The following is a 72,089-nucleotide window of genomic DNA, read 5'->3' on the forward strand; positions in this document are numbered from 1 at the left end:
ATGGTACATAGGCTGAGTCTATGGCTTCTACTGCTGTGCTCCGGTATATCCTTCCGCGGAGCACTGCGCATGCACAGGTCTGTGTATATCAAAACGTTATTTTAACGGATTGAAAAGAAAATACGTCTTTTAAAATGTTTTATAACCATTCGGATTTACTTCACGTGCTAATACGCCGTCCCCTGGGCCACTGGAAGGAGGATTTTGTCCACTTTCGTCAGTCCAGCTCTGTTTCCAATTGACGATGCTAACAGCTGGGAACCAGTCATTGGACGCGGAGACACAAAAAAGGTATTTATGAGCTTGTCTAACTTTATCAATGATAGGGATAGGGCGTGAGTCAAAAATCTTTGGAGGATTCCTCTAAAGCTGAAAACTCATTATAGTGATATAGGAGCAGCTTCATGCTGGTGCGATAAACTGTTCTACATTTAATTTATATATGATGGGATTAGTCGACTGATGTACTCATCAGTACTAACAAAACTAATCAAAATCAATCAAATCAAACAATAATATAACATGTAATATGAACCAATCAAGTGAAGTTGCTATACTCACCAAATAAGATGGAGATGGATCAAAATTGGCAGCTAACCAGCTTCACATGTGCAGCTCAGTCAATGCTCCAATGCATGATACTGTTCTCTAATACTGTTGCGGCTTCCCCTTTAGCAGTCTTATAGCCGCGGAGAGCGTGAGATCGGGTCCTGGGGTCGTATATTTGAGACGCGCAAAGTGTTTGACAGAAGCAAAATACGCTCTGATCCAGAAATAGTTTTGGTGCATTTATTGCAGAGCAAAAAGACAGAGCTACCAGAGTGCAGCAGTAGGATGATCACAGTGACATGAAAAACCAGAAGTTGAACTGTAAAAAAATGGATATGGAAAAATGAGTGCGGTCAACAAAAAATACGGCTGCACCCGACCCTGACTCTCCATCTGCGCCATAGGTGAGCACCAGTGGCGATTGCTCTAAGACTGCAAGGGAAGCTCAACTTCCCCTAAAATGTCAAAAAATAAGTGGTCCAATATTTACTGTTGTGTGAACATTTCATTCACTAAATATGCGCTACAACACGTTCATCTTTTGTTCAGAATCGGCTACTTATCTCAAGTAATTGACTCGGCTTTTTTCTCACTCCTCCTCGCAGCGGCACGGCGCTTTAAACAGCCGGACGCTGAGCGTCCATGCGGAAGCGAGAGTGGGTTGTTCTGCTGCAGTGAAACTGGACGCTCATTGGATAAAATGCTGGGCTGGTCCCGCCCATGGACGCTCAGCGTCTCTGGGGGTCTATGGGGCAGTGGGCTGGCCTGGACGCTGAGCTTCTGTGTGGTGATTGGATGATCTGTGTGAAGCTTGACTGACAGCAAAATGAGCAAATCAGCGATCTTGAAGTAAAAAAAATGCACCAAAGTGCTTCTGAAGTTTTTCATTCTGTTGTTCTGAGTTGATTCGGAGGCTTTGCTGATCCCTGGAGACTTTGTGTTTGTGAAAAACGACTAGCGTTGTGTTTGGAGACTCGTTTCGGTCACTCTGTAGTTTCTGTCCTCGACTAGCAGCTGTGGAGCTTCTCCCCTTCTCTCACACAGCTCCAGCCTCCAGCAGCTCCAGCTGCTCGCTAGCTGCACACAACGGCAGACAATGTGAATGTTGTGGACCGGATTTTGGTGAAGCCATTTGATAGTCTTCCTTACGAAGAGAAAATTGGTGTTAAACTGCATAACAGATCAACTCCTAAGACTGAGCTGGTGCCGAAAGGTGAGGAAAAGTAACAGGTCCTTTCAGCTGTCCTGGTCTGACCAGGTGAGCTGCTGACTGAAGTGCTGTCACCAATAAAATGTACTACTGGCCATGCCACTGGATGAAACTATCTCAGGGAGGTGTTGTCTGGTCACAAGTGGGCTTTGAGGATCTGTCTAACTTTGACAGGGCATACAAAAGGCATGAAAGCTAATAGAATTTACATACAAAAAACAGATTACACATATTACAATGTATGCTGAAAATGAGCTTCCCCTCTTTGGAAGACCAGCAGCCGCCACTGGTGAGCACACACTTTTATGCGCAGCCATTCTCACGTGGACCCACCCACTCCATGTGAAACCCCGCCTCCGGAACACACACACACCCACACTTAAACAAACAGCGCACCTTCACCTCATTCTGTCTCCTACAAATACACTTAAATGGTAAAGTGCTGTACAACAGGAATACATTAGAGTTCTATTAAAAAAACAGAAAATGAGCTGTGATTTCACTGATTTTCTGTTATATTAACAGCAAAAGACTGTTTATGGGAAAAACATCTTAACACTATTCTCACCTCTGACACACTCAGAGGATGGCATCTGATGGAGGGGGAGTGGCTTTTACCAGAAATCAGGTGTTATTGTGTTACACAAGAAGAGATGGAGCAAGAAGCATTGCAATTTAAAAGCAGAAACAGTGCTGAGGACTGCTGGCTGCAAAGCTGAAGACCAGAACCTGAAAATCCTGAGAGACCTTGTTCCGTCCATGACTCTGAAAGGAGGAAAGGAGTAAAAATAAAACCAGATAGTGAGGTTTAACAGTGAGGTTCGGCTAAAAAAAAGAAAAAAAGACCCTTTGAGGTGGACTTCTGAGGGCGGAGCAACAGGTCACTGCAGACACAGACACTCTCATCCTCCCCCCAAGCTGCTGAAGGGGAAGCCCCTCCCCCCACAGTTTTTTTTTCTTTCTTGGTTTTATATTGCACTTTTCTGGACACTCAAAGGTGCTTAACATTGCATTATTGATTCTCTCCATACTGGGTGGTGGTAAGCTACAACTGTAGCCACAGCTGCCCTGGGGCAGACTGACAGAAGCAAGGCTGCCAATCTGCACCGACCACCACCAACCATTCACTCTCACAACTTTCATAGTTAGGCAAAGTGGGTGAAGTGTCTTGCCCAAGGACACAACGACAGTTTTACACCTGCGGAAGCGGGGATCGAACCGCCAACATTCCGGTTATGAGACGACCTGCTCTACCAACTGAGCTACTGTCGCCCCATGTTTAAGTGACAGCGACAGAAAAATAAGTCTTTATGCAGATGATGTATTGCTTTTCCTGCAGAACTCTCCATTTTCTGTCTCCCAGACAATCACACTTATTGACAAATTTTCACTAATATCTGACTATTCTATCAACTGGTCTAAGACTACAGCCATGCCTATAAACTGTGATTTACAAAGTATACCCAATGCTACAATCCAGTCTGGAAACATTAGATATTTAGGCATAAACATTTCTCCAAAGATATCAGAACTTTCAAAACTAAATTATGTTCCGTTACTGAAGTCAATAGAGGATGACCTCTTACGGTGGAGACGCTTACCTATATCTCTTATGGGGAGGGTTGCCACCATTAAAATGATGACTTTACCTAAGGCTAACTACTTATTTTCAATGATACCAACCAAACCATCGTCTGGCTTTTTCAAATCACTGGACTCATACATATCTAAATTTCTCTGGAAAAATAAACCATCACGTATCAGTTTAAAGACGCTACAACAGACTAAAGACAGAGGTGGACTGGACTTGCCTAACTTCAGTAATTACTTCATAGCCAGCAAGCTGCAATATATCTCCAAATGGCTTGAACCTAACAATTTAGATGAGCCATGGCTGGATGTAGAGCAATCATTATGTGAGGATCCAGTCATCTCTGATTTACCATTCATCAGTTCCACCATCAAATCCCATCGGTGTTTTAAAAGTATTAACATCAGTTCCTCTTTAATGGCTTGGTGGGACTTTCTAAAGCTAACCAAATCTTCTCTAATCCCGTGTAAACTCACACCCATCTGGAACAACCCGGACATCCTGCAAAACAAAAAGATGATAAACTTCACTCAGTGGAGAAATAAAGGAATCAGCCAGCTTGAACATATCATTGAAAACGGCAACTTTTTATCATTCAATACTCGCACCTCACAATATGGAATCAGCAGCACAGCATTTCTAGAATATCATCAACTTAAATCTATCATAGGTAGAAAATATACCTTTAATCAACTGCAGGGACAGCTACCTCCCGGGGTCGAAGAATTCTTAAACCTCAGCTCCCCAAAGGTGCTATCAAAGATATATAAAATATTATCAAAGGTGGAAGATGAAATCTTCCTTCCAACCTTAAAATGGGAGGCTGACTTATCTAACAACTTTGACGAAAATGCGTGGTCACAAATATGTTTAAATACTTTCAAAATGACAAAGAATTCAAATATACAACTAATACAATTCAAAATTCTGCATAGAATTCACTATACAGGACGAAGGATGTTCCAGATGGGTCTATCACAATCTGATATCTGTTCACATTGCAATGATAACATGACTGACAGCTACCTCCATGCCTTGTGGTCCTGCACACCAGTGCAGAGGTTCTGGCTTCAGGTGTGTGAAGACCTGTCAACATGGTTCACATGCAATATTCCGGCAACTCCCACACTGTGCCTCTTAGGTGATTTGGGTGAAATTAACATATCAATAAACTCTGTCTACATGATTCTCACCATCTTGTGCATCGCAAAGAAAACTATCCTTGTAAATTGGAAATCCAGAAGTAATCTGAGTATCAGGCAGTTTAAGAGTCTTTTATTAGATCATATTAGCTTGGAGACAATGTCTGTCTGTTCGAAGGACCAATCAGCTGAATCTGGTTCCCTCTGGTCCCCTGTGATCAGCTCCATCACTTAATGTAAGGGGAAGATGAGGGCCTCTCCTCTTTGAGGGTCGGTTGTTGGTGGGGGGGGCCTGATGGCTGCGGGTGGTTGGCGCTGTCTTGGGGTCGGGGTCTGGGCTGCTTCGCTGGGGGCTGTCTTCGTGTTTGGTTTGGATTGGGGGTGGGGGGGCCGCCGGTTGTTGGGGCTGTCTGGCGGCGGTGGGGCTGGGGCTCCGGGGGGCCTGGGTCGGCGGGTGCCGGTTCATGCCCGGGTAGCCGGGGTGTCCTGGGGCGGGTGTGGCTGGGGGCCCTGGGCCCTGGTGCCTGGGGGCTGTCCCCTTCCATTGGGGTGGGGGGGTTGGCCTGGCCGGGGGGGGCCGGTCGGCTCGGGCGTGCTGCCGCGGCCTGGATCGGTGTGCGCCCTGGTGTCTGGTTGCTGCCCCGGAATCCAGGGTATCGGGGTGGGTGGGGGGGATGGGTGGGGGTGTAGGCGGAGGGTGGGGTGGATGGGGGGGTAGATAGGGGGGTGGTGGTGGTGGGCTGTGGGGGTTAGGGGGGGGTGGTGGTGGGTGTACGTGCATGTGTATATGTGTGTGGGTGTGTATGTGTGAGTATGTATGTTTTTGTATGAGTGGGTATGTATATATGTGTATGTGAGTGTGTGGGTGTGTATCTGGATATGTATGTATATGTATCTGTATGTATGTGTGTGTATGTTTCTGAGTATGTAAGTATGTGTGTGTGGGTGTGTATCTGTAAGTATGTATGTCTGTATGTGTGGGTGTATATGTGTGGGCGATTGGAGGTATGTATGTGAGGAGAGAGTGTGGTGCCCTGTGGGGGGTGGCCCCGATGGGCTTCGGGTGGTGGGCCCTGGGTCTGGGTCCTTCCGCTGCCCCCTGTCTGTCCTCGCCCCCACTCCTTCTGATGCATGATGGGTATGTGCTTCTTGGGTCAGTGGCTCTCTGGCTATGGTCGCTGTCCGCCCTGGTCCTGGGGGGGGGGGGGGATGGCGTTCCTGGCCCTGTCCTTCATCCGGGGGCTCCTGAGTGACGGGGGTGCTGCGGCATCCCCGAACCCCCCTCTCCCCCCGCTCTCATGCACACACACGTAGGGCTTTGGGAGGCGGGCTTATCAGGTTGGGTGTGGTGGAGGGGGCCATCGAAGTGACCCCAATCACTGCACCCTTCAGTAGCTCGCCTCTCAGTCTTAATTGCACTTAGTCATCTAACACAACCAAATACATACAAACACACACGTCGGGGGGTCTTGGCAGGCCGTGTCGGGGGTGGGGCTGTTCAGGTAGATGGGACTGCTCGTTTGGCCTCACTCGCGGCACGGTGTGGTTACTGCCCCTCAATTTTAATCGCAAACAACATATACTCCATCAACACTCACGAGGCGAGGGGGAGGGAGGGGGCAATGGGGTCTTCTGCGCCCCCGTTTCCGGGTTCCTTCTGGTGGGGGGCCGGGGGTGGGGGTGCTGTTGTTTCCCCACAGGCCTGGGGTTTGGACCGGCTGTGGTTTGGGGGGCTGCTGGCTCTGGGGGGTGCATACCTGTCTGCAGCGGTGGGGTTTGGGGGTGGGGGCGGCAGTTGTGGGTGGCGGGGGGTCCTGGTTGTGGGGTCCGGTGTTCCCTTGCCTTCCGGGAGGGTCTCCCACAGGACATGACGGTTGGATGACGTGGGAATGTGAGTGTGTTTGGGGTAGGATGGACTGTGTGTGTGTGTGTGTGTGTGTGTGTGTGTGTGTGTGTGTGTGTGTGTGTGTGTGTGTGTGTGTGTGCGTGTATGTGCGTGTGTGTGTGTGTGTATGTGTATGTGCTTGCTAGCGTGTGAGTGTGTTAGAATGTGAGTATGTTTGGTCTAGGGATGCGTGTGTGTGTGTGTGTGTGTGTGTGTGTGTGTGGGTGTGTGTGTGTGAGTGTGTGGGTGTGTGTGTGCGTTTGTGCATTTGTGCGCGTGTGTGTGCGTGCGTGCGTGTGTGTGTGCGTGCTCGCACGCATGCGTGTGTGTGTGTCAGTGTGAGTGAATGGGTGTGAGTGCTGGGTTGGGGCAGGGCGGGGGGGAGTGAGGTGGGAGAGCACAGGGTGGGAGGGGTGGGTCGGGGGGTGGATGGGCGGGGCGGGGGGGGGGTATGCCCTGGATCTCGGGGTACGTGGCTGGGCGCTGGGGGGGTACTGGCCTGGGGTGGGTAGCTGCCCGTGTGGGCCGGTTCTCGGTGGGTCATGGCCCTCCGCCTGTGTGGGGGGTCGGCTCTTGGGCTCTTGGGCCTTGGGCTCTCGGCCCTGCCCGCCCCGGGCGTCCGGCGCCCGGGGTGGACCGGCTCCTGCTGGTTGTGGCTCCGCGGGGCCCGGGCCCCGGGACCACCGGGGTCCCCGGCCGGGGCTTCCCTCTGCCCCATTTCTGAACCGGAGCGGGTGCGTCTGCCTGGGGGGGGCGGCTTGGATCCGGGCTCTGGGATGACTGCCGGCTGTCTGGGCTCTGAGGGCCTCTCTGGCCTGCTTCTGGCCTTCTCAGGGGTCAGAGGTCATACATGCATGTTCACTATCATCATCACCATCACCATCACATTTGCATGATCACGCTGATCTTTAATCACTCTTCACATACTCGGTTACCTTGTCTTCTTGTGGTGGTTAGACTAATGGTGATCTGTAGTAGCCCTCTCTTGTTGTATGCCCCGAGTCTACTACTAGTTACTGCTAGCTCTATTCTCACAGAAAAAAAAAGAAGAAAAACAAATGGTTTGTGCTGTCTTTGCATTTCCTTCCTTCCCTACACCTCTTTTTATTTTTGTGGCCTGGTCTGTTCACTAATATGGTTCGTCAGGGGAGATAAAAAAAAAAAATTATATATACATATATGTATGGTTCTGTCAGTTTTTGCGTTGGTTGTCGGCTCTGTTTTGGTGTTGTCTAGATTGTTGTTGCTATGGATCAAATAGCTCCACTGCCTTGTGGATGTCTTGGGAAAGTCAAAGGCTAAGGGAGTAAACCCTACAGTAAATCCGGAGTGGAGCCCCGAAGGCGGTTGTATGGCATACTTGTCACCTTCCGGCAACTCCCGCATCCTGGTCTGTCCCCAGCCGTCTCGACTCTGTCTTGCCACTGGACCCGGCATATCAGGACGAGAGAGTGAGGCTGATCCTGCGCAAGTCTCCCTCACTTTAATCCAAGTCACGCGCTAGTCATGACATCACCATCATGCAACCCCCAAGTCCTGTGGCGATAGGGAAATGGCGAAGCAGCAGGTGAGGATACACTGGAAGCTGTAGCCGCGAACCTGCACACAGGCGGCTCAGGACATGTGGTCGTTCTTCACTGGACCGAGGCAGCAGTGGAGTCCGGCAGCCTCTTGAGTGACCGAGCAGCCCTTTTTAGGATCGCTCTGCTCGCCTCCATAGTCTGAGGACGGGGCTAGAAAAGGTGCCCCAAAAATAGCCTGCCTCACCTCACCCTGGTCAGCATACCGCAGCTGACGGGGATCCCTTTCTAGCGGTCGAAACCCAAGCAAAAATAAAACAAAGGTACTCATCTTAGCGTCATGGAATGTAAGAACTCTGCTCGACAACATCAGAGCTGACAGACCCGAGAGAAGAACTGCGCTCGTGGCTAGAGAACTGGCTCGGTATAAAGTCGACATTGCAGCTCTCAGCGAGACGCGCTTCGCAGATAAAGGCCAGCTGACAGAGACTGGCGGTGGCTACACATTCTTCTGGAGTGGGCGCGGTAGTGAGGAGCGCAGAGAGGCTGGTGTAGGTTTTGCCATCAAAACAACTCATGTCCCAAACCTCGTAAGCATCCCGGAGGGCCTTAATGACCGGCTGATGAAAATGCAGCTACCACTGGGACACAAGACCAATGCTACTCTGATCCGTGTCTACGCTCCAACCATGACAAACCAGGACGAAATCAAAGACAGGTTCTACGAAGAGCTCGCCTCCCTAGTCTCTTCTGTTCCTCAGTCAGAGAAGCTCATTCTTCTTGGCGATTTCAACGCACGTGTTGGCACCGACCACCAAGCCTGGCACAACGTCATTGGGAAACATGGAATAGGCAAATGTAACAGCAACGGACTCCTCCTCCTCACAATGTGTGCTGCACATGACCTGGCCATCACCAACACCATGTTCCGCCTACCAACCCGCAACAAGACATCATGGATGCACCCACGCTCTCGGCACTGGCATCTCATCGATTATGTCATTACTAGGGCTAAGGACAGGCAAGACGTGCGACTGACCAAAGCCATGTGCGGTGCCGACTGCTGGACAGACCACTGCCTCATCATCTCCAAACTGAACTTCTTCATCCAGCCGAAGAGAAGGCCACAGGGACAAAAAGCACCCAAGAAACTAAACACAACCAAACTGAAATGTCCCCAGATAGCTCTCAAACTTCAACTGAACCTGGACAGCAAACTTAAGGTCCTCCAGGCTGACCACAACAGCGTTGAGGAGAAGTGGGCATCCTTCAGGGATGCAGTCCACTCTGCTGCTCTGGAAGTGCTCGGTCACGCCACCAGACACCATCAGGACTGGTTCGACGAGAATGATGGCGAGATCCGCACCATGCTGGATGAAAAACACTACTTGCTCCGAGCCCATCAGAATGACCCCTCCTGTGTGGCAAAAAAAGTCGCCTTCACCAACATGCGCAGCAAAGTTCAGTCCAAGTTGCGTTCCATGCAGGACTCCTGGCTCAGCGCCAAGGCCGATGAAATTCAAGGCTATGCTGACAGACATGACATCAAGAGGTTCTACGATGCACTGAAAGCCGTCTACGGACCACAGTCTTCCGGATCATCCCCCTTACTCAGCACAGATGGCGCAACCCGGCTCACAGATAAGAAGCAGGTCCTCGAGAGGTGGGCAGACCACTTTAATAGTGTGCTGAACCGTCCCGCAGCAATCAACGATGAAGCAATCGCACGCCTCCCACAACTGGCGATTAATCAAGAGCTTGATGCCCCTCCCTCGACTCAAGAGGTCAGTAAAGCCATCAACCAGATGACCAGTGGAAAAGCTCCTGGCCCTGATGCCATCTCCGCTGAGGTGTACAAGACAGGTGGCGAAGCCATCCGTAACCAACTGACAAGCCTGTTTCAGACCATGTGGAACCAGGGGCAACTGCCACAAGAATTCAGGGACGCCACAATCATTCACATCTACAAGCGCAAAGGAAATCGCCAGTCCTGTGACAACAACCGAGGAATATCCCTCCTCTCCGTAGCAGGCAAAATCCTGGCCCGCGTCCTCCTCAACCGCTTGCTGGATCACCTGGAGCAAGGCCTCCTCCCTGAAAGTCAATGCGGCTTCCACGCAGGTCGAGGCACCACCGACATGATCTTTGCTGCCCGCCAACTCCAGGAGAAATGCATGGAACAGCACCAGGACCTCTACATGACCTTCATTGACTTGACCAAGGCTTTCGACACAGTCAGTTGAGACGGACTCTGGAGGATTATGGAAAAATTTGGCTGCCCAAGCACCTTCATAGCCATGGTCCGCCAACTCCATGATGGCATGACGGCCCGTGTTCTGGATGACGGTGAACTATCCAATGCCTTCCCGGTGACCAACGGTGTCAAACAGGGCTGTGTTTTGGCCCCGACACTGTTTAGCATGGTGTTCTCGGCAATGCTGACTGACGCCTTCAGAGACTACAAGCCTGGCATCAACATCAAGTACAGGTCTGACGGGAAGCTATTCAACCTGAGGAGACTGCAGGCAGTCACGAAAGTGAAGGAGACTGCTCTCAGAGAATTCCTCTTCGCCGACGACTGTGCCCTTAATGCCAGTGACGAGCATGAAATGCAAGCTGAGATGGACAGCTTTTCCGCAGCCTGCAGCAACTTTGGCTTTACCATCAGCACCAAGAAAACTGAGGTGATGTTTCAGCCAGCTCCAGGCAACCAATACCACGAACCACAGATTTCTGTGAATGGACAGACTCTCCAGGCGGTTGAAACCTTCACCTACCTCGGCAGCACCCTCTCTCGCACAGCCACCATTGATGCCGAGATTAACAACAGAATCTCCAAGGCAAGCAGTGCTTTTGGGAGACTGAGGGAGAAAGTCTGGGAGAGGAGGGGAATCAGCCTTGAGACCAAACTGAAAGTCTACCGAGCAGTCATCCTCACCACCCTACTCTATGGCTCGGAAACCTGGACTGCGTACAGGCGCCATGAAAAACAGCTTGATCGCTTTCACCTCAGATGCCTCAGAAACCTCCTCCACATCGGCTGGCAGGACAAACTCCCCAACACGGAAGTCCTGAAGCAGGCAAACCTCCCCAGCATCACCACCATCATGCGCAAGGCCCAACTCAGGTGGGCTGGCCACGTCACCCGAATGCCAGACGACCGCATCCCTAAGCAACTCCTCTATGGAGAACTCTGTCAGGGTAAACGCACAGTTGGGGGGCAGAGAAAACGGTATAAGGACAGCCTCAAGGTCTCGCTAAAAGACTTCAACATCAGCACTGAATCCTGGGAATCACTTGCACCCCACAAACCCGGCTGGCGCCAACTTATCAGCAAAGGAGCCAATGCAGCAGAGGAGCGCAGGACCCTCCAAGCCGAGCAGAAGAGAGCAGCACGCAAAGCCAAAGACGCGAGTACCAACAGCACAGCGCCTACCCACTACTGTCCCACCTGTGGGCGAGGCTTCCTTGCCCGGATCGGCCTCATCAGCCACCTCCGGACACATCGTTAGCAGCTCCACCTCATAACAGATGTCATGGTCATCTTCGACTACGAAGGACGAACATACTGGTGGTGATGACGATTGTTGGTGATGATGATTCTTGGTTATGTGTGGTGCGTTGACAATACTGTTTTGCATCGTGAATGTGTACATAGGTTGTGCGCCCCCCCCCCCCCCCCCCCGTTCTCCTACTCTTTATCTTTCTCTCTTTTCTGTCTCTCGCTCTCTGAGCATTTCCGTCCCAGTCCTGTCCGGCAGCCATGCCGGATGCCAGCTTTAAATAAAGGCAGCAGCAGGAGATTCAGTCTCGTCCTGCTGCTAACATCTGCTAAATCTGTTCAGATAGTAAAAGGCTACAATCATACAATATTGCACACCCCAGCTGCTGAACAGGACAAGGGGGGAAAAAAAAAGTGACAGCGACAGTTTTTCCACTTACTTGCATCATAACTCTGAACTTGTGTGATGTGACGTCATGTTAACCGACATCCTGGTGTGTATTCATTGGAATCTTCTCCTGTTTAAGTCTTACAGCGTTGGATGAACACCAAAACATCTTGTGTGGACCGTTTCAACAGAACCTTTGGTTTGGAGAAATGAATGACATGCAGTGGTGAATGTAATCAGTTTAAAGAAATGCTGCACAGATTATATTCCACACAAGTTTTCAGATATTCCATGTTAGCAGTCATGTGCTGCATACAAGCAAAAGGGATTTTTTTTCCATCCATCCATCCATCCATTTTCCACCGCTTATCCGGGGCCGGGTCGCAGGGGCAGCAGTCTCAGCAGGGATGCCCAGACTTCCCTGTCCCCAGACACCTCCTCCAGCTCCTCTGGGAGGATCCCAAGGCGTTCCCAGGCCAGCCGAGAGACATAGTCTCTCCAGCGTGTCCTGGGTCTTCCCCGGGGTCTCCTCCCAGTGGGACATGCCCGGAACACCTCCCTTGGGAGGCGTCCAGGAGGCATCCTAAACAGATGTCCGAGCCACCTCAGCTGGTTCCTCTCGATGTGGAGGAGTAGCAGCTCTACTCCGAGCTCCTCCCTGGTGACTGAGCTCCTCACCCTATCTCTAAGGGAGCGCCCAGCCACCCTACGGAGGAAGCTCATTTCGGCCGCTTGTATCCGGGATCTTGTCCTTTCGGTCATGACCCAAAGCTCATGACCATAGGTGAGGGTGGGAACGTAGATTGACCGGTAAATCGAGAGCTTCGCCTTTCGGCTCAGCTCCTTCTTCACCACGACGGACCGATACAACGACTGCATCACTGCAGCCGCTGCACCGATCCGCCTGTCAATCTCACGCTCCATCCGTCCCCCACTCGTGAACAAGACCCCAAGATACTTGAACTCCTCCACTTGGGCTAGGGTCTCTCCACCAACCTGGAGGGGGCAAGCCACCTTCCTCCGGTCGAGGACCATGGCCTCGGATTTGGAGGTGCTAATCCTCATCCCTGCCGCTTCACACTCGGCTGCGAACCGCCCCAGTGCATGCTGTAGGTCCGGGTTCGATGAAGCCAACAGGACAACATCATCTGCAAAAAGCAGAGATGAAATCCTGTGGTTCCCGAACCGGACCCCCTCCGGCCCCTGGCTGCACCTAGAAATTCTGTCCATGAAGATTATGAACAGAACCGGTGACAAAGGGCAGCCCTGCCGGAGTCCAACATGCACCGGGAACAGGTCCGACTTACTGCCGGCAATGCGGACCAGACTCCTACTCCGGTCATACAAAGACCGGACGGCCCTTAACAAGGGGCCCCGGACTCCGTATTCCCGGAGCACCCCCCACAAGACACCACGAGGGACACGGTCGAATGCCTTCTCCAAATCCACAAAACACATGTGGACTGGTTGGGCAAACTCCCACGAACCCTCGAGCACCCTATGGAGGGTATAGAGCTGGTCCACTGTTCCACGGCCAGGACGAAAACCGCATTGTTCCTCCTGGATCCGAGGTTCGACTATCGGTCGGATCCTCCTCTCCAGTACCCTGGAATAGACTTTCCCGGGGAGGCTGAGGAGTGTAATCCCCCTATAGTTGGAGCACACCCTCCGGTCCCCCTTTTTAAACAGGGGGACCACCACCCCGGTCTGCCAATCCAGAGGCACCGTCCCCGACAGCCACGCGATGTTGCAGAGACGTGTCAACCAAGACAGTCCCTGCACATCCAGAGACTTAAGGTACTCAGGCCGAATCTCGTCCACCCCCGGTACCTTGCCACCGAGGAGCTTGCCAACCACCTCAGTGACTTCAGCTTGGGTGATGGACGAGTCCACCTCTGAGACCTCAGCCTCTGCTTCCTCCACGGAAGACGTGGCGACGGGATTGAGGAGGTCCTCAAAGTATTCCTTCCACCGTCCAACAATATCCCCAGTTGAGGTCAGCAGCTCCCCACCTCCACTGTAAACAGTGTTGGCGGAGACCTGCTTTCCCCTCCGGAGGCGCCAGACGGTTTGCCAGAATTTCTTCGAGGCCGACCGATAGTCCTCCTCCATGGCCTCCCCGAACTCCTCCCAGACCCGAGTTTTTGCCTCCACAACTGCTCGGGCTGCAGTCCGCTTGGCCTGCCGGTACCCGTCAGCTGCTTCGGGAGTCTCATGAGCCAGCAAGGCTCGATAGGACTCCTTCTTCAGCTTGACGGCAGCCCTTACTTCCGGTGTCCACCACCGGGTTCGGGGGTTGCCGCCACGACAGGCACCGGAGACCTTACGACCACAGCTCCGAGCAGCTGCTTCGACAATGGAGGTGGAGAACATGGTCCACTCGGACTCAATGTCCCCAGCCTCCCTCGGGACATGAGAGAAGCTCTCCCGGAGGTGGGAGTTGAAAGTCATGCTGACAGAGGGTTCCGCCAGACGTTCCCAGCAGACCCTCACAACACGTTTGGGTCTGCCAAGTCTGTCCGATTTCCTCCTCCGCCAGCGAATCCAACTCACCACCAGGTGGTGATCGGTCGACAGCTCTGCCCCTCTCTTCACCCGAGTGTCCAAAACACCTTAACATGGTGGGGGAGTTTGAGAGCCCACATGATCCCAGGAGCTATGTTGCCGGGGGGCTTTATGCCCCCTAGTAGGGTCTCCCATGGCAAACAGGTCCTGGGTGACGGGCCAGACTGAGAGCAGTTCAAAACCCCCTATGATTAGAAAAAGAACAAAGGTCGTTACGTCGCCCGGTATGGCGCAGCCGGGGCCCCACCCTGGAGCCAGGCCTGGGGTTGGGGCTCGTAAGCGAGCGCCTGGTGGCCGGGTCTTTGCCCACGGGGCCCGGCCGGGCTCAGCCCGAAGGGACGACGTGGGCCTGACCTCCGGTGGGCTCACCACCCACCGAGGGAACCGTAGGGGCCGGGTGCAGTGTGGATTGGGTGGCAGCTGACGGCAGGGTGCCCGGCGACCCGATCCCCGGACACAGAGACTGGCTCTAGGGACATGGAATGTCACCTCGTTGGCGGGGAAGGAGCCTGAGCTTGTGAGGGAGGTTGAGAGGTACCGGCTAGATATAGTCGGGCTCACCTCCACACATAGCCTGGGCTCTGGAACCCAACCTCTCGAGAAGGGCTGGACTCTCCACTTTTCTGGCGTTGCCCGCGGTGAGAGGCGGCAGGCTGGTGTGTGTTTGCTTATAGCCCCACAGCTCAGCCGCCATGTGTTGGAGTTTACCCCAGTGAACGAGAGGGTTGCATCCCTGCGCCTTCGGGTCGGGGATAGGTGCCTCACTGTTGTCTCGGCTTATGGGCCGAACAGCAGTGCAGAGTACCTGGCCTTCTTGGAGTCCCTGGGAGGGGTGCTGGACAGTGCTCCGACTGGGGACTCCATTGTTCTACTGGGGGACTTCAACGCCAACGTGGGCAGCGACAGTGAGACCTGGATTTTTTTTCCATGAACCATAAAAAAAATACAGTTAAATTCTCGCTCAGTCATGTTAACTAAAAAACAAACACTGAAGAAGAAAGCCCATTGGATTCATGTCAACATTTTATTTCCATTTCTTGAAATTTCTCATTTTTGTGACAGACCACAAACAAAAACATTCCTGAAAGTGGATCTCTTCTCAACAGTGTTTGAATGTGGAACATTTCCTTTAAACTGGATGCTCTCTTGTGGTTTGGGGATCAAGTTGAACTTCCTGAATGAGCTCTCCAAGAGAGTCTTTCATGGCACCATCTGTTTGTGACTTTTAAGGTGGTGCAGCCATGAACGACGATGACAAAATGTCATCCCACATGTTACACAAGAGAACGGCTTCTCACCTGTGTGAGTCCTCATGTGGCGCGACAAATTACTCTGTTGACTAAAACTTTCCCCACATGTTCCACAAGAATATGGCTTCTGACCTGTGTGAGTCTTCATGTGGACCAACAAATAACTCTGTTGACTAAAACTTTTTCCACATGTTCCACAAAAATATGGCTTCTCACCTGTGTGAGTCCTCATGTGGGACAACAAACTGTGATGTGTAATGAAACTTTTTCCACAAGTTTCACAAGAATACGGCTTCTCATCTGTGTGAGTTCTAATGTGGCGCGACAAATTACTCTGTTGACTAAAACTTTTTCCACATGTTTCACAAGAATATGGCTTCTCACCTGTGTGAATCCTCATGTGGGACAACAAATCGCTCGGACGAATGAAGCTTTTTCCACATGTTTCACAAGAGTACGACTTCTCACCTGTGTGAATCCTCATGTGGGACAACAAAGTGTGATGTGCAATGAAACTTTTTCCACAAGTTTCACAAGAATGCGGCTTCTCACCTGTGTGAATTCTAATGTGGCACAACAAATGACTCTGACAAATGAAGCTTTTTCCACATGTTTCACAAGAGTACGGCTTTTCACCTGTGTGACTCCTCATGTGGGACAACAAATTACCCTGCATGCTGAAGCTTTTTCCACAAGTTTCACAAGAATACGGCTTCTCACCTGTGTGAATTCTAATGTGGCGCAACAAATGACTCTGATAATTGAAGCTTTTTCCGCACGTCTCACAGATTTTCTTCTTATCAGTGACCGTTCTTACCTTCGGACATGGTTTTGTGTTTTTATGGACAGGTTCACTACATGTTTCCTCACATCCAGCCTGCTTCTCTGAAACTGGAGAGTCAATCAGGTGGTTCTCATGGTGGACTTCAGAGTCCTGAGAGAGGAGCTGCTCAGTGTCTGGTTCTTCTTCTGGTTCACTCAGGTCACTCTGCTCCTCAACAGAAGGAACCTTCAAGGTTTCACTTTCAGACGTCACAACAGGCCGCGCTCCCGTCTGGCTGGAACCCAGATCCTCGTGCTCCTCAATCTCTGGAGGCCCTGGTTCCTCCTGGTCCTCTGGAAACTGAAGAAGCCCTGCTTCTTCTGGTTCCTCTTTTATCTGTGGAGCTCCTGGTTCTTCTGGTTCCTCTTTAATCTCTAGAGGTTCTGGTTCCTCCTGTTCTAGACGGTAGTTTGTTTCCTGCTCCTCTCTACAGTCACGGTGCTGTTGGAGCTCTGCAGAGACAAAAAAAGACAAGATAAAAGATCAGTTTCATTACTTCTACAGTTCAAGCTTAAAAACAAAACTGGCACTGAGGTGGGCAAACTGAAAACTTTAATTCAATTTAAAAAACAGCGTAAAGTCGTTATATTATTGCTGGATGAGCACCTTCAGCTGCTGAACGAGTCGTTTCATGGATGAACTTTTTCTGGGTGGCGGAAGGTGGAGCAGAACCAGAAACTGCGGAGGACGAGTTTGTCGCGAAACGAGGAGCCTCCTCTGTTAGGTGGACATGGTTTGGCTTCAGGAAAGACGACATGGAACAAAAGACTATATTTTGCAAAGTTTGTAAAGCGACGGTGATCGCTAAAGGTGGGAACACGTCAAATCTATTCCACCATCTTAAAGAGAGACATAGAGTTGAGTACGAGGAGAGTATCAGAAAGCGAGAGGCGGACTCTCCTCGTACGAAGCCGACACCCAAAGTGTCTCTCTCTCTCTCTCTCTCTCCAAAAACATTGTGAAGCGCATGCGCGAGATGTTCAAGATCCCGCAATATACTGAGAGCACTAAAAGCTGGAGGAACAACAACAACAGCTCATTCATTCGTTGTTTCTTTGCCAAACAGTTTCTCAACTTCCACAATGAGTCCCTCTTCATCCGTGGCGATAGTTTAGCTGCGCATCAGGAAGTAAACACAGACCCGACCCACTCGGTCTGTGCTGCGCGTTAACTCCATTACCCTTTCACAATAAAATAAGCACACAAACGAACTGTATTAAGGGATAAACATTACCATTGACTCCACAAATGTATGAAAATATCGAAATATGCACATCTTCAGTTTTTTGGATATTTGTAATGAGCTTATGACAAAATGCATATATATTAGGGCTGCCCTTTAGTCGATTAATCACGATTATGTCGACTATTAAAATAATCGACTACTAATTTAATAGTCGACTAGTCGTGTGTTTTTTTTTTTTAATGTTTGTTTTGTCTCGAAACTGCTGCGGTACCTTCCACTGCCGCATCTGCCCTTCTGTGTTTGACACACATGCGCAGTCGTGTCAGCTGCGACGACATGGCCACCCAGCGGCAGCGGAGCTCCAAGTATGGGAGCATGACAAGAAAACGTCAGAGAAAAGTGCAGTGCAGTATCTGCAGGACAGAACTTGTCTTCCACGGCAGCACGACTGCGATGCATGAGCAGCCGAAACAGAAGCACGTCGTGGCTCGTGACAACGATGACTGACCGTCGTCTCGGTAAGCTAATAATATTAGCATAGAGCGCTGACTTGCTATTTACTCATAGCTGTCAACGTTAACATTAGCGGTGACGAATTGATTCATTAGCTGCCTTTAGCACATATTTCATGTTTTCTCTAACTTTATAACAGTGATGTGTTTTAATAAGAAGTGATGTCGCGCTGATGTTTTCTAACGTTACGTTTCAGAGCTTCACCCCATCGGAGCGGGTTTTCTCCGCAGCAGAACATCTGCTCCCAAAAGAGAGCAGCCTGTCTCCAACACATGTAGAAATGCTGACTTTCCTGGCTATGAACAAGAGCCTTGTGTAGTTTGGGATTATGTAGCGTCAGAGTGTAATAAAGTTGTATACAGTTGAGCACTGAACACAAAATGCACTTTTGTTTTATTTGAGTCAGTGAGACGAAAACTTCAATAATTCCGTAGTTACAGGTGCCTATCTCATTGTTGCTATGCTTGATGCCAAACACAAATTAAGAAAAAAAAATTAACATGAAGGATTTATTTTTGTGCTGTTTAGGCAAGTGCCTTTTCCTTATTTTACTCAAGTATTTGCAATTTATGCCGTTAAATAAAGGTTTAATGAACTCTCATCTGAATTGTCTTTGTTTTTAGTTTGCAATATACCTTAAACACTTAAAGCTGAAATCTAATTATGGTTATATAAGAGCAGCTTCATGGTGGTGTGATAAACTATGTTCTACATTTAATTTATATATGATGCGATTAGTTGACTAATCGAAAAAATAATCAGTGATTAGTCGACTACCAAAATAATCGTTTGTGGCAGCCCTAATATATAAAACAATATTGTTACAAATAGATGGATAACTACATGACTAACCAAAACTTGTGACCTGGCACAATATAAGTACTGAAGTTTATACGAATATACTTCAGTAAACATCTCTGACAATAACCAAAAATGTTTCAAATTATTTAATTTTGAAAACACAGAAGAAATGTTTCAGTTCTCTTTCCTGTTTGAAGCTGTCCGAACAGCGGAGCATGACGCGCTCGTGTGCGGCCGCGGCCAAAATAGATGGGACGCGTATTTTTATCCCGGACTCGGCTGAGCGCGCCGCTCGCGTCGGTGAGGCACGCGAGCGAACGCTGGATGCGGAACTGCTCCCGACCACTACAATGGCAACGTATTTGCTGCGGCCGGCGCGACGCAGAGCGACGTGGCCGAACGCTCCCAAAACGCGTGCTGTGGGATCCGGGGGTAAGATGAGGAAGAGGAGCAGGAACTGTTAGGAGCAACTTTACAGCGTCAGACAGCGAAACTGTTATCTGAAGTCAGTAACGACTTGAATTGGGGGTGTGTCAACTAGTTACCGGTAAATTCGGTATTTAAAAAAAAAAGTCTGCTTTGGCTGTGTGGGTGGGCTGTGCTCATGTCCCTTTAAGACGCTGCACTACGCGACTCCACCAACTCCTGTTTAAAATCACAGTAACCAGCAGAAGAAGGCCAAGACAATCTGCTCTTGAAGAAGCTGTCAGCAGAGCAGACAGCCGCCGTTCGACCCTCTGAACATCCGAACCAGAAGACGTGATCTCTGCACACATAGCATGGCGACATGCTAGTTTAGCCGCTACCGGCTTCAGGCTAACAGCCTGCAGGGCTGCAGATTAATGCTGGTCGACCGTCCCGGACAGTAAAACTCCTCATCAGCTGATTGGCTGATTTTTCCTGCAGAAGCTCCTCATGCTGTTTTATTGAACAGGCCATTTGTTCTGGTGGTGTTTGTTTACATCACGCTGCATGTACAGCTCTGAGTCCTGCTCCATGTCTTCTCATTTGGAGTTGCTGTGTCAGAGTGACAGCGCCATCTGAAGGCCTGGCGGGTGAACTACATCGTTTTGAGTCCTTGTTATGTTGCGTGGATGTAGATATTTCCTGAAGTGATGCTGTGTGGACAGGGAACTGAGGAGGAGATTGTAAACAAACAAGTTGGGCTCATTTGTGATTCAGGGACAGGTAGACATCCAGTTGTGTTCCATTCTCAGCTGCTCATAACACCACATCACACTGGAAACATCTGGAACCACGTAACATTAATAATTTCCCATAGTCTTCCAGTCATCGGATTTTCTCTAAAGCCCCCAGAGAAGACATTTACATTACCAGCAGAGTTCTGTCGGATTTGGACGTCTGTTGCTGTGAAAGTTCGGATACATAGATATGTTTTGTACCCTAATCTTGATAAATGTAATAGCATTTCAAGAAAATTGACCCCATATAATGAGAAATATCTAGAATAAATAACACATGGTTCATAAACCAGTTTGACTAGATTATTGTGAATGCACTTATCAAACACCGCAACGTCCTCCTGCACCGCCCGGCCCACCACCACAAGTAAATTCTCAACCTAGGGGAAACACTGGATTCACCAAAAATTTCACAACACCCGGCTCCTCATGGCAGTGGGAAAGGGTTTAAACGGCATTCCAACCTGGGTCGATCGACCCTGCAAGCGACCCGGGTTTTAATCCGCTTGGCTTTAGTCTGAAAAGCACAGTTGCATTGTTTACCTCGCTGTGCTCTGTTGTGCTGATGATGTCATCAATGTGGGACACCATCAGCGCGGGAAAACGCAGCTCGCCAGCAGGAGATTAGACCCGGGTCTGTAGGCAGTGGGGAAGAGTCAAATGCCGACCGTTAGCAGGTCGACCTGCGAGTTTCAGTGGATAAGTAGTATTATACCCCTTTCACACTGGCCAAAAGACCCGTTTAAACCCGCTAATTAACCGGGCCCTCATGGCAGTGTGAAAGTGTTCACTCGGCATTAGACCCGGGTTTTTCAACCCTGCAATCGACGCGGGTTTTTAGCGGGTCGCTACTATCAGCTTTTTAGTGGGAGTGTGAAAGGCAGACGCGGGTCGACGCGGTAACTTACGTGATGACGTCGACGCAGCGTGGCTACGTTAGCGCGCTAGTTGTTGTTTCTGGACACAGCGTGAGATTTCCTTCGTCAAGATGACCCACCATTGGCAAGATAGCGAGACCAGAGAGCTGCTCTGGATCCGTGAGGAAGAGGAGATTCGTCTACAGGTAACGGGGACTGTGTCTACTTTCGCTTTGCTCCGTCGCGCTGATGATGTCATCAACGCGGGACACTATCAGCGCGGGAAGACGCAGCGACGCGGCTCGCCAGCAGGCGTTTAGACGCGGGTCTGCATGCAGTGTGAAAGGAAACAAAAGGCGATTAGCGGGTCGAGAACACGGCTCGACCCGCGAGTTGCAGTGTGAAAGAGGTATCAAAGACCTGGAATCCTCCAGCTCCGTCCTCAACACCAACACCACCCACAGCTCCGTCCTCAACACCGACACCACCCAGAGCTCCGTCCTCAACACCGACACCACCCACAGCTCCGTCGTCACGACATTTGATGCTCACTGTTCACACATGGCTGCACTCCCATTCACTACACAAACCATACATGTTAATTTGCAGAAGACACAGCCGTGGTGGGAATGATGACCAATAATGAGGAGACGGCCTACAGAGAGGAGGTCCAGGTCCTCACATCCTGGTGTCTGATCAACGACTTGCTCCTGAACACCAGCAGGATGAAGGAGCTCATTGTGGATTTTACAAGACAAACAGAAACGACACAAAGCAGCATAAAGATGATTAAAATGTTAAAAACATAACACACACAGATCCTGCTTCTGTCTGTGGTTGATAAAACAAACAGCCGTAACGATGGAGATCCTCCAGCATCATTCACACTTTAACATACCCATTCTGTGTAACTTGATTTGAGGTTGGAAGATGACGTCCAGCAGTCTTTGTCGGCGATCAATCTTCTCCTGGTACTGGACAACAGTCTGTTGAAACAGGTTGAAGATTTCCACAGCAGCAGCAGTGAGTCTCCGGGTGGTGGAGTCTCTCACAGAGTGGTGGGAATCCTCACTTCCACCATCAGTGACGCTCATCTCAACAAGACCCTCCTCCTCTTTAATGTGTGGAGCTTCATGTTCCTCCTGCTCACCACTGGAACTCCTCTTCTGGTTACTGCTGTGTTGCTGTGGACTCTCTGGAGGGAAACAAGACAAAGTGTCTGATGAGATGGATGTGAGTGTTTCACAGTGAGGGATGGATGAGACAGGACAGGCTGCAGTTAAAATAGAGACATTTAAAAACAGATTAAACTGCTTCTTTATAGAAACCTGACAGCAGCTGTGAGGTTTAAAGAATAAATGAGGAGGCTGTCTGGATGCTACTCTGGCTTCTCTGAGCTCTCAAACATTAGCGGGACGTTTAACGTGGTCCAGACATGTTTTTTTTCCTTCCCAGCAAAACCGGAACACATCATTATTCTGTAAGAGTTCCTATAATGTCCAGAACAGCTGAAAGCTTTACTGAGGCACAGGACTGATCCAGGCTCATCCAGTCCAAAACAAGAGGGTTCAGGATGATTTGGCTGCACAAAAGATCGAGCCAGGATGAGAACACACAGAATCATCGCAACAACCACAGTGGCGTCCTTCTCTCCACCGGAACAGGAAGTTCTCATTACAGACAGACCCATGTGGTTTTCTCAGGGACAAAACCAACTTAGGAAGTGTTCACCACAAAGGACTGTGGAGTCCACTCTGAGCAACAGAATGAATACTGGTTTCTGCTTGTGACAACTTCTGACTGGAAAAAGGCATGAGACTGAATAAATCCTGGACCTGATCCTGGTCTGGAGCAGGCTGAATCCCAGACCTCACCTTCTCCAGCGGTTTGTCCCCCATCAGCAGACCTGCTAATGTCTCTATTCTTAACACTCACAGTAAAAGCTGCAGAAACCACAGTGAAGTTAGCATGTTAGCTCAGACTGAGGCTCAATAAATCACTGCTTCTGTTTGCAAACAGCGTTTCTGATCCACATGTTGTTTGACACTGAAGCTAAAATCACTCCTGTTGTTTCACTTGGAACCAGAAGAGCAGCTGCAGCCTCATTTCTGTCTGCTGCTTCAGAAGAAAAGGAAGGAGCCTCCAGCAGTCAGACTCAGTTCATCCACACTTTAAAGGGACTTAAGGCAACTTTTCAAAATTTACCTCAGTGCTGCCGCGATAGGCGCTGCGGGTAACTGCAGCCACCAGCCAAGGCGGCACGGGAGCGCGCACAAACATTTTACAGAATGTCCGGCTTCACAGCGCTGCACCAGGGATGCTCCTGCTGTTTACTACGTCGCGGATTACTGCAGGACCACAGCGCATATTATGTGATTTTTGTGAGCATCCATTTTCACTCCCAAATGCAGCTGAAGTTCCCTCCATGAATCAAACTCAGGCATATCCAGTATTTATTCGGGTGCTGCTTCGATCATATTTTTATTTTTTTTTATATTTTTTTTTTTTTGACTCACGAGATAACGCTGATAATACGGCTGCGTTAAACGATTACTTTTGTAATCGATTAATCTAGGAAATAGTTCTTCGATGCATTGATTAATCTAACGATTCATTTTTAAATCCGTGGCGGAGCTCCTCTCCGCCTCCGTGGTTATGCGGCGGGTCCCCGCGCGCTCCGCGACCGGCACGGAGCGCGTCTCCGCCCGGGAGCAGAGATCCGGAGCTCTCCCGTCAGCCTCCGTGGGGCAGCTCCACTCGGCCCGTGGAAGCCGCCGCCTGCTTCACGCGCCTCCGTGGAGCAAGCCGCGGCGCGGCAGCTCCGGATCTCCGCTCCCGGGCGGAGACGCGCTCCGTGCCGGCCGCGGAGCGCGCGGGGACCCGCCGCATAACCACGGAGGCGCGTGAAGCAGGCCGCGGCTGCTGGAGCTCTCCCGTCGCCGCCGTGGAGCAGCTCCGGGCCGTTTACCCAATCGGCCCCAACTGAGACTGGCCGCCTGTGAGTGCTTTGGGACGGGGGAGGGGCTCACGCAGCACCCGCTGCTTGCTGAGAACAGCGGAGACGTCCTGTCACGTCTCCAGAGCACCAGAAAAAGCCGCTAAATTTGTAGCTAGTTACTTTTGACAAAAAAAAAGTCGAAAAGAGGCTTTGGAAAGTCGCCAGATTTAGCGAGAAAGTCACCAAGTTGGCAACACTGCCCGCCCCTGATCCCAGCAGTGTTTGAGTCCGTGTCCACGGCGGCCATGTTCTTCCTGTTCGGCAACGCGCATACAGCGTCAATTTACGTCACATCCCCACGACTGCGCGAGAAATTCGGACCCCGAACAGCAACAAATTATTTGGCACACAGCCTGTATAAGGCAACAGACAGATACGCGGATTGGCCTGTTATTTTAGGTTTTCAATGCTTCACGACCCATTAGCATTGAATAAAGTGGAAATGCATGTGTAGTTTTTCACAAATCTTGCCTTAAGTCCCTTTAACATACCTGTTCTGGAGAACGGGGCTGGAAGTTCTCCTGTGATTTCCAGCAGTCTGTCCTGAACGTTCATCTCCTTCTCGTAGTGGATGATAGTCTGTTGAAACGCGGTGAAGATTTCTCCAGCAGCAGCAGTCAGTCGCTGCTGAATAAACTCTCTCAAAGCCTCAACTGGAGTCATTGTTGCTGCAGGAGATGAAATGTTTCCTCTGGAGACTCAAACACTCAGGCCGGTTCTCAACACTCCTTCTTCTCTGCTCCTGTGAACTCACGGACTGAAAAACCTCAGCAGTAGGAGAAGAACTGGTCCAGTTCAGAGGAAGTTTATCAACACGCGGGTCTGTTGTCAGAACCCGTTCCGCGCCCCGGAACATGAATTGGTTCTGCGCATGCGCCGCATGAGCACGATATCTCATTACGGCAAGTCTACTTGGACAAACTTCATAGTTTAGGAATTTGAAAAATTTAAAAATATATAAACGCTGTGTGTGTGTGTGTGTGTGTGTGTGTGTGTGTGTGTGTGTGTGTGTGTGTGTGTGTCCACAGACAACAAAATGCAATTTGTATGTATGAGTAAAAGAATTAGTTCCAAACATGAAACAATGAATTGAAAAACAAAGAACAGAATACAAACAAAAAGGTCTGAAACGGAGCAGGGAATAATAAAACTTGCTTAATGTGTGTGGAATATTATTTATCTGTGTCATATTGTAATGCTGGTGTATCTCTGTACAAACTGAAATCCCCTCTGTCTCAGGATCAGAGATGCTATACTCAAAATGTTGGATATGTTGACTCCAGGCCTTCTTTGAGGTCCAGATAAAACCTGATCTCACAGAAATGTGTGAAATGAGCATCAGTAACTAACTCTTAGTACCAGATTGCGTGCTCCTGTCACGCATTGTGTCGAAATTGCGTGTGGTCGCCACACAAACAGTCTCCACTGAAAGTCAATTAGAATCCATGTCGTGGTGGGAACGGACATTCTCAGCTTCAAAGACGTCGCGCCGTGGGTGTCATTTCGTAGATCCCGGAAGTGCAACTGAAGATTATTCTGAAGAAAATTCTGATTATTAGCTACAACAGTGCCACAGGGCAGACTGTGTAACAATAGTATGTACTTCTGCTGAGTCAAAAAGTGAAATATCAACTCTATTTTAAGAAAACACGTTTTATTATCAATGTCATATCACGGAGAAGCACTACAATACCCATAATCCTTATGTTTATCAGCAACATGTCTGATTGGGAAGGAAAAGTAAACATGTGTCACAGGACTAAGCATGATACATCATTGTAAAGGACTTGATCAGAGGAGAAAAATGATGTCAGACTGGAAGTTTGAATTTGCTCCTGCTCAGAGATATTGACATTTTTTTTGATCAAATGAGTTCAGGAATTCAAAACCTCCAATTGTATATTTTCTTGTTGATCTTTCCAGAAACTCATAATTCTTAAAAAAAAAAAAAAAAAAAAAAAAAAAACTAAAAAAGGTGGTATTGCTCTTTGATAAAGGGGTAAAAATGTGTGAAATCAATGTCAGAAATGTGTCAATAATCATTCCATTACATAGAACTGCATTGATATGCATTCTTGTAATTTTTTGGGGAAAACTTTGTTTAATTGTGTTAAAAGTTTAAAATGAATGAAAGTTTTCAGAAAATATAAATATTCCATTGGTACAAATGGGTCTGCATTTTTCTGAAAATCCTCTGAGCTTCTGGACTCAAATGATATTAATGAGCTGCAGAATTTTAAACAAACTATATTTGTTACAGTTCTGTTGTGAATAAAGCCAATCTTTTATTAATCGATCAATCAATCAATCAAACTTTATTTGTATAGCACTTTTCATATTTATAAAAACAGCGCAAAGTGCTGAACAGTAAAAACAGTGATAAAAACAAAATAAAAACCGCACCATTAATTAGTATACCACACACACACACATACGCACGCACGCACGCACGCACGCACAGAACAAACACACTCCCAATCTTTCTGCGCACAGCAGAGGCGACATGGCATAGCACGAAGCATCATGGGAAAACACTACCAGTGGGGCCGTTCACACCAGGAGAAGGCGAAGGTCACTAACACTGGGGCCCCAGCGCTCGACCCCCGACCCCGCCAGACCAAGGGGAACCCACACACTGAAGTGTGGAGACCCCCAGGCCATCCAGGACCAGAGGAAAACTTAAAAAGACATGATACAAAGTTAATAGAAAATTAATAAGATAAGATTATAAATTAAGAAAGTAAAATAAGTTAAAAGTATATCATAAAAATACAAATAAAATGAATAAATAAGATTAAAGGGGCTGTATCATGCAAAATTCACTTTTTGTATGTTTTAACCTTGTTATATAGTAATGTTCTCACCTAAAACACCCCCAAAGTGTTTTTTTCCTTCGTGCCTGCGTGTTTGAGCTTTCCTCGTGTTTGTGCTGCTCGGAGAGGCAGTCCCTCCCATACCTGTGAAAACTCTCTGTTTTCCCACGTTCACGTCACACTGTGAAGATGGCTCCCCTGAGCCCCCCTCCCGCAGGCCCTCGGCAATCAGCTTGCTGCTTTTTGTAACTCCGATTTCGAGGATAAACTTTGACCGTCGTCTGAAAGCAACAGTCAAGCAAGAGCAAGAGTCTGAAGAGTCTGAAGGGTCTGAAGGGTCTGCGCTTGGTGAGTTTCTCACAGGAAAAGACGTTTTTGCGTGTGGAGAAGCTAGAGCTAAAGAGCTAAAGCTAGCTAGCGTATTTGTTTTGAAGCGCTGATTGGTTGAAGTTCGCTGTCAGTCAAAGTCCACAGGGGGAGAGGCGGGATTTTCAGTGAAACGGAGCGTTTTCTCTTCCGGGTTTCAGAATTAGCCCCAGAAAATCTTTAATTTCACACAAAATTACTTTTCCTTAGCGCCAAAAATAAACTATTACCATGTTAATGCCATTTCTAGGGTTTGGACTAGCTAAAAAAGCATGATACAGCCCCTTTAAGTCCTGTGTTTGGGTTTGAGTCGTGTGTTTTTAACTGTTTGAATTCAGATGACCTTGAGTGACCTTCCATTCCTAAAGCAGAGGATTTAATCTGATGGGGGTCCATCCTTTGGAGCTGGAACAACTTCAACTTTTCCAACTTCAGAAGTGTTGATGGGAATGTTGGAGCGTTCTTCTAGAACAGGGCTCACTCTGACTCTAGATGTGGTTCCAACAGACTTTGTTCGACGGTTTGGAAAGAAAATCCTGGATGGAAGTTCAGAGTTTCTTCAGAAACACTAATTCATAAGGACCCATAGTTTAGGACAGATATGAGACAGGAACCTCACAGAACAACCAGTGTGTGTTGAACATGATAATAAATAACATTTTTCTGTCCAATATGTTCACAGGTATCAAGAAGTCACAAGCAAAAGGGAGATAACACGATGGCACATGTTAAATCCAGGCAAGTTTATTCATGTTGATTACTGATTCATCATTCAATAAATGGTTATTTTTTCCCCCTCAGAAACACTTGTTCATATCATCACAATGATCAAACAGAAAGGTCACATGATCACAAATAGAAGCAGTGAACTGAACTCGTGGGGAACCATCATGGAGCAGTTCATTCAAGCTGCTCTTCATACTTTTGGCCACCAGGTGGCACTAAAGAGGTCAGTGTTGAAAAGCTTCCATCCAGGCTTCAGAGCTTCAGAAAGCTTCATTTGTCCATAAGGATTAAAAAGAGCTTCACTTCCAGCCTGTCAGTAGACTGGCAGACTCAGACTCTCAGTCAGACTCTCCTTAAAGGGCGACTTCAGTTTTTTGACACCTGGACCTTATTTCTAGGTGTGTCATGCTCAGACAAACATTGTGCAGCACGGAGTCCTTCAGAAGTTATTTAGATCCAACCGATTTAGCCGCACTTAGCAGGGGTCACGGCAAGGGAACTTCAGCACGGGACATAATCTCTGCAAAGTCGCTCATTTCGGCTATATTTTTTCATCCATCGCCAGTGTTATCATAAAGTCAGCTCGTCCACCGTACAGTTTTCACTAACTTAGCCACAATTAGCTCGGATGGGAACGTTGCGGAGCTCCTCTCCCCAGCAGAGAGGCACTTTGGCTGGGCCTCGGCTGTCACGTCGCACGGGCGTCTGACTTCCAGGGCCGAGTTGGTTCGAGTCGAGGCCGAGGTGGGTAAACGGCCCAGAGCTTGCTCCACGGAGTCTCCAGAGGTCTCCAGGCTGGCCTGGCCACACCGCGCGCGGGTACCCGCCGCGTTCCGCCTGGATGTCTCTCCTCACCGAGGGTCTGCGGAGGTCTCCAGGCCGGCCTGGCCGCACCGCACGCGGGCTGCAGTGCGCCCAGGCCGGCTTGGAGACCTCCGTGTCCTCCCGGCGAGGGGAGAGACCCAGCAGCCGTGCTGTGGCTGCGCGCGCCGGCCTGGAGACCTCCGGAGACTCCGTGGAGTGAAAACTGTACGGTAGATGAGCTGACTTTATGATAACACTGGCGATGGATGAAAAAATATAGCCGAAATGAGCGACTTTGCAGAGATTATGTCCCGCGCTGAAGTTCCCTTGCCGTGGCCCCCGCTAAGTGCGGCTAAATCGGTTGGATCTAAATAACTTCTGAAGGACTCCGTGCTGCACAATGTTTGTCTGAGTGAGTATATGAGCATGCACACACCTAGAAATAAGGTCCAGATGTAAAAAAACCGAAGTTGCCCTTTAAATAAGTCCAGCTGAAACCAGACTGGTCCAATCAGGACAGGCTGGTCTGGACCAGAAGACAAACATCATACTGGGATCAGAAGAGTTCTTTCCTCATCGTCTCCATTGTTGCTGACAAAGACTTGAGGAGGTTAGAAAACGTCCTGAAACTTAAACTGACGACATATTTACAAAGTGTTGGAGGCTCCGTCTGTGAACCCTGCTGAACTCCACTGATGTTCTCTGGATCTCTGATTGGTGCTGACAGGACTGCTGTCAGAGACAGAGACCGTCCTTCCTACAGAGGACACAGACTCACTGAAGAACCAGAAGACCAGAGTGTAAAACCAGCAGACAGAGGTTGAGAGAATGTGGTGTTGAAGGTGTAGAGGTGGACCAGAGAGTCAGAGGAGACTCTGAAGAAGGACAGAGAGCCAGCAGGACAGTCCACATACACTGCTACTCTACCAGAGGAGGAGGAGGAGGAGGAGGAGGAGGAGGAGGAGGAGGAGGAAGAGGTGGATGTTATTCTGCCACTCTGCCAGACATTGTAACCTTCATCAGAGCAGCTCAGACTCCAGGACTGATCATTCAATCCAAACACACACTCCTTACTGTATCCTCTCCTTTTGATTCCTCTGTAACTCACTGAAATAAAAACCTTTCCGCTCCACTCAACCTCGCAGTAACATCGACCACTCAGATCATTTCTACACAGCAGCTGAGGATACCAGAAGTCAAATCTGTCTGGATGATCAGGATACGGCTGCCCTTCCTCCACACGAGTCGCCTTCCTGTTGTTGGACAGTTTGAGGTTTCTGCTCATTGAGTTTGTGTCCACTTCAAGTTGACAGAAATCTGATGGAGAGAAAGAGAGAAAAGTCATCCTCTGACCAGGGCGGGATTAGTAATTCCAGAGGCCCCTGGGCACTGAAGCTCACAGGGCCCCTTCCGACTGTAACCGAACTCCTGAACTCTCACAGCAATATTATGTATGTGTATATATATATATATATATATATATATATATATATATATATATATATATATATATATATCTATATTAGGGATGGGACGAGATCTCGCGAGATCGAATGCCGCGAGATTAAGTACGTTTATATCAAGGCAAAAACTCTTTATTAACTGGAATATTGACGGAATGATACATTACAAGGCGCACAGCCATATAAACACGTGCAAACCCCTGAATATGCTCATATTCATATTTAAAAATCCGGTCGAAAAGAACATGAAATACTGTTCTGCGCATGTTCTATCTGCAAGGAATCTTGGTCTTTTGAGTCCACAAACTACTTGTGATACAGTTTAATTGATACGACGTAAAGAAAATGTGCGGAAACGATCGTTCAGTTCTTCTCTTTTATTGAAAAAACGGTGCATCGCATCAATGAACATTTTACCACGTCTTACCGGCTCACACTCTTTTTCTAGCAGCATGCAGAGAGCCTGCAGCGGCTGCAGGCCTTCTTCCTCTGTGGTGTCTGTGTAAAATAAGGTTAAACATGCAAACAGCACACCTAGTGGCATGAAGTGCAAATGCAGTCATGGCGTCGTCTGTGCGCCGCGGTTTGAACGGGAATAGGGGTGTCGTGCCAAAAAGTGATTCCTTGCCATAAAGTGATTTCCGGTCTGCGGGCAGCTGAAAAGCGCAGCTTCTGTGGCTCTGCAGCAGTCTTAATTGGGCTCAAACAAGTTTGTTTCTGATCATCCAATGATGTTTATTTGTGTTTGATAGCCTCCTGTACGTCCAGTTGCCTTACATCGCTGTTAAATACCGGTAAGCCAGTTGACGATTTTAACCCGGCTTGTTGTTATGCTAATAAAGATGTGTACGGAGCTGACACGTTTTCTTTTCTTTTCTTTTCTTTTTTTTGCACTAAAACTGCCAGATTGCTTGACAGAGTAATTTCATCCCAAGCAGTGCGTCGTACGGAAATCACTTTCTGGCAGAAATCAAGTTTTGGCTGATTCCAGTCTGCGGAATCAGCTTTTAGCAAGCATAAGCTGATTTTGACATTGTAATGTCCCTTTACTCATTTTTTAAGTGGTATAAAGTATTGGTTTTACTCAAATGTTGTAAATGTGACTCTGCTGTGTTATATTAAATCATTTTGAGGCAAAATATCGATCCATATGCAATACCGCAGGCATGAATCAGCTTTTGACAAGCAAAATAAGCTGATTTTGACATTGTAATGTCCCTTTTCTCAATTTTCAAACCGTACAATGCACTGCTTGGGATGAAATTACTCTGTCGAGCAGTCTAGCAATTTTGGTGAAAAGAAAACGTGTCACCTCCGTGACATATCTTTATTAGCATAACAACAAGCCAGGTTAAAATCATCAACTAGTTTACCGGTATTTAACAGCGATGTAAGGCAACTGGACGTACAGGAGGCTATCAAACACAAACACAAATAAACATCACTGGATGATCAGAAACAAACTTGTTTGAGCCCAATTAAGACTGCTGCAGAGCCACAGAAGCTGCGCTTTTCAGCTGCCCGCAGACCGGAAATCACTTTATGGCAGATAATCACTTTTTGGCACGACAGGGGAACTAGGCGGTCGCCGAGGGCGCAGTGTAGAGCGGAGGGCGCCGTGGCCGTACAAGGGGCACTCCGACCCGACACTCCATGCTCCGACGCTGCATGTGAGTACCGCGCTGCCCCCCCCACCTCAGCACCAACCGCCCCCCCCCCCCCCCCCCCCCCCCCCCCCCCCCCGGTCTCGTGTCGTCTCGATCTCGTGGACTCAATCTCGCGAGACATCTCGTCCCAAGAAATTTGTGTCTCGTCCCACCCCTAATACATATATATATATATATATATATATATATATATATATATATATATACATATATACATATATATACACATACATGATAGATATACGAGGGTATACCCAAAAAAAACCGGAATTTGATTATAACTTTTTATTTATGACATTTCAAAATAAAACACCATCGTCGCCTTCAAAATAATCTCCATCCGCATTATTGCAGCGCTCCAGCCGTGTCTCCCACTTCACCAATGCGTCGTCAGACCCGCGCGTAATTGTGCCATTTTTTGCCGGCTGCGATTTTTCTGTCACCTCCTCCACATCTGCAAACCGCTGTCCCTTCAGCTCCTTCTTCAACTTGGGGAACAAGAAAAAGTCCACTCGAGGCTTCATCTGGCGAATAAGGCGGATGGGAGAGGAGATTAACCTCATTCTTTGCCAGAAACTGCGTGAGGCGCAGCGCCGTGTCTGCTGGCGCTCTGTGGTGGTGGATCAACCGGCTCCACTCCGCCACTACGCGGACCGCTTCCTCCTCACATCCTCACGGAGCGTCTGAGGACTTCCATGTAGTAGTCCTGATTTACAGTCTGACCTGGAGGGACAAACTCGTTGTGGACGATACCCTGGACAGCGGAAAAGCAGCTCAGCATTGTTTTAATGGCTGAGCGGACCTGACGCGCCGACATCTGGCCCTTTTTAAACCACCCGAACCGGGGCGGGGGGGAGTGAGGCGGGAGAGGACAGGGGGTGGGAGGGGTGGGCCGGGCGGTGGACAGGGGGGTGGGTTCCGGGTGGGGGTCGTCGGGTGGGGGGGGTTGGGGGGGGGGGGGGTGATGCCCTGGATCTCGGGGTGCGTGGCCGGAGCGCTGGGGGGTGTACTGGCCCGGGGTGGGTAGCCGCCCGTGTGGGCTGGTTCTCCCGGATGGGTCATGGCCCTCCGCCTGGGTGGGGGGTCGGCTCCTGGGCTCTTGGGCCTTGGGCTCTCGGGACCGGCTCCTGCCGGTCGTGGCTCCGCGGGGCCCGGGCCCCGGGACTGCCGGGGTCCCCAGCTGGGGCTTTCCTCTGCCCCGTTTCTGGACTGGAGCGTGGGCGTCTGCCTGGGGGAGCGACTTGGATCCGGGCTCTGTGATGTCCGCCGGCTGTCTGGGCTCTGAGGTAGTGATGTTAACCGTGACACCGAAGCTTCGAAGCATGTGTTGAAAAAATGAACCTCTTCTCAGTGGAGCTTTGTATCGGAGCTTGATTCGTTTCCTGATAATCACGTGATCCGTGACGTCTGAAGCTTCATTCGCGCACACCCACGTGACGCTTCAGCCGCTGCTTCACAGGTTTAAAACGCGCTGCAGCTGTTTGTGGGCTGTGGAGGCAGTTTGTGAGTTGAGAGAGAGTGAGAGACAGTGAATATAGATTTGATATGGAGCCTGTGACAAAAAGAGGACGTTCTGAAGTTTGGGAACACTTTGATTTCATTTCATTTCACCCAACAATGGTGCTATGAGCAAATGTGTTATGCCTATATTTTGTTCATTGTTAATGTTAGACTTTGAAATATATTTGGGGTGGTTGGTTGCCAGTTGCAACAATATGTCATATTGTTTTGTCAGACCAAATCCCTTCGTTAAAAAACATCCCTCATTTGTAATTTATTTTTCTAGGTCCAATGTTTGGTTTGTGGCCAGCATCTGCCAACGTCAATTCACTTCCACTATCTCTCATGATACCTAAATAATTACTGTGTCTCAAATGATAAGTCAGCTTGCTGCTGACTTGTTATGTGAGACACAGCAAATGTACTGGTCACTTCAAACACATTCAGTCATACATATGAACACTCTGCTTTTTCATCCCCATCTTTATTCAAGTTGGCCTATGAACAATAGAAATGCTGACATCAAAATATTAGCTATACTAGGTTTTAGTGATGTGGACAAATCATTCAATAATTTAAAAAATGTAATTACTCATACATCACATTCATTCATTCATTCAGCTCTGACACATGACATGCTTTCCTTGACTTTCACCACCAGGGGTCCTTGTTGGGCTCTGATTTGAAAAGCTTCGAGTACTGAACCTTTTTTCAATACAATTGTGTTGAAAGCTTTGTTGCTTCAGAAAGCTTCAGATTGCCATCACTACTCTGAGGGCCTCTCTGGCCTGCTTCTGGCCTTCTCAGAGGTCAGAGGTCATATATGCATGATCACTATCACCATCACTGTCACCATCATATTCACATGATCACGTTGATCTTTAATCACTCTTTACATACTGGGTTACCTTGTCTTCTTGTGGTGGTTAGACTAATGGTGATCTGTAGCAGACCTCTCTTGATGCACGCCCCTTGTTTACTACTAGTTACGACTAGCTATATTCAAAAAAAAAAAAAAAAAATACGGTTTGTGGTGTCCTTGCATTTCCCTCCTCCCCTACACCTCCTTTTATTTTTGTGGCCTGGTCTGTTCACTAATATGGTTCGGAAAAAAAGAAGAAAAAAAAATGTATGTATGGTTCTGTAATTTTCTGTGTTGGTTGTCGGCTCTGTTTCGGTGTTGTCTAGATTGGGGGTTTGGGATTGTTCTAGGTTGCGTGTGGTGCGTCGACAACACTGTTTTGTATTGTGACTTTGTATATAGGTTGTGCCCCCCCCCCCCCCCCTTTCCATTCTCCCTCTCTTTATCTTTCTCTCTTTCTGTCCCTGCTCTCTGAGCATTTCCGTCCCGGTCCTGTCCGGCAGCCATGCCGGATGCTCAGTCTCGTCCTGCTGCTAATATTAAAATCTGTTCGGATAGTAAAAGGCTACAATCATACAATATTGCACGCCCCAGCTGCCGAACAGGACAAGGGAAAAAAAAAAAAAAAAGGTAAACCACCCGAACCACTCATGGACCTGAGTCTTCCCCAGAGCATCATCCTTGTAGGCTTGCTGCAACAAGGTGAGTGTTTCTGCTGCTGTTTTTTCCCAGCAAAAAGCAGAATTTAATGTTTGCACGCTGCTCTGGCTTCCCAGTCAATGTCGCCATTTTGGAAAAAATCGCAGACCGCCGCTGCCTTCTGTTGCTATAAATAGCTCCTGACAGGCGTCAGTGTAACTCTCGGAGCTCAGATTTCTCACAGATGTGCATGAGGCTTACCTGCAGCACATCTGACAGCCAGAAGTCGAAACTCATTATTATTATTGTTTTCTGACCAAATTCCGTTTTTTTTTTTGGGTACCCCCTCGTATGTACATATATAGATAGATATAGACGTGGGAAGATGTGATGTGGTGCACTGATGGTAAAAACCTGTCATGGTTGTGTGTCTGACAGCTGTCAGTGGAGTGTTAAATAAAGGCCATCTCACACATACTTGACTGCTTCATTTCTGCTACATCCAAAATATATTCTTTTCGTCTTTTTTCACACACACACACATTGTGTCAGAGGCTCTGACACGTGATGGATTACTCCGTTCTGGACTTCCTGACACTTTGCTGTTTTGTCCTCATCAGTCAAACTTACACTTCCTCAGACCAGGTTTTAACCACTGCTCTCCACCATGGTCCACCCTGCAGGAAGAAAGACAGTCAGAAGGTTTTCTCTCCAACATGAGTCCTAACTGCTGTTCAACATGAAGCAGAGCTCCTCAGAAACAGGCTGAAAGAGCTCTGAGTCCACACTCTGGGACTGCTTCACTCAGGACAGCAGTCAGCTCTGGATGGATGGATGAAGAAGATGAAGTGATGAATGAAGCCCCCTCCTATGTTTCAGCTCACACTGACTCATTTCAAAGTTTCAAACTTGGTTCAAAGTCTTTGTGGAGACGTTTGGAGCCCGAAAGTGTCTCTGCTGCTTTGGATCAGTGTGATGAAGATGGAAACCTGTTGGCATGTTTCTGCTCCTCTCCTCCTAAAGACAGCTGGAAAAGGAGCTTTCAAAGGATCTTTCACACTTCTTGAGTTTTCACTGAAAGACTCAGTTTGACAGAGAAGAAGAGAAGTTTTGTTTTTCTTTAGCAAAGAGCTCCAACAGACCCACAAATATAGAGAAGTCTCAATTCAACCAAAACACACAGAAAAACCTGAAAGTAATGTTTCAATGGGAAGTGGGTGAATTCTCATCAGGATTTTCAGAGTAAAGAAAAAAGCAGCAGTTTGATCAAATCTTTCAAACTTCAGGTCCAGATGTCTGAACCACATCACAGAGGCGTCAAACTCTCATTTTTATCATCATGGTTCAAGTTTCCTTTGTACTTGTGTCATAAAAATCACTGTTAACAATAAGGCCTCATTCCCACATACGCGGTCACTGCGCGGCACGTGGCGGACGCGTTGACGGCGCGGGCGCTGGAGCGGCGGGTTGAGGTGTCCCTTTCTCACCAGCGCGGTCTGCGTGAGCGGGTTGTCCGCGGCAACGGGCTACTAGTGTAATATGTTTGAAGTAATTCCAGAGGCGTTTCGGGAGCGAAAGGATGTTTATTCCCAAGAGCAGGCATCCAGAAACGTGTATCAGCATCGGCAGTCAAAAACACACAACACAATGCGGCTTCGGTAGCGCTGGCATAGACCTATATATATAGATCTCTAGATATGTGTATCTAGATACGCGCTCCTCTCAACTGCGCCGAAATTAAATTCAAACGGAACATCTATCTGCATATATGACAACTAGGCCCTGTCTTCATTGTTTTCAATGGGACCCGCTCCAAGCCACGCGGAAAAATAGACGGAGCAGAACCCTGGCCTCTTGTGTAGACCAGTTTGTGGGCAGACATGAGCTCAATGCATAGAAAGCCTCGTTGACACAAGATGTGTGTTTATGCCATTGGTTTCAACGGGACGCCGCGCACAGCCTGCTCAAGTGTGCGCAGAAAAATAGACTTGATTTCTATTTAGAAATCGCCGCGCAGATTTGAACGGGCGACGCGCGGAGCCCGCGTGTTCCCCGCGTGTGCAGTGTGAAAGGACTGATCTGTTTGCATGCAGTTCTGACTTTTCCGCGCAGACACCGTGCAACTCGGAAAGAACCGCGCCCGCACAGCCGCGTATGTGTGAATGAGGGCTAAGTGGAGACATTTTGTAGACCAGGGGTCTTTAAAGCTAGGGTTGGCGATCTTGGAAAACTAGCGTTAGCATGTAGCATCTCCCCAAGGCTCCGCCTAGCTAGCTCCACCCAGCTCCCACCCCATTGGAGGAGCTCCCGTTGGGACGCTCCGTCCTTCTCAGCTTGGCAACGCACGCACTGAACCAGGGTCAGTGCACACCATTGACATGTACGTGTAGGGGGCAGGTCGAACGGCGAAAGGATTTGATTGGTTTAAAAAAAGGTGTCCCTGCAAGACTATTGGTTGCTATTTTTCCCATTTTACTCCTGCTGTAGGTAGCGGATATTTTCAGCTCTACTTTAAAAACATGCTATGAATTGCTTCCCATTGGATCATAAAGATCATTTTAACCAGTATTTAAAAAAGTGTATCTCATTCAGATCGCCAACCCGAGCTTTAACTAAAATGTTAAAGGGATAGTTCGGGATTTTTGACATGAATCTATATAGCATCCCAGTCAGCAGTGTTGTTCATTCACACACTTACCCCTGACAGTGTCCACTGTCCAGTGAGCAGAGATCCTGTCTGGTTTACGTCCAGAGGAAAGTAGTCCGGCAAGTTTGCTGGGGTCACGAAAATAAAGCGTTTTTCTTCTCAAACCAATATGTGTGCGAAAGAGTGATATATTTGCATCACAAAACCGTTCATCAGGAAAAAGTCAGACCTCGTAAACGCTTGGCACTATTTTCTCTCCCTTCATATCACTCCACGCCGTCTCCAGCTGCGGGCAGCGCGGAGATGCTAACAGCTAAAGCTGGAGCTAGCTAGCTCTTTACTAGCGGTAAACAAAGTGAAGCCAGCGCGGCTGCCCACAGCTGGAGATGGCGCGGAGTGATATGAAGGGAGAGAAAATAGTGCCAAGCGTTTACGAGGTCTGACTTTTTCCTGATGAACGGTTTTGTGATGCAAATATATCACTCTTTCGCACACATATTGGTTTGAGAATGAAAACGCTTTATTTTCGTGACCCCAGCAAACTTGCCGGACTACTTTCCTCTGGACCTAAACCGGACAGGAGATCTTCCACTGAGATCTTCACGACTGCTCTACAGATAGCAGAAGAAGAACAGAAAGAGGTGGATTTTTAGTGAACCATCATGTTTGTACCTGAGAGTCTCCAGACTGCACTGTGGATCCTCCACTGCAGCAAACAGCTTCTTCACTCCTGAGTCTCCTGGATGGTTGTAGCTCAGGTCCAGCTCTCTCAGATGGGAGGACTTGGAGCTCACAGCTGAGACCAGAGAAGCACAGCCTTCCTCTGAGACCAGACACCCTGACAGACTGGAGGCACAAACATGGCGTCAAGTTAACCAGGAAGAAGGAAGATCCTCCACATGATCAAGCAGCAGCTGGATCCTGACCTGAGAGCTTCCAGTTTACAGTGAGGACTCTCCAGTCCAGAAGATAGTAGCTTCACTCCTGAATCCTGCAGGTCGTTGTTACTCAGGTCCAGATGTGTCAGACTGGAGGACTGAGAGCTGAGAACTGAGGACAGAGCTCCACAGCTTCTCTCTGACAGACCACAGCTGCTCAACCTGAAGAAGAAGAAGAAGATCAGTCAGTCATGTGGAAAGAAAAGAAGACCACAAAGTGAGACAATAAGTCCAGTAAGTGAACTGCACCTCTGTGTAGATCTGAACTTTCTCTGGGACACTTTCATCTTAAGAATACCTGCCTCTTCTGATTTACCATTTTCCAGTTGCGACTGAAGAATGTTGAAGTTACACTGTTACTATCCAGAGTGAGAGTGAACAGATCCTGTGTTAACACAGAGAGCAGTGTGTAGAGCTGTGATGGAGCAGTTGGAGCCACAGATCTCTGAAGAACCTCCATCAGCTGTCATGGGACCAACTAGACCACATGTGTCAAACTCTGGTCCTTGATTTCCAGTGTCCTACATGTTGCACTTCAAACACACCTCACTTTAATGAGGACTCAATATTGGGCTTCTTGAGAAGCTTGGTGAAGACACCATCATGAGATGTCGGTGAGTTGAAGCAGGGAGATGTCTAACATTCAGGACTGTGGACCTCGAAGACCACAGTTCAACACCAATGAAGGAGACAATCCAGAGATGAAAGAAGGTTCCCACCTGAAGATCCTGGAGACATGTTAGTAATCACTGCTCATTGGTCTGTAGTTCAGCTTTAGATCTTCACTACATGCAGATATTTTCACAAACTCCAATCTTCTGTTTCTTGTTTATCTGATGCTCTGAAACATCTTTCACTTCTGGGAGATACTGGCTCAGTTTACGTACATGGGCATTTTTTTTTCAATCTGTTGAAAACAATCATATTAAATGCAAATTTGATCCACGTTCATCCTCGTATACCAGGACCCTGGGTGAAGCGGATTGTATGGCGTCCTCCCAAATGGAAAACATATCATTGACCTGCACATCAGGTCTCTCAGGGAATTTCCAGGTTCTGATCTTCAGCTTTGCAGTCAGCAGTCCTCAGTGATGAGCAGTGTGTTTTTATGCTGGATATCTGCTCACAGAGTGTTCAACCATCTCCATGATATGCTGCCTGAAGAGCGAGCGCTCCTTGGCAGGTGTCCCGGTCTGCCCTGTACTGCCGGGCTTGCCTCCACCTCGCCATGTGAGCAGGGCTCTTCCGGCCAGCGTCCCGGTGTTGAGCCGAATTACACACCGTCTGCTGGTCCTCTGCTCTGCCGGTCACGGCAGTCGACCATGGAGCTCTTTGACCAATTTGCTGTTGAGCGATTTGCAGCCTTCTCTCCTCTCCAGTGTTTGCTCTCTCAGGGTTTTGATTAAAATGTTTTTCTCAACCACCGTCCAGTTCTGCTGGTGTTTGACTTTCCTGCTTCCTGTTTACTGCCCACGTCATCACGTCGCTACGTACGAGGGAACACAAGCACAGAACCAATAATCCGCCTGAACAATCCGCTCCACTGTCAGCAGCTGTTTATACAGTATGAGACACAAGCAGATTATCAATAGGTGTAGACGACCTTGTAAAATATCTGCTGCTGTGACCTGCTCCTCTCCTCCACCCAGCGGCTGCTCCACCTCTGCTGACCTGCCGGCCTTAACTGTGGAGGAGGTGCGTGTGGAGCTGAGGAGGCTCCATGGACGGAAAGCTGCAGGGCCTGATGGGATATCACCACAGCTGCTGAGGGAGTGTGCGTCAGAGTTGGCTGTGCCTCTCCAAACCATCTTCAATCGGAGTCTTCAGACTGGATGTGTCCCTGCATTGTGGAAGACCTCATGCCTTGTCCCAGTGCCCAGGGGGGCCAGGCCTGCAGGGATGAGGGACTACAGACCAGTGGCCCTAACATCCGTGGTAATGAAGACTTTTGAGAGGCTGCTGCTCCGGCTGCTCAAACCTCAAGTGGAGGGCGCTGGAGCCCCTTCAGTTCGCCTGTCAGGACAGCATGGGAGTGGACGATGCGGTCTTGTTTATGGTCCATCGGGCGCTCTCCTCTCTGGAGGGAGCTGGAGGCTGTGAGGTTGATGTTTTTCGACTTCACAAGTGCCTTTGAGACCATCCAGCCTCAGCTACTGAAGGGGAAGCTTGAGAGGATAGGGGTGGATCCTCTCTTTGTTCACTGGATCCACAACTATCTGACTCTGAGGTAACAATACGTCCGGCTCGGGGGGTGTGTATCTGGGACCCTGATGAGCAACACTGGTGCACCGCAGGGGACTGTACTATCTCCCTTTCTCTTCACACTGTACACTGCTGACTCTGCTCAAAGATCTCCTGCGTGTCATGTGCAGAAGTATTCAGATGACACTGCAGTTGTGGCATGTGTGAAGGGTAGGGATGAAAAAGAGTACAGGGAGCTCATGACGGGATTCACCACCTGGAGCAGGGACAATGGTCTTATTCTGAACACCTCTAAGACGAAGGAGATGATCATTGACTTTGGCAGGAAGCCTCTCATCAACCTGTCATCATCAACGGAGAGAGTATTGAGGTTGTTCACACCTACAGATACTTGGGTGTGCACCTTGACCACAGACTGGACTGGTCAGAGCAGCTCGGCCCTGTATAAGAAAGGACAGAACAGGCTGTTTTTCCTGAGGAGACTTAAGTCCTTTGACGTGTGTGGTGACATGCTGTACATTTTCTACCAGTCTGTTGTTGCAAGTGCTGTTTTCTTTGGGGTTGTCTGTTGGGGTGGCAGTATGACAAAAAGAGACAGCAATCGGCTGGACAGACTGATCAGGAAGTGTGCATCTGTGATGGGGAGGAAGGTGGACTCTGCTGGTGGAGTCTTGGAGAGGAGGATGAGGGCTCTAATGCAGGGTATCTTGAGGAACCCCAAACATCCACTGCAGGACACAGTCGCAGCTCAAAAGAGTGGCCGGAGTAACAGGCTGCTGTCACTGTGCTGCAGAACCGAGCGCTTCAAGAGGTCGTTCATCCCCTCAGCAATCAGGCTGTTTAACAGATGTGCCTGAGTCGAACCGAGTACATTAGCACTATTTTATTGTACTTCTGTTATTTATTTGCGCGCGAATGATTTGTGTGTGCTGCTGGACACCTGAATTTCTCCCTTTGGGAGATTAATAAAGTTTTATCTACCAATCTATCTATCTATCTATCTATATAATCCACTCCGAGTGACGCAGATCCACTCAGGTGTTTATATGACTCATTTACAATCCGCTTCACCTGACAATCCTATCATAAGGAGGATTTTTGGCTCATGTAAACATGTTGATGAACCAATTCATGACTTTGTCAAGAACACATCATCCTGACAGTTTCTCTAAGAACTTCTTGAAACCCTTGATGCTCACACACACACACACACACACACACACACACACACACACACACACACACACACACACACACACACACACACACACACACACACACTGTGCTCCCGCTGAGCCTCAAAAAAGCACAGACAGCTGCAGCGATTTCTGCGGTGAAACGTTCCTCATTCCTCATTCCTCATTATTTGCCATATTGAACTCGGCCGAATTATCAGAAAAATCACGAGGAAAATGCTGGTATGAGGCACAAACGCGAATAAGGAATAAGGAGCGCAAATATGAAGAAAATGAAAGTGAAACTTAAATCGCGTGTTTTGTCGGTGCAGCATTTCGGCCAGCTGGGCGTTTTTCAGGCACGCAAAATAAAGTACATTTCCCTTCAACACACAATCTGGTTTAGTAAAGGTAAGTATGAGGCAAAATTTGGCGTGACTGAATTTAGGCTGTCTTGGAGATAGGATGAAGTTTGAGGAAGTGAGCGCAACTTCTATTTTTCATCTGCTCTGTTATTGGTGGTGGTGGTGGTGTGTGTGTGTGTGTGTGTGTGTGTGTGTGTGTGTTGGGGGGCAATCGTGGTAAAGACTTGGTATTTTAAGCTATTATAAATCACATTTGAAGAATTGTAAAATTATTTACGGAACACACACACATTTTGAAAAAAGGGCAAACTGGCCCATTTAGCGCAATTCCTTAGTTATTTCGAACAGCATACTTACTTTTTTTATGAGAGCGAGCTATTGTCCAGAGGTGAGTCGGGGAAGGTTTTCGGGACGAACACAATGGAAGTGGGTGGTATTTTTGCTTCCCCTTGTCAAACTCATCAAATACACAATCCAACAACCCCAAAACACTTTGGTGGACACGTTATAATCCGCACATTCACTACGCTGTGAAATATTAATGCAAAATTACGAGATTGAGTTGCTTTTGCGAAGATTGCTAAAACGGAACTACTTACTAAACATGGCGTCTGGGCGTAGTGATTTCAAAAGCAAAACTCTTTCCCAGCATTTGCTTCAGTGTCGAAACGCGACAATATTATTTGTTGGTGTTCCACAGCGTAGTGAATGTGCGGATTATAACGTGTCCACCAAAGTGTTTTGGGGTTGTTGGATTGTGTATTCGATGACTTTGACGAGGGGAACAAAAATACCACCCACTTCCATTGTGTCCGTCCCGAAAACCTTCCCCGACTCACCTCTGAATAAACAACAGCTCGCCCTCACAAAAAAAGTAAGTATGCTGTTCGAAATGACTAAGGGATTGCGCTAAATGGGCCAATTTGCCAAAATGTTGAAGTATCCCTTTAAGCATTTATCATCAGATTTCTTTCATTGTTGGTCCATATCCGTACATTTGCAAAACCAGCATAATACAAATCATCGACTGGAAGATTCTGGAAGACTCCAATGTTTTTCAGCCTAAACACAGTCTGTAGCAGATCACAGTGACATGTTGTCATCACACAGCACAGTGAGTGGATTTTGTGTGGCTGCTACTCTCCAGCTGACCTGACATTGAAAACGTTACTGGTTACTTTGTGATTTCATTTACTTTGTGCACAAACATGGCATCAAGTCAAGAAGGAAGAAGGAAGATCCTCCACATGATCTGCACCAACATCAACCTGATCAAGCAGCAGCTGGATCCTGACCTGAGAGCTTCCAGTTTACAGTGAGGACTCTCCAGTCCAGAAGACAGTAGCTTCACTCCTGAATCCTGCAGGTCGTTGTTACTCAGGTCCAAATGTGTCAGACTGGAGGACTGAGAGCTGAGAACTGAGGACAGAGCTCCACAGCTTCTCTCTGACAGACCACAGCTGCTGAACCTGAAGAAGAACCAACAATGAAAACCAGATCAATGTTTGTCATGACTCAGTTCTACATATTTGTTCATAAGCCACGTACAGAGCTTTGTTGGAGGCTTTGACCACTGGAAGCAGCTTCAGAAGAGCCTCCTCTGAAACAGAGTACTTCTTCAGGTCAAACTCCTTCAGATCTTCTTCTGATGACAGTAAGATGAAGACGAGAGCTGACCACTGAGCAGGAGACAGTTTGTCTGTGGAGAGACGTCCTGATCTCAGAAACTGTTGGATCTCCTCCACCAGAGAACCATCATTCAGTTCATTCAGACAGTGGAACAGATTGATGCTTCTCTCTGCAGACAGACTCTCACTCAGCTTCTTCTTGATGTACTTCACTGTTTCCTGATTGGTCTGTGAGCTACTTCCTGTCTGTGTCAACAGACCTTGAAGGAGACTCTGGTTGGTCTGCAGTGAAAGACCCAGGAGGAAGCGGAGGAACAAGTCCAGGTGTCCATTTGGACTCTTCAAGGCCTCGTCCACTGCTCTCTGATGGAGATGGTGGAGATTAGGTTTCTGCATCCAAATATTTGACCACCAGGAGGTTTGCTGTTGTTCTTCCAGCAGGTTGATTCCAGACTTGATGAAGGTCTGATGGACATGAAGAGCAGCCAGAAACTCCTGAAGGCTCAGATGGATGAAGCAGAACACCTTGTCCTGGTACAGGCCGCTCTCCTCTCTAAAGATCTGGGTCAACATTCCTGAGTACACTGAGGCTGCTCTGAGATCGATGCCACACTCTGTCAGGTCGGGTTCATAGAAGATCAGGTTTCCTTTCTGCATCTCCTCAAAAGCCAGTTTTCCCAGAGACTCTATCATCTCCCTGCTCTCTGGACTCCAGTGTGGATCTGTGGCAGCTCCTCCATCATACTTGACCTTCTTGACTTTGGCCTGGACCACCAGGTGGTGGATGTACATCTGAGTCAGGGTCTTGGGCAGCTCTCCTCCCTCTCTGCTCTTCAACACCTTCTCCAGAACTGTAGCAGTGATCCAGCAGAAGACCGGGATGTGGCACATGATGTGGAGGCTTCGGGAGGTCTTGATGTGGGAGATGATCCTGCTGGCCTGCTCCTCCTCTCTGAACCTCCTCCTGAAGTACTCCTCCTTCTGGGGGTCAGTGAACCCTCGGACCTCTGTCACCCTGTCCACACAGTCAGCAGGGATCTGATTGGCTGCTGCAGGTCGTGTGGTGATCCAGAGGTGAGCAGAGCGAAGCAGTTTCCCCCTGATGAGGTTTGTCAGCAGAACATCCACTGAGCTGGACTCTGTAACATCAGTCAGGAACTCAGTGTTCTGGAAGTCCAGAGGGAGTCGACACTCATCCAGACCGTCCAAGATGAAGACCACCTGGAAGTCTTCAAAGCTGCAGATTCCTGCTTCTTTGGTTTCAGTGAAGAAGTGATGAACAAGTCCCACCAAGCTGAACTTCTTCTCCTTCAGCACATTCAGCTCTCTGAAGGTGAATGGAAATGTGAAGTGGATGTCCTGGTTGTCTTTGTCTTCAGCCCAGTCCAGAGTGAACTTCTGAGTCAGGACTGTTTTCCCAATGCCAGCCACTCCCTTTGTCAGCACTGTTCTGATTGGTTGAGATCTACCAGGTGAGGCTTTGAAGATGTCTCCTGGTCTGATGCTGGTTTCTGCTCTGTCTGCTGTCCTGGATGCTGTTTCAATCTGTCTGACCTCATGTTCCTCATTGACCTCTGCAGTCCCTCCCTCTGTGATGTGGAGCTCTGTGTAGATCTGGTTCAGGAAGGTGGACTCTCCTGCTTTAGAGACTCCCTCAAACACAGACTGGAACCTCTTCTTCAGGCCACATTTCAGCTTCTGTTGGCAGACTCCAGCAGAAATTCCTGAAAATAAAACAAATAAAGAGTTTGGGTGTGTTTGACATTGAATGTGAAGATTCAAGTGTGTTGTTCATATTTCTCCTACATCAGATCCATCCAGCTCGTCAGTAGAGACCAACCAGGCTCTGATCTGATGGAGATGGTTGCATGACAGTAAGAGCAGAGTTCAGAAAGAGACATGAGACCATTGTTGTCTCCATATTTAATGATTGGGGATGTGGACTTGTGGGAGTTGGCTCCCCTTCCTGTTTCCTGTGCTCCCTGTACGGGTTGTTATCAGCTGCTTTGAGTGGAGCTCTTCAGCTCTCAGCTTCAGGGCTCATTCAGAGTCAGAACCTGACTTGACCAGTTCTTTGTTTCCATGAGCACCTGTACAGCATGCATGTAAGATGGACGAAATACGCTTTCACTCACCAAAGCTGAGGGCTCACTTTAAAGGAAAGGTGGCACAGCAGATCTTCTTTTGGATACACTTTTCAATGACATCAGCTCATTTTGATTTCCAATTGTTTGCCATAGCAGCACTGATGTGTGATGGCTCCCTCAATCCATCAGTCACTAATCAGTACCTGTCTACATTGGCAGAAGTCAATCAGCTCTCAATTTGAAAATGACGTAGTGGTCGGTCTCAAAACTGATCTGACAGAATACTTGACTACAAAAAGATTTGAGAGCTGCAACCCTATACTGCTTCACATGTCAATCTGGGATTTCACTCGGCAAATCCGTTCGGGGAAGGAGGGACTTGCTGTAGAACTCTTTGTGTTCATTGGATGGAAGGACACAGTGCACCTGCCTCACCATGTTTGGTTTCAGCCAATCACCGCAAAGAAAAAAAATTACGTCGACAGCATGCACCCGGCAAGTGAATATCAACAATCACGCCCACATTGGATAGAAAGTGAGATTCGTGACAAGATGTCGAGTGATTGTTGCGCTAGTCATGCTAATATTATTAGCAGTCCGTCGCTTCCTGCTTTCGTCAAACCTTCATGTCCCGCCCTAAACGACGCGTGATTGATCCGAAGAAAAAAATCCGAGCCCAAGCACATGAGCGCGAGCGGTACAAGATGGATTCTCGTGGTGTGTGAGAACAAAAACCACGACAATTCAGCTTGCCTGCAAGGTTACTGTTTCACAGTTTCTGTCTGACCTGGAAATGAACTCTGATCTTTAGTGTAGACTCTGTCTCTGCTCTCCAGTCACTCTTCTACCTGAAAACATTTCTCTGTTTCGTCTCCATCCTGTGAAATGAGATCAAATCCTCTTACTGCTCCACAGACGCTCAGCCAGCTCCTCCTGCTTCATCCTCCTCAGGAAGTCCAGTGTGATCCTCACTAATGACTCTCTGCTGCTCCTCTGCTCTTCATCCTCGTCCTCTCTCTCACTCTCTGAGCATGCTGGGTAATCTGGACTCAGGAGCTTCTTCATCTTCTTCAGCTCCTCCTTCATGAAAATCACCATGTTGTCCTCCAGCAGCTGGAACAGAGAAACATCTGGAGTTAGACAGATGGAGATGTGAGTGTAAATCCAGGATGGACAACATGTGAAGCAGAGTCAGACTTCATGTGGATCTCCAGCAGAAACAGCTTCAGCATCAGTGAAGGCTGGAAGCTGGATGAAGGTTGGACTGTTTCACTTTGGACCTGAATGGATCTAAGAAGCTGAGAGTCTGCTTCATGTTTCAGCTGGAAGTCACCACAACTTCTTCTGTCTCACTGATGTGACAGTAAAGTGTTGAATGGAGACTTGTTCTCACCATAAAGATGAAGTCCAGATGTGTTTGATGCTGAGGGGCGGAGCCTCCACGGAGAACCTGGGAGCTCTGCTGGCTGACGCTGCAGAAACATGTTGACTTTGTTCAAGCTGCTGTTCTGATGATGAATCCTGACACAAACACTGATCCTCACCCCTCATCAGCAGGTCCAGGTCCTGATTTAAATGAAATGGGTTGCACCCTGGATCCGTCACTCTTCAGGGACACACAGCTGGATGGAAACTCAGGGTCAGAGCTGAAAACAAACACAACATCAGGAATAGACTGAGTGGAAAAATGGGAGGAAGATTGGAGGATGAAGGTAAGAATTGAGAGTTTCAGACTGATGATTCTCTGACTGAGAACTATTGAACTGTTAGAAGCTTTTGCGGGATTTTGGTTTCAATAACATAATTTCATCAGTAAAGACATGTTATTCAGAAAACAATAGGAAATAAAACTCACTGTCCTCTGAAATTTATTACTTCACCCTTGGACCAGTCACTCTTCAGGGACACACAGCTGGGTTCAACTTCAGGCTCTGACCTGATAGAACATACAAAGATATTAGAAACATACACACACACACACACACACACACACACACACACACACACACACACACACACACACACACACACACACACACACACAGTCTTGTATTTCTATCCTTGTGGGGACCGTCCATTGACTCCCATTCATGTCTAGCCCCTAACCCTGACCCTTACCCTAACCCTAACCCACACCACAACAAAGCCTAACCCTAAAGAAATGTTTTAGCACTTTTACTTTTTTCAGTAACAACAACATGGTCAAGAAAACACTGTTTCTCCTAATTTGGACCGGATAAAGGTCCCCACAAGGCACGTCGTTCCACGTTTTGCTATCCTTGTGGGGACATTTGGCCCCGACAAGGATAGAAATACAAGAACACACACACACACACACACACACACACACACACACACACACACACAGTAAAATGATGTGAAGAACTGTGGTGGACAGTTAAAGATGGAGGTCTCACCTCTGAGCTGTGGTCTGGTTCTCATGTTCTCCACACAGAGTCCTGTTACAGGGAGGGACTCCCTCCTCTCTGTCCTCACACTGATCCATGGCAGAACACACACCTACACATGCACACACAATTAAACATGACCATTTTGATGACCTGTCTGATTCTGATCTTCAAACTACCGCTGAATGATATTTCTGAAGGAGACCTGATTCCTGTTCCCAAAAGAAAGTCTCCCAAAAATGTGGTGAAAACACATTTGTGTGTGTGTGTGTGTGTGTGTGTGTTCCGAAACCCTTCAGGATCAGCCTCACAGCAAACTGACAGACTCAGACTCTTTGTCCTTCTCAGTTCGTCTCCACAGAAAGAGGCTCTGTTCAGCTTAAACTGGTCCAATCAGGACAGAGCGGGCTGAACCAAAACCTCAAGGGGTTTTAGAAACACATTATACATTCCTCCAGATGCTAATGCTAGCACGGCTCTTAGCCATGTGGACAACGCTCTCATTCTGAAACAGAACAACCAGCCAGATTCAGTGCATGTGATCATGGGAGACTTTAACCAAGTTGATTTCATGCTAGTGCTTCACGTCTTCCCCCAGCACATGAAATGTGTCACCAGGGGAGCTGACACCCTGGATAAAGCCTCCTTCAACATTAAGCATGGTTCCAGGGGCCCCAGCTTCAGATTTCACTGAGCTTTGTTCACAGTGACAATAAGTGAATTCTGAATCTGATGCCAAACTTCACTCCAACACAAACTCTGAATGTCCACAAGCCTCCAACTCCTGATTCCACCAGAAAATCATCAAGCAGATGAATATTTAGTCCATTTCTACACAAGGTGTGTGTTCAAAGGTCTCAGTACAGAGAGGAGTGTCACCAACTCACACTGTGTGTGTGTCCCTGCATGTGTGTCACCACTTATGTACATTGAAGAATGACATCAACATGAGCCAATCAGAGTGAAGGAGGGATGAGGCCCCGCCCACTTCACAAGTCAAAACTGTGAATACTTCATTTGTTTTTGTTTTTTTCAGCCAAATCAAAAAAGCAAAGAAAGGAGTTAAATGTCGGTTTAAAACTTTCTCCAACACCTGAATAAGAAGAAAGCAGCTGTCAGTGGTGGTGTGAATGAAAGAGAAAAAAAGAAGTTGAAAAGTCTTTTTGTCCATTCTGGAAGCTTCTAAAGAGCTGACAGATTCTCACCTGAACTCTCTTCACATCTTCTTCAGACTCTTTTCCATGTGTGAGGAAACTTGAGGAGAGAAGAAGCTGCTCTGTGTCCGTCTCAGTCCGTCTCTCAGATCTGATGAAGACAAAGTGTTTTAACCTCTGACACACCCAGAGGAGGAAATTCTTGAGTTTAAAACCTGTTTGAAACCTGTTTGATGACACGAATCAGGACTTTAAAGTGAACATGGAGTTTTAATATAAACTCTGATAATTTATTTGGTGTCAGACGTTTTCTCTTTTAACAGCCAGTGTTGAGCAGGTTATGTCCAAAATATATAACTTCCTCTGATTTGAAAGCAATTAGTTGCATTCAAATATTACTGTCTGAATTATGTAACACCACTGCATACCGGGTTACTTTCACCAAATAAACACAAATAAATTGCTGAAATGTAGTTTATTGAATCTGATTAAACATTAAGTGGAGGGTGGTGGAGCTTGACTGTGTCGACCTCTGAGAATATTGATTTACTGATCTGTACAATCCACTCTGAGTTGCTGTCACCAGCATTCTGCAAACAATCAGCTGATTATCTAACAACAGGAGCTGACAACAACAAACTATTGTCAAGTTCAGTTTATTCTCTCGGTTTATAACATTTAAACAAGACTGCTCAGTCTGTGACTGTCAGAACAGAAAAAAATAGCACATTGAAAAGAGCAGTTTTTCTCCAGACTTAACAAAGTAACATTCAAACCTTACTGTAAACTGTAAACTTTATCAGATTCAACTTCATCTTCTCAAAACAGAAAATGACTTTTAACCCAAAACTTTACACAATGACACAAGACTCAGAGACAAAACATTCTTCAGGTGTTCTCAACACTCAAACACAGACTGCTGTGTGTTTATGGCATCCACTAAAATAAAGTTTATATTTGGCCCATTCAGCATTTTAACTTCCAGCTAAGCCATTCTCAGTGTCGAGTCCAGAGAATTTTAGTTCCGACTTTGCTTTCTGACTCTGGGCTCTAACTTCGTAGACTCCGCCGAATCCGCCCGCTGTCAGCGGAGCGCAAGTGCGCCAAAGTCAACAGGGTGTGTCCAGAAAATTGTCCTAATTTCGTGAACCAGGCGCAGTCACGCCTCCATCCCGCCCACCGGTGCAGGTGGCGCAAGAGGGAGGAGAGAAAGTGGGTTTAACCCAGCTGAGCATAATTTGACCAATCAAATGAACACCTCTCCTTTTTTTTCAAATGCACTGCAGCGAAGGACGCTGCTATATTTACATGATGAAATACATTTTATTTCCTGGCCTCAATACTAAACCATAGTGGAGCAACAATGTATATGACTGTATTTTGAAATAAATAATCTCTTGTAGAGCTTGGGGAGCCAGACAAATGAAATAAAAATGCAGACACCCTGCATTTAGAGGCTACATAAAGACTTTGTAGGGAAAGGGAAAATCTGTTTTTATTTGTGTGCATCATAACTCTTAAAGATACATTTGGGAAAGCACAAAGAATTACAGGTGCCAATCACTCAGCGCAGCTGCACAGCGGAGCTGGGTGAGTTTAGGACTGCTGGTTCTGCTGTCATCCAGATCAATGTCCTCTGAAATGATTCCCTATAATTCCTATCACACACATGGCATTCCGGCCATCCCAGACGAAGGATAATCAATTATGAGAGAATGGTGGCGACATCTGCTATCTGCTCCGTCCTCCGTTCTGCTTCACGTGTTGCCAGCATTCTTACCCCCCTCCAAAGGCCGCTATGGTCAGCCAGACTGTCATACATATGCAGTGTTTTTGCGCAGGAGCACACCAACAGGTTGCTTTTCTGGAATCTAATGTATTAGAAATTAAGATAAAGAAACAAAATATTAAGTCAAGAGGATCAGTAAAACTTTTAATGCCTCATATCTGCTCTATTAATGCCTCAAATCAGGTTTTAAAATTTATCGGACTTTTTCCAGTGCGCATTTGCGCAGCGTCACCTCTCACACTCCGCGCACTCGTTTCCTTGATAAACACGCACACACACGCCAACACACACAAAATAGTTGTATTATTAACCGTCAATAACAATCAAGAACATATTAAAATTTGTAAAATAAGTCTCCCCGGCTGCGCACCAGGACGGACACCTTCCCACACCATCCCGTCCTCACCCTGCTCATTTTATTCTGGGACTGCAGGCTCCACAGGACACCGAATTCAAAGCTTTAAAACAGTAGCCAATCACTTCTGTGATTGTCCACAGCTCGGTCACTCACAGCAGAATATAAACAGCGGAACTTCTTCTTCTACGCTTGCAATTCAGAAAAGTAGTCGCTGAAAGCGTGCTAGCGTCTGGCTTGGCCTTCCGCGGCTTCCGTAGTCCAGGGTGCGTGCGCAGACGTGCACTGGAGCAGTACGAGAGCGCCCTGTTTGGGCTCTTAAAATGTACTATATGACCTCGTTAAGAATTAATTATGGACGTTACGCGCTCAGGACACTTGGATTACAGCGGATGAGCAGTATGAAGGAAAATGGGCACATTTTGTGGACTTTATGGACCTTTTTCTTTCGGGCTCTGTCGGTCCCTGGCTGTTGACTACGAAAATCCCCCCAGAATCTCCAGCTCCATTAGAGACATCAAAGCAATGCTCCAGAGTGTTTCTCAGCATGAGGGTGAGTAGAAAATGAGGCCAAATCGTTTTTTGGGTGGAGTATTCCTTTAAGGACTCTGACCTCCGACCCGGAAGCAGATGTGTGTCACGGACTGCATTTTTTTTTTCTTAAAGAACAAAGGTTTGCTTTTTAACTAATAATGAATGCCCACAAATACTCCTCTTTGCATTAAATAACAACAGATTGTGCGATTATGGTGACTGACAGGTTCGAGTTGTAGAATGTGCCTGAAGCTCCATGTTTGCCGCTCTGTTTGAAGCAACTAGCGTAGCTACAAGCAATCGGAGGTGTGCTCATGTGACCAGGCCGCAAAGAATCATGGGAATCGTAATGCAAAGAACACGAGTGGTCTCATATGCACTATAACCCTCTGCATCCGTCTCATCAGATGCGCGCATCAATCAAAACAAATCAATCGCAGAAAAAAAAAAAGCCCTGTGAGGTGCGTCTTTTTTATCAGCGGTCTGTGAGACGCTCTTGGCTTTTGGAGGTATAAATGCTTTGTAATATTATGTGTCATTGTTAGGACCTTATTTGCTTCAGAAAAAAATACAAGACACATATTTAGGAAAATTCAAAGAATTAGAGGACAGGGGAATTATTTTAACAGATTTATTTGAATTCTAAAAACCCAAACGTCTTGGATGCTCTAGTGTTAAAGAAGATAATAAAAACAATTATGTGCTTTATGAGTGATTTTGTGTATCTTTCATGACACTGACAAGCTGAAACCCTGCCTCTGAGGTTTTCTCAGACAAATTATCATCAGATCCTCCTCCCCAGCCTGCTCACACCTTCTGCACTAAACTCTCACTGCGCCCAGCTGATTCTGTCGAGCCCTCCCCCTGGTGCGCCGCCACGCCCATCTCGGCGCAAGTGCAGCAGACCGGTCAGAAACCCTCTTCTATGCCTGTCGAAAATAGGAATGCGCTGCCTCCGCCGCTGATCATCGCCAAGTTGCGCCGTCAAATTAGAGCCTCCAGAGTTAATTTAACAATAATAAACCAAAGGAATCTATCAGGACCACTGAGACTGTCAAGGCTGAGAACTGTGGTTCAGTGGGGAGAGCAGTCGTCTCACAATCAGGATGTTGTTAGTTTGATTCCTGTTTCCCCCTGTCTGCATGTTGAAGTGTCCTTGGGCAAGACACTGAACCCCAAATTGACCCCAGTGGATCTACTGAGCACCTTGCATGGCAGCCCCCTCCACTGGTGTGTGAATGTGATGATGCAGTGTAAAGCACTTTGCGCCCTGTCAATGCAGTGTAAAAGCGCTATATAAGTGTAGTCTCTCAGTCTCAACTACCAGTTTTCATACAATTAAACCCCAAAATACTCAAACCCCTGGCAAACTTTGAATTAAAGTTTTTTTTTTTTTTTTAAGTCATGATTTTCTTTGACCAGAAATGATAAGGTTTCTCCCAAATGATAAGATGCACAAGAAGCATGATTGCGGGGAAAAAATAAATCCCGCTTTTATTTACTTGACCCCTTAAAAACTGTCACAATCAGTAAATATTAATCTACCAAGTAGATTAATATTTAGTCAATTTCTAGAGAAGGTGTTGTAACAGTACACAGAGAGGAGTGTCACCTACTCACACTGTCTGTGCATGTGCCTGCATGTGTCACATGTTATGTATACTGAAGACTGACATCAACATGAGCCAATCAGAGTGAAGGACAGATGAAGCCCCACCCACTGCAGAAACAGAAAATGTGAATATTTAATTTTTGTTTGTTTTTTCCAGCCAAAGCTAAGAAAGGGGTTAAATGTTGGTTTAAATGTTTTTTCCAACACGTGAATAAAAAGAAAGCGGCTGCCCAGTGCCACGTGTGAGAGAAGAAGCTGCTTCCAGTCCGTCTCTCAGATCTGATGAAGACAAAGTGTTTCATCCTCTGACACACTCAGAGGAGGAAATTCTTGACTTTAAAGCCTGTTTGATGACATTAATCAGAACGTTAACGTGAAAACAGAGTTTTAATATAAACTGACTATTTATTTGGTGTCAGAAGTTTTCTCTTTTAGCAGTGTTGAGCAGGTTACTTCCAAAATGTATTAGTTACTGTCATTTGAAAATAATTAGTTGCATTCAAATATGACTGTCTGTGAATTATAAAACGTCACTATTGCACGAGTTACTCTCACCAAAATAAACACAAATGTGAATAAATTGCTGAAATGTAGTGTATTGAATCTGATTAAACATTGACTGGAGGGTGGTGGAGCATCATGACTGTTAGCCTCTGAGAATATTGATTTATTGATCTGTACGATCCACTGTATGATTTGCTAGCGTACACTCCGGACACGGAGCGCAACTTTTTTTTTTTTCTGCCCTCTCCGTTGTCCGGGCGCTGCAGAATTTTGCGGACTGACAAGGTCTGGCGGAAACCCTGCCTCAGACCGTAAGGGGCGGGACTTTTATTTTTGGGGAATTTTTTTTGATGATTAAATTTATATGACGTCACTCAATTTGACAGAAAGTGGGTTCGATTCTCTCTGGTGCGGTTTTTGTTCTTTTTTGTTTTTATGACCGATTTTTCTGTTCAGCACTTTGCGTTGTTTTAATGAATATGAAAAGTGCTTTTACAAATAAAGACTGATTGTTTGAATTAGACGTCTGACACAAATTGGATTCTTGATAAATAGATCAATGGGACTGAGCAACTAATCTCACCTTCATCTCAAAATCCATGAGTCTCTTCAGCAGAGTGGACACATGTGGGTGGACTGTTGTGATGTTTTTGTTGTGACTTCGCCCGTTTTCTTGGAGACCACTTCGCCTCGTCCAGTCTTGCTGCCTCTCTCGGAGTTGATTCCAGTGAAACGTCTGAAAAAAAATAGTGTTTCTTCAGTGTGTAAAATCAATTTAATGAACTCAATCTGATAACAGCTACATTTTTCTTGTTACAGAGTAGTTTTAGTGCATCTGGTTGGATTTGTTGCAAAAAGAGCAGTTGTGCTTTTAATGTTCATGCAACCATGGTGCAGTTGGAGGGGCTCAGATGGGGAGTTTCAGGTATGTTGGTGGTCCTCTCGATGTCAGCTGTAGTAGCAGATCCCTCGGACACAGAAAGTGAAACACAAATTGTGATGTTATAAGAAGTCATTGTATGACATGTCGTGTGATATGTATACAAAAAAAGAAAACTTACATCGATAAGTAGGACCAGACCTGTAATGTTCTCGGAAAAGTGAGCCATCACAAGCTGGAGGACACAATATGACAGCTCGACATCTTCACACACGGCGAGACCTTCCTTCACTTTTGTGTTGGTGGGTTTCGTCTTAAAGAATTCCATGATGGTTTTTCTACACTTCTCCATGGCAATTAACCGACATCCTGGTGTGTATTCATTGGAACCTTCTCCTGTTTAAGTCTTACAGCGTTGGATGAACACCAAAACATCTTGTGTGGATCGTTTCAACAGAACCTTTGGTTTGGACAAATGAATGACATGCAGTGGTTTTCAGATATTCCATGTTAGCAGTCATGTGCTGCATACAAGCAAAAGGGTTTTTTTTTCCATGAACCATAAAAAAAATTCAGTTAAATTCTCGCTCAGTCATGTTAACTAAAAAACAAACACTGAAGAAGAAAGCCCATTGAATTCATGTCAACATTTTATTTCCATTTCTTGAAATTTCTCATTTTTGTGACAGACCACAAACAAAAACATTCCTGAAGGTGGATCTCATCTCAACAGTGTTTGAATGTGGAACATTTCCTTTGAACTGGATGCTCTCTTGTGGTTTGGGGATCAAGTTGAACTTCCTGAATGAGCTCTCCAAGAGAGTCTTTCATGGCGCCATCTATTTGTGACTTTTAAGGTGGTGCAGCCATGAAAGACGATAAGTAAATCTCATTCCACATGTTCCACAAGAATATGGCTTCTCACCTGTGTGAATCCTCATGTGGACCAACAAATGACTCTGATGACTGAAACTTTTTCCACATGTTTCACAGGAATATGGCTTCTCACCTGTGTGAGTTCTAATGTGGGACAACAAATGACTCTTATCACTGAAGCTTCTTCCACATGTTCCACAAGAATACGGCTTCTCACCTGTGTGAGTCCTCATGTGGACCAACAAACTACTCTGTCGACTGAAACTTTTTCCACATATTCCACAAGAGAATGGCTTCTCACCTGTGTGAGTTCTAATGTGGTTCAACAAATGACTCTTACACTTGAAGCTTTTTCCACATGTTTCACAAGAGTACGGCTTATCACCTGTGTGAGTCTTCATGTGGCGCGACAAATTACGCTGAATGCTGAAACTTTTTCCACAGCTTCCACAAGAATACGGCTTCTCACCGGTGTGAGTTCTAATGTGGCACAACAAAGTACTCTGACAAATGAAGCTTTTTCCACATGTTCCACAAGAATATGGCTTCTCATCTCTGTGAATCCTCATGTGGCGCAACAAAGCATCGCGTTGAGTGAAACTTTTTCCACAAGTTTCACAAGAATACGGTTTCTCACCTGTATGAGTTCTAATGTGGCGCACCAAATGAGTCTGAGAAATGAAGCTTTTTCCACATGTTTGACAAGAGTACGGCTTTTCACCTGTGTGAATCCTCATGTGGCGCGACAAATTACGCTGAATACTGAAGCTTTTTCCACATGTTTCACAACAATATGGCTTCTCATCTGTGTGACTCCTCATGTGGTACAACAAATTACCCTGCATGCTGAAGCTTTTTCCACAAGTTTCACAAGAATACGGCTTCTCACCTGTGTGAACTCTAATGTGGTTCAACAAATGACTCTGACAAATGAAGCTTTTTCCACATGTTTCACAGGTTTTCTTCTTATCAGTGACCGTTCTTACCTTCTGACATGGTTTTGTTTTTTTACGGACAGGTTCACTACATGTTTCCTCACATCCAGCCTGCTTCTCTGAAACTGGAGAGTCAATCAGGTGGTTCTCATGGTGGACTTCAGAGTCCTGAGAGAGGAGCTGCTCAGTGTCTGGCTCTTCTTCTGGTTCACTCAGGTCACTCTGCTCCTCAACAGAAGGAACCTTCAAGGTTTCACTTTCAGACGTCACAACAGGCCGCGCTCCCGTCTGGCTGGAACCCAGATCCTCGTGCTCCTCAATCTCTAGAGTCCCTGGTTCCTCCTGGTCCTCTGGAAACTGAAGAAACCCTGGTTCTTCTGGTTCCTCTTTTCTCTGTGGAGCTCCTGGTTCTTCTGGTTCCTCTTTAATCTCGAGAGGTTCTGGTTCCTCCTGTTCTAGACGGTAGTTTGTTTCCTGCTCCTCTCTACAGTCACGGTGCTGTTGGAGCTCTGCAGGGACAAAAAAAGACAAGATAAAAGATCAGTTTCATTACTTCTACAGTGCAAGCTTAAAAACAAAACTGGCACTGAGGTGGGCAAACTGAAAACTTTAATTCAATTAAAAAAAAACAGCGTAAAGCCGTTATATTATTGCTGGATGAGCACCTTCAGCTACTGAACGAATCATTTCATGGATGAACTTTTTCTGGGTGGCGGAAGGCAGAGCAGAACCAGAAACTGCGGAGGACGAGTTTGTCGCTAAACGAGGATCCTCCTCTGTTATATGGACATGGTTTGGCTTCAGGAAAGAAGACGTGGAACAAGAGACTATATTTTGCAAAGTTTGTAAAGCGACGGTGATCGCTAAAGGTGGGAACACGTCAAATCTATTCCACCATCTTAAACAGAGACACAGAATTGAGTACGAGGAGAGTATCAGAAAGCGAGAGGCGGACTCTCCTAGTACGAAGCTGAGACCCAACCAGCCCAAAATACAAGAAGCATTTGCCAAAGGTGTTCCTGACGACAAGAAAAGTAAACCATGGCAAGAACTGACTGACGCGGTGTCGTATTATGTAGCCAAAGACATGGTGCCGATATACTCTGTTGAAAAGGAAGGATTCAACTACCTCGTTCAGAAATTTGACTCAAGATACACAATGCCCTCACGGAAATATTTATCACAAACTGGACTACCAACAATGTATGAGGACTGCCGTGAGACACTGCGGGCCAGCTTGAAAGACGGGGAGTTTTTCGCTTCCACGACGTACATGTGGAGTAGCCGAGCAACAGAACCCTACATTAGCTTGACGGTACACTCCGTCACGTCTGACTGGATGTTATAAAGCTCTTGTCTCCAAACAGCTTTGCAGTTTATGTCATGTCCCACGTTGGGTTGCCAACACCCAGAGACTGAAATAAGGGACACCTCCTTATTAAACATTCCTTAAACATTAGGCTACTGCATTACACTTACAGCAACAAGACTGTAATAACTCATGATCAGTTTGATCAGTTTTTATTTGAGGCATGCATGTCGGACAGTTTTCATTCAGTCATCATCCATCATGGACAACAGCTCTCAGCCACGGCACCGGACGGTCGAGGAGCTCAGCAGCTCCTTCAGTGGCGACTGAGACGCCCTCAGTGCAGGAAGGAGCTACCACAGCCCTCTCATCCCCACCGCTGTCAGACTGTACAATTCTACTGTGTGGAATATGTGCAATAACCCTGGACACTATCATATCCTACACCCCCCGAAATTCAGCAACTCTTTGTAATGCATTCACTCTGCTGTATCCGTTCACTCTGCTAAAACATACTGTACGTATTATTGTATAATTCTATATTGCATCGTATATTACACACAGTATATTGTATATATTATATATTTCCTGTTATATTGTTATGATTCATGTTGCACATACAGTTAGATCTTCATTTTCTTTAGCTTCTATTGTCAATCCTACTATGACTTGCACTATTACTTGTTAAAGCTAGGGTCGGCGATCTTGGAAAACTAGCATGCATTTGAATGTAGCATCCCCCCAAAGCTCCGCCCAGCTCCCACCCCATTGGAGGAGCTCCCGTTGGGAGCGAACGCACTGGAGGCGGAAGCGCCGCGTGCGTGTGGAGTTTATGATGGCCTCCAATGTTATTAACCTTTCTGACTGCCCGCACACAACGCGCATAGGAGCGCAGTGCGCCCGCTCCGCATCGTTCTATTTTTCACGCGAACCGCGAGCGCTGCGAGCACCTTGGCAACGCGCACACGCTCTGAACCAGGGCCAGTGCACGCCATTGAAATGTACGCGCAGGGGGCTGGTAGAACGGAGAAGGGATTTGATTGGTTTCTTAAGAGCGGTCCGCGCGATACGATCGGTCAGAGTTTTTACTGTCCTGTGGCCGCGACAGTGGTCAGATTTTCTCCACACCTTTTTCCGTCCACATAATGTATTGACTTCTCCCAGGGGGCAAGGAGCATTTCACTCAGTATGACAAAAAGTGCTTTTGGACAACATCGTCTACCCCAGCTTTAATTATTGCACCATTCATTATTTTTGCACCCTACTGTGTGTTCTCTGAGCCTATACACCTGTGAATTTCTCCACTGTGAGATTAATAAAGTATTCTATTCTATTCTATTTTTATTGCAAAATGTGCAAAATAACATTAAACAACTGCCGTCTCTTCTGGATTTTAACATTTCCTTTTTTTATTTTCAAATAAATAAAAGTGCAAAATCAAAATTGAAAAACCTTCTGAACAAAAAAAGAAAACAATAAGGTACAATATCTAAACAGAAAATACACCACAGTCTGCAGCAGAAGACACACATCAATGAACTAAACATGATAGGCTCTAATTTGACGGCGCAACTTAGCCGTTGATCACCGGCGGAGGCCGGCAGCGCATTCCTATTTTCGACAGGCGCAGAAGAGGGTTTCTGACCGCTGCACTTGCGCCGAGATGGGCGTGGCCGCGCACCAGGGGGAGGGGTCGACAGAATCAGCTGGGCGCAGTGAGTGTTTCCTGCAGAAGGTGTGAGCAGGCTGGGGAGGAGGATCTGAAGATAATTTGTCTGAGAAAACCTCTGAGGCAGGGTTTCAGCTTGTCAGTGTCATGAAAGATACACAAAATCACTCATGAAGCACATAATTGTTTTTATTATCTTCTTTAGCACTAGAACATCCAAGACGGTCTGACAGACCATTTGGGTTTTTAGAATTCAAATAAATCTGTTAAAATAATTCCCCTGTCCTCTAATTCTTTGACTTTTCCTAAATATGTGTCTTGTATGTTTTTCTGAAGCAAATAAGGTCCTAACAAAGACACACATAACATTACAAAGCATTTATAACTCCAAAGGCCGACAGCGGTCTCACAGACCGCTGACGAAAAAAAAAAAAAAAAACGCACTTCACGGGGCTTTTTTTTTTTTCTGCGATTGATTTGTTTTGGTTCCAACAAGTCCTCCAAATCAAACGACCACAGTGGTCGTTAATTTATGCCTGAAATTACGATCATGGGGTACGTTTTAAAATCAAGCGCCCCCTTTTGACCGCATAAATAATGTCACAGACACCACGGACTGACAGTTTTTTTTTTTTTTTTTTGCTTGAGTGGAACAGAGCAGAGCGAACTGAGTTGTACTCAATAATAATAATTACATTTGACTGCAAATACAATTCTCTGCATTGAATGACTTCAGTTTTATTTTCAAAACAGAACAAAACCTTTGAAATAGTTTCTGATACAGATCAGAAGCCACAATATGAACCACAATAAGAAAACAAAAACAAATCTATAGAATGGAGAAATATTTGGATTGTAATTTACACAGTGCTTCTCTTGAGTCAAATATACACTTTGTCTTCAAGGTTTCCACTCCATTTATGGATGTGATCTGCAGTTTTTTCCTTCCTACGTGCCTTCTGACAGCGTTCTCTGCAGAGGTACCGCTCCGCTGCGTCCTTGACAACCAGTCGCGGTTGTTGAAGGAATACTCCACCCAAAAAACAATTTGGCCTCATTTTCTACTCACCCTCATGCTGAGAAACACTCTGGAGCACTTTTTTGATGTTTCAAATGTAGCTAGAGATCCTAACAGGGACCGACCGAGCCCGAAAGAAAAAACAGTCCATAAAGTCCACAAAACGTGTCTATTTTCCTTCATACTGCTCGCCAGCTGTAATCCAAGTGTCCTGAGCGGGTAACGTCCATAATTAATTCTTAACGAGGTCATTTAGTACATTTTAAGAGCCTAAACAGTGCTCTCTCGTACTGCTCCAGTGCACGTCTGCACGCAGCCTGGACTACGGAAGCCGCGGCAGACCAAGCCAGACGCTTGCGCCCTTTCAGCAGGACACCGAATTCAAAGCTTTAAAACAGCAGCCAATCACTTCTGTGATTGTCCACAGCTCGGTCACTCACAGCAGAATATAAACAGCGGAACTTCTTCTTCTAAGCTTGCAATTTAGAAAAGTAGTCGCTGAAAGCGCGCAAGCGTCTGGCTTGGTCTGCCGTGGCTTCCGTAGTCCAGGGTGCGCGTGCAGACGTGCACTGGAGCAGTACGAGAGAGCACTGTTTAGGCTCTTAAAATGCACTAAATGACCTCGTTAAGAATTAATTATGGACGTTACCCGCTCAGGACACTTGGATTACGGCGGACGAGCAGTATGAAGGAAAATGGGCACGTTTTGTGGACTTTATGGACCTTTTTCTTTCGGGCTCTGTCGGTCCCTGGTTGTTGACTACGAAAATCCCCCCAGAATCTCCAGCTCCATTAGAGACATCAAAAAAGTGCTCCAGAGTGTTTCTCAGCATGAGGGTGAGTAGAAAATGAGGCCAAATCGTTTTTTGGGTGGAGTATTCCTTTAAGGACTCTGACCTCCGACCTGGAAGCAGATGTGTGTCACGGGCTGCATTTTTTTTTTTCTTAAAGAACAAAGTTTTGCTTTTTAACTAATAATGATTGCCCACAAATACTCCTCTTTGCATTAAATAACAACAGATTGTGCGATTATGGTGACTGACAGGTTCGAGGTGTAGAATGTGCCTGAAGCTCCATGTTTGCCGCTCTGTTTGAAGCAACTAGCGTAGCTACAAGCAATCGGAGGTGTGCTCATGTGACCAGGCCGCAAAGAATCATGGGAATCGTAGTGCAAAGAACACGAGTGGTCTCATATGCACAATAACCCGCTGCATCCGTCTCATATGCACATCTGCTCAGCGGGAGTATGCACCAGATCAAACGGGCTTCCACATCTGCCTGAAGTCCTGCGCCAAAATCATCTATGGTGTGAATGGGTTAATGTGATATTGCAGTGTGAAGCGCTTTGGGCTCTGTCATGCAGGGTAAAAAGCGCTATACAAGTGTAGTCCATTTACCATTTACCATCTTATAGACTGTCAATGGACGAAAAACCATTGATTTGGAGAGCGTTCAACCGGCAAAACCCCGGCCGATGATGATTATTTTGAAAAGAGCTAATATCAGCCGATGTAATCGGCCCGTTGATGAATCGGTTTGGGCCCTAATGCTCTGAAAGACATTTAGTGTTTCACTTTCATGTTACATAGGAAATGGACATTGTTAAAGCTCTGGCATATATTTCCTTGAGGAAAAAGGACATGCTGTGCTTCCTAAAGTGGAATATGGTGCTGGGATTAAACTTCCACACCACAGGGAGCGCTGTGTGCTGTAGTAGAAGTAGAAAGTGGAGAAGAAGAGTGAAAGTATTTGGAGTTACCAGTCTGCTCAATAAAGATGAGTAAAATATTAAAAACATAACACACACAGATCCTGCTTCTGTCTGTGGTTGATAAAGCAAACAGCCGTAACGATGGAGATCCTCCAGCATCATTCACACTTTAACATACCCATTCTGTGTAACTTGATTTGAGGTTGGAAGATGACGTCCAACAGTCTTTGTCGGCGATCAATCTTCTCCTGGTACTGGACAACAGTCTGTTGAAACAGGTTGAAGATTTCCACAGCAGCAGCAGTGAGTCTCCGGGTGGTGGAGTCTCTCACAGAGTGGTGGGAATCCTCACTTCCACCATCAGTGACGCTCATCTCAACAAGATCCTCCTCCTCTTTAATGTGTGGAGCTTCATGTTCCTCCTGCTCACCACTGGAACTCCTCTTCTGGTTACTGCTGTGTTGCTGTGGACTGTCTGCAGGGAAACAAGACAAAGTGTCTGATGAGATGGATGTGAGTGTTTCACAGTGAGGGATGGATGAGGCAGGACAGGCTGCAGTTAAAATAGAGACATTTAAAAACAGATTAAACTGCTTCTTTATATAAACATGACAGCAGCTGTGAGGTTTAAAGAATAAATGAGGAGGCTGTCTGGATGCTACACTGGCTTCTCTGAACTCTCAAACATTATTGGGAAGTTTGATGTGGTTCAGACATGTTTTTTTTCCCCAGCAACACCTGAACACATCATTATTCTGTAATGCCACGTTCACCCCGGCAGCGAGTAGCACGGCGAGATTCGCGCCTGGTTGGCTGCGTGTGCATTTTGTGAACCAACAGCAGCTGCCGCTGATTTCACGTCTCTGTTGCTGCTGTCAATGGCAGATGACATCGAAACATTGGTTTTGCTTTATTTTCTTGATAAAGCCTGACAACGTCCAGGCGACGTGTCTGGATTCATCATGTTTTGCAGAGGCGTTCAGAGTATGGTGAGTTTCACCATTTACTCCAGGAGCTGCGGCAGGATGAAGGAGCTGCTGTTCCGCATCGGCGCTCGCATCACCTACCAGGACACCAACTTCAGGCGCTCTATTCCACCGGGGACCCGACCTCTCAGTAAACTCACTGTTTAACAGTAAACACTGTTTCACCACAATCGGTTTGCTCAGTTTACCCGGGGACCCGACCTCCTCCCTAATCTTCCTCCAAGCTCCTTTTTATTCCTGTCCCAATAAAAATACGATGATGGGCTCAGGGCGAGCGCCGACCGCTCATCCATTTCTGGTGTTTCCCGAGGGCTCCGCTACGTCGTAAATGACGTCATATAGAGCGGCTCTGTGATTGGATCGCCGCTGGCGAATTCGCTCAAAAGTTCAACTTTCCCAACTTTCAGCGGCGTGAGTAGAGCGGTCCGCGGCCGCCGCGCGGTTCGCGAGAGCAGAGCGGCGGAGCGGCCGCCGCAGAATTCGCTGAATTCTCGCCACGTGACCGCTCGCCGCTTCCTGGTCACGCGAAAACCATATATTTTCTGTGTAAAACGGCCGCCCTCTCCGCGCTACTCGCGTCCGGTGTGAACGCACCATAAGAGTTCCTATAATGTCCAGAACAGCTGAAAGCTTTACTGAGGCACAGGACGGATCCAGGCTCATCCAGTCCAAAACAAGAGGGTTCAGGATGATTCGGCTGCACAAAAGATCGAGCCAGGATGAGAACACACAGAATCATCACAACAACCACAGTGGCGTCCTTCTCTCCACCGGAACAGGAAGTTCTCATTACAGACAGACCCATGAGGTTTTCTCAGGGACAAAACCAACACACCAAACCACTTCGGAAGTGTTCACCACAAAGGACTGTTGAGTCCACTCTGAGCCGTGCGGTTCCACTCTTTTCACGGCATTTACCCACTTTCTCCGATGATCAGGGCCCATGGGTTGGAACATCCAAGATGTTTTTCGGCATGATTTATTGAAAACGTTGATACCTGTCACAAGGCAAATGCGAAGGCAATATGGCAATTGTTTTCACCGAGGAAGGCGCGTTGCATTGTGGGTAACCTCGGAAATGTCCGGATGTTCAGAAAAGTTTATAGGCTGAGTCACAACACACTGGTTTTAAGTCAAAATAAAAAAAAGGAATAAATCTATATAAATGCACGCACACACGCACACGCACACACACACACACACACACGCACACACGCTCAGTCTTATATTTCTATCCTTGTGGGGACCGTCCATTGACTCCCATTCATGTCTAGCCCCTAACCCTGACCCTTACCCTAACCCACACCACAACAAAGCCTAACCCTAAAGAAATGTTTCTGCACTTTTACTTTTTTCAATAACAACAACATGGTCAAGAAAACACTGTTTCTCCTACTTAGGACCGGAAAAAGGTCCCCACAAGGCACGTCGTTCCACGTTTTGCTATCCTTGTGGGGACATTTGGCCCCAACAAGGATAGAAATACGAGAACGCTCACACACACACACACACACACACACACACACACACACACAGAGTCTGCAGATAACTCTTATCTACGGATGAGATCATAATCTAAAATGATTGAAATTTCTGATATCACGATTGTTTAAATTCTGGCAGTGGATCTTGCTGAATGTTTGAATGTGATCACAATGTAGTGAGCAACAGAATGAATACTGCTTTCTGCTTATGGGAGCTTCTGACTGGAAAAACAGTTGAGACTGAATAAATCCTGGACCTGATCCTGGTCTGGATAAGGCTAAATCCTGGACCTGATCCTGGTCTGGAACAGGCTAAAACCTGGACCTGATCCTGGTCTGGAGCAGGCTAAATCCCAGACCTCACCTTGTCCAGCGGTTTGTCCCCCATCAGCAGACCTGCTAATGTCTCTATTCTAACACTCACAGTAAAAGCTGCAGAAACCACAGTGAAGTTAGCATGTTAGCTCAGACTGAGGCTCAATAAATCACTGCTTCTGTTTGCAAACAGCGTTTCTGATCCACATGTTGTTTGACACTGAAGCTAAAATCACTCCTGTTGTTTCACTTGGAACCAGAAGAGCAGCTGCAGCCTCATTTCTGTTTGCTGCTTCAGAAGAAAAGGAAGGAGCCTCCAGCAGTCAGACTCAGTTCATCCACACTTTAACATACCTGTTCTGGAGAACGGGGCTGGAAGTTCTCCTGTGATTTCCAGCAGTCTGTCCTGAACGTTCATCTCCTTCTCGTAGTGGATGATAGTTTGTTGAAACGCGGTGAAGATTTCTCCAGCAGCAGCAGTTAGTCGCTGCTGAATAAACTCTCTCAAAGCCTCAACTGGAGTCATTGTTGCTGCAGGAGATGAAATGTTTCCTCTGGAGACTCAAACACTCAGGCCGGTTCTCAACACTCCTTCTCTGCTCCTGTGAACTCACGGACTGAAAAACCTCAGCAGTAGGAGAAGAACTGGTCCAGTTCAGAGGAAGTTTCTTAACACCGCACCCCGAGCCTGCTTTCCACACACACACACACACACACACACACACACACACACACACACACACACACACACACACACACACACACACACACATGCCGGGGGCACAGTCAGGGGGAGGGTTTCAGTCATTTGCTGACTTCCGTTTGGGGAACATTCCAAACCAAGTTTGAGCACACATTTGCTGAAAGTTGGAGCAAGATAGAGAAGGAGAGAATAGACTTTTCTCATTTTGGGGGGTTTGTGGACAGACTTGGGACACATATTATTGTTACAAAACCATTCTAAAGTGAATTTTGCATAATATGGGAGCTTTAAAGTTTAGGAATATGGGGCGGTAATACATGTATCTTTCCTATTATCACAACATCTTCTGTCCTGATACTCTCACATCCGCTGAGGAAAAACTCCCAACAAAACTCTCAACAGGGAAAAATGGGAGAAAGCTCAGTGTGAGCAGAACACGCCAAATAAAGCCTCTCAAACTATATCAGCATCCTCAGCCATTCTTGGGGATGGAACACATTAGGAAAGTTCTACTTCGTGTGGTGCTCAGCACACCTACGGGCTTCGCTATCGGTAACCTCCTTTGGCGCCAGCCAGACACTGAGACAGATCAAAAGAGTTGCCGTGGTAATCATGCCCGGGCGCTGGCACACGTCTCCCCATAATCTGCCTTCTTCTTTCTCAGCCTGAGATAAGTTCATTCTTCGATTAAAGACAAAGACAAAGACGGACCACCCGACCCAAATCCAGTCGCCATCCGGCGTCGGGCTCTTCACCTGCCGCAGCTGCGAGACTCCGCTGCACGAGAGGATATAAGATATACCGTATTTTCTGCACGAGAGCTGGGATTTCTGGCTCTTTGAAGGGAGCCAGCTCCTGAGGAGCCGTTCATTTGAAAGAGCCGTTCAAAAGACGAACGTCACGTGACTCTATTAGAGACATCAGCCTCATTAGTGTAGAGTCAATCCATTACTTTCTGACAACTGACATGGTTACTGTCAGTTATGAGTTGTTATCTGGTGCTTTAACTTGTTTATCGACACAGATTTAAGAGATTTTTTTTTTTTTTTGATACACATTACATTGTGGCTTGCCTTGCACGCTGTCCCCAGAAAAGAGCTTCAAAATGCTGCTACATGTCCTTTAACTGAGCATTTTAACTGAGCATTGTGTGTGTGTGTGTTCCATTGCTAAAACCTCTGATAAAGCAATAAATATGGTGTTACAATTCAACTGGTTTCCTTGTTAACTGGTGACTGACTTCCTTTAGCACTTCCTGCTGCTGCTGCTTGTAGCAGCAGATGTTGAAATCAGATTCATAAAAGGTCTGAACGGCGTTTTGTCTGGTTTTTAGCATCTATCAGCAACAAGGGACGAGAAAGAAACACAGTCGCTAATTAATAGGGAAACCAGTTATTCCAAAACACCGGCTCTGCTCTGGTTTCGAGACACGACACTCCTCTTCCGCTCGTTAGCTGCTGCGTTCAGGTGACTGGAGCGAGCTGCGGAAAACTGAAACTCGGTCGTTCACATGAAGGCAGCAGTGGCAGCTGGACTCAGGAGGGACTCAGGAGACACGTGAAGGACGCGTGGACAATTTGCACAAAGGAACGGCTCTCAGACAGCTGTGAACCGGCTCTCGTCGTTCACTTAAAAGAGCCGTTCAAACGAACGGCTCGTTCATTGAACGTCACAGCACTATTCTGCACTATAAGGCGCACGTGAAAGCCTGTAGTTTTCTGAAAACCCAACAGAGCGCCTTATAATCCGATGCGCCATTTTTTGTGGGTATTACGGTAATCACCTGATCACATGAGCAAACAAGCTCTGCTGGCTTGTAGCTAAGCTAGCTAGCTCAAACAGAACAGCAAACGTGAAGCTGCAGACACATTCTCCACCTCCAACCTGTCAGTCAATATAATCATATAATTGTCCTCCAGTCTCCCGACCGCGGAGCACAGCATGCGGCTGCACAGCCAGCCGATGTGGGAAGCGGCTGGAGGCCAGGTGGCAGCTGGGGTGACCAGTCCCGCATTTTAAATACTTTTCACGCGTCCCGCAAATTGAGATAATGTCCCGCATTGGGAGTGGCACTTGATCTTTTTGAAACGCAGTCTCACCGAGGCTATTATCCGGCGCTGATCAAACAGCTGTGTGTCTGTGGTCGGGACAGAGAGCCGTCCTCAGGGGGCGGGGTTAGCTCTGGGATGATCTGTCAATCAATCAAGACGCGGGTGTGCGCCCGCTGCCCGGCCCCGCCCCGCCACAAACAACAACAGCGTCGCTTCGACATGCAGCAGCAGTCATGGAGGAAAAAGATAAAGACACGACTCGTAAAAAGAAAATGCAGCGAAGAGTGGGACAAGTAATATGTAATGTAATAAGTCCAGCAGTACTGATTTTGTGGACTACTTATCGAAAAAAAGGATTTTATTGCACTTCAAAGTCGGGCGAATTTGGCTTTTATTCACATCAACTGGGAACTTTGTCGATGAATTACAGGAAAAGTACACAGTAATAGTACTTCATAGTGCTTGTGCAAGTAATATGTAATGTACTAAGTCCAGCAGTACTGATTTTGTGGACTGCTTATCAAAAAAAAGGATTTTATTGCACTTCAAATTCAGGCGAAATTGGCTTTTGTTTACAACAAAAGGGAACTTTGGCAATGAATTCCAGGAAAACTACACAGTAATAGTACTTCATAGTCATTGTACAAGTAATATATAATGTATTAAGTCCAGCAGTACTGATTTTGTGGACTACTTATCGAAAAAAAGGGTTTTATTGCACTTCAAAGTCGGGCGAAATTGGCTTTTATTTACAACAACAGGGAACTTTGGCAATGAATTCCAGGAAAACTACACAGTAATAGTACTTCATAGTACTTGTGCAAGTAATTTGTAATGTATTAAGTACAGCAGTACTGATTTCGTTGACTACTTACTGAAAAAAAGGATTTTAATGCACTTCAAAGTCAGGTGAAATTGGCTTTTATTTACATCAACAGGAAACTTTGGTAACAAATTACAGGAAAAGTACACAGTTAAAGTACTTCAAAGTACTTGTGCAAGTCATTTTTAATATATTATGTACAGCAGTATTAATATCGTGGACTACTTATTGAAAAAAAGGATTTTAATGCACTTCAAAGTCAGGGGAAATTGGCTTTTATTTACAACAAAAACGAACTTTGGTGACACATTACAGGGAAAGTACACAGTAAAGGTACTTCATAGTCATTGTACAAGTAATATGTAATGTACTAAGTCCAGCAGTACTGATTTTGTGGACTACTTATTGAAAAAAGGATTTTAATACACTTCAAAGTTAGGTGAAAATGGCTTTTATTCACAACAACGGGGAACTTTGGTGACACATTACAGGAAAAGCACACAGTAAAAATACTTCAAAGTCCTTGTACAAGTAATATGTAATGTGTTAAGTCCAGCAGTACTGATTTTGTGAACTACTTATTGAAAAAAAGGATTTTATTGCACTTCAAATTCGGGCGAAATTGGCTTTTATTTACAACAAAAGGGAACTTTGGCAATGAATTCCAGGAAAACTACACAGTAATAGTACTTCATAGTCATTGTACAAGTAATATAGAATGTACTAAGTCCAGCAGTACTGATTTTGTGGACTACTTATCGAAAAAAAAAGGATTTTATTGCACTTCAAAGTCGGACGAAATTGGCTTTTATTTACAACAATGTTGAACTTTGGTGACAAATTACAGGAAAAGTACACAGTAATAGTACTTCATAGTACTTGTGCAAGTAATTTGTAATGTATTAAGTCCAGCAGTACTGATTTCGGGGACTACTTATTGAAAAAAAGGATTTTAATGCACTTCAAAGTCGGGCGAAATTGATTTTTATTTACAACAAAAGGGAACTTTGGCAATGACTTACAGGAAAACTACGCAGTCAAAGTACTTCATAGTCATTGTACAAGTAATATATAATGTACTAAGTCCAGCAGTACTGATTTTGTGGACCACTTATCAAAAAAAAGGATTTTATTGCACTTCAAAGTCAGGCGAAATTGGCTTTTATTTACAACAACGTTGAACTTTGGCGACAAATTACAGGAAAAGTACACAGTAATAGTACTTAATAGTACTTGTGCAAGTAATTTGTAATGTATTAAGTCCAGCAGTACTGATTTCGTGGACTACTTATTGAAAAAAAGGATTTTAATGCACTTCAAAGTCGGGCGAAATTGGCTTTTATTTACAACAACATTGAACTTTGGCAATGAATTCCAGGAAAACTACACAGTAAAAGTACTTCATAGTCATTGTACAAGTAATATATAATGTACTAAGTCCAGCAGTACTGATTTTGTGGACCACTTATCAAAAAAAAGGATTTTATTGCACTTCAAAGTCAGGCGAAATTGGCTTTTATTTACAACAACGTTGAACTTTGGCAACAAATTACAGGAAAACTACACAGTAATAGTACTTCATAGTACTTGTGCATGTAATTTGTAATGTATTAAGTCCAGCAGTACTGATGTCGTGGACTACTTATTGAAAAAAAGGATTTTAATGCACTTCAAAGACAGGCGACAATGGCTTTTATTCACATGAAATGGGGATTTCGGCCATGAATTACAGGAAAAGTACACAGTTAAAGTACTTCATAGTCATTGTACAAGTAATATGTAATGTACTAAGTCCAGCAGTACTGATTTCTTTGACTACTTATTAAAAAAAGGATTTTAATGCACTTCAAAGTCAGGCAAAATTGGCTTTTATTTATAACAACAGGGAACTTTGGTGACACATTACATGAAAAGTACACTGTAAAGGTACTTCATAGTCATTGTACAAGTAATATGTAATGTACTAAGTCCAGAAGTACTGATTTTGTGGACTACTTATTGAAAAAAGGATTTTAATGCACTTCAAAGTTAGGTGAAAATGGCTTTTATTCACACCAACGGGGAACTTTGGCGACAAATTACAGGAAAAGTACACAGTAATAGTACTTCATAGTACTTATGCAGGTAATTTGTAATGTATTAAGTCCAGCAGTACTGGTTTTGTGGACTACTTATTGAAAAACAGGATTGTAATGCACTTCAAAGTCAGATAACAATGGCTTGTCTTACTATGTCTAATGAACTTTGGCAACAAATGAGAGTAAAAGTACACAGTATTCATACTTCATAGTGTTTATGAAAGTAATATATAATTCATGAAGTGCAGTAATATATAATCATCAATATATAATGTATTACATGCAGTGAGCTGTGTTCCGTCGTGCTCCACTTTTTTTTGAAATGGGTTTTGGAACGGTGTTACCGTAATGCTCGGTGTATTTGCGCACAGCTAGTGAACGTGCGGCTCATTTGACTGCGGGCTAAGAAGTGTAGGCTCACTTGACCGCAGTCTTCTCATGGATGTTACGCAGGATTTCACTCAAAGACGACATCAAGGCGTTTTTCTTCAAATTGTTTCATTGTCATTAAATCTTTGGATCCTTAAATCCCTCGTGGTTCCTTTAGTTTTCTTCTGGCTTTCTTTTGAATTAACCCCTGATGCACACTGGCTGCGGTCCTTCTCCGGTCCGGTACACCGCAGCTCCATGATTCACACCGCCTGCAGTGTCTCTGCAGTCCGCTGGAGGAGGTTGCCAGATCTGTCACTATCCCCCGTGAACAAAATGAAACCCATTTCACTCAATAGAAATCAGCCCAAACCACCGTCTCGGTTGAAAATGCAAGTTAAAACTATATTTTTTATAATAAACGCGTCATAAACACATAATCATTTCATCAACCCGTCCGACGTGTTCAAAAAAGAAGCTTGATTTGGCAGAAACCCGCCCAATCTGGCAACACAGCACTGCTCCGGTCACAGAGCTGTTCTGTATCATTTTGGTGTCATTTGACTTTCCTGCAGTGACGAAGTATAAAAGCGCTCATCCTTCTAGTGCATCTTATGTCTACATCACATTGGTTGTTCTGTGTTCTACCAGAAGAAGTAAAA

The 72,089-nt window shown here is 46.6% G+C and overlaps 3 protein-coding genes and 1 long non-coding RNA gene across 4 annotated transcripts; all 4 read right to left on the reverse strand.

The window, feature by feature from the left end:
• Window positions 1-15,362: 15,362 nt before the first annotated feature.
• Window positions 15,363-16,389, reverse strand: LOC115402255 (zinc finger protein 239-like; the record flags this gene model as incomplete). Its single annotated transcript, XM_030110769.1, has 1 exon — window positions 15,363-16,389. A coding segment is annotated over one exon (837 nt), but the record flags the coding sequence as incomplete, so codon positions are not given.
• Window positions 16,390-16,818: 429 nt separating this feature from the next.
• On the reverse strand, window positions 16,819-24,811 carry LOC115402085 (uncharacterized). The gene is made up of 3 exons (XR_003933075.1): window positions 24,474-24,811; window positions 21,883-22,179; window positions 16,819-16,877 (listed from the first exon to the last, which is right to left on the reverse strand). It is a non-coding gene; the product is annotated as an uncharacterized LOC115402085 (long non-coding RNA).
• Window positions 24,812-29,054: 4,243 nt separating this feature from the next.
• Window positions 29,055-47,812, reverse strand: LOC115402257 (NLR family CARD domain-containing protein 3-like). The gene is made up of 7 exons (XM_030110770.1): window positions 47,801-47,812; window positions 46,770-46,968; window positions 43,698-45,501; window positions 43,445-43,618; window positions 38,396-38,569; window positions 35,453-35,499; window positions 29,055-30,008 (listed from the first exon to the last, which is right to left on the reverse strand). Exons 1-7 carry the CDS (start codon window positions 47,810-47,812, stop codon window positions 29,449-29,451), a joined length of 2,970 nt encoding a protein of 989 aa, XP_029966630.1. The 3' UTR covers window positions 29,055-29,448.
• Window positions 47,813-55,745: 7,933 nt separating this feature from the next.
• Window positions 55,746-57,365, reverse strand: LOC115402074 (zinc finger protein 436-like). Its single transcript, XM_030110513.1, has one exon. The coding sequence runs from the start codon at window positions 56,819-56,821 to the stop codon at window positions 55,940-55,942; it is 882 nt and encodes a 293-aa protein (XP_029966373.1). The 5' UTR covers window positions 56,822-57,365; the 3' UTR covers window positions 55,746-55,939.
• Between the last annotated feature and the right edge of the window lie 14,724 nt (window positions 57,366-72,089).

The sequence above is a fragment of the Salarias fasciatus genome, chromosome 15 (assembly GCF_902148845.1).
Source record: "Salarias fasciatus chromosome 15, fSalaFa1.1, whole genome shotgun sequence".
Lineage (NCBI taxonomy): Eukaryota > Metazoa > Chordata > Actinopteri > Blenniiformes > Blenniidae > Salarias > Salarias fasciatus.

What these genes read in the sequence shown, in the direction of transcription:
- LOC115402257 (XM_030110770.1), bottom strand. An exon ending in TGTAAACTGGAAGCTCTCAG is followed by an intron (nt 35,500 to 38,395) that starts GTCAGGATCCAG and finishes TTCTTCCTGCAG; the next exon opens with GGTGGACCATGGTGGAGAGC. An exon ending in AAAACCTGGTCTGAGGAAGT is followed by an intron (nt 30,009 to 35,452) that starts GTAAGTTTGACT and finishes TCTCTCCATCAG; the next exon opens with ATTTCTGTCAACTTGAAGTG.
- LOC115402074 (XM_030110513.1), bottom strand. Translation starts at nt 56,821, where the DNA reads ATGCAGGGTAATTTGTTGTACCACATGAGGAGTCACACAGATGAGAAG.